Source organism: Camellia sinensis, chromosome 7 (genome assembly GCF_055761805.1).
Source record: "Camellia sinensis isolate YWXY chromosome 7, ASM5576180v1, whole genome shotgun sequence".
Lineage (NCBI taxonomy): Eukaryota > Viridiplantae > Streptophyta > Magnoliopsida > Ericales > Theaceae > Camellia > Camellia sinensis.
This window is the reverse complement of record NC_138967.1, coordinates 177511051-177583139: the sequence shown is the minus strand read 5'-3', so window position 1 is coordinate 177583139 and position 72089 is coordinate 177511051. Positions and strand designations below refer to the sequence as shown.

At 36.9% G+C, this 72089-nt stretch overlaps 1 protein-coding gene and 1 long non-coding RNA gene across 2 annotated transcripts; both read left to right on the top strand.

Annotated features, from left to right (window-relative positions):
- The first annotated feature begins 28181 nt into the window (after positions 1–28181).
- LOC114312336 (uncharacterized) lies at positions 28182–43134 on the top strand. The gene is made up of 2 exons (XR_014336471.1): positions 28182–28501; positions 42582–43134. It is a non-coding gene; the product is annotated as an uncharacterized LOC114312336 (long non-coding RNA).
- A 24178-nt stretch (positions 43135–67312) lies between these two features.
- LOC145796317 (protein FAR1-RELATED SEQUENCE 5-like) lies at positions 67313–67924 on the top strand. Its single transcript, XM_082881404.1, has 2 exons — positions 67313–67522; positions 67556–67924. Exons 1-2 carry the CDS (start codon positions 67313–67315, stop codon positions 67922–67924), a joined length of 579 nt encoding a protein of 192 aa, XP_082737530.1.
- Positions 67925–72089: the final 4165 nt, after the last annotated feature.

Here is a 72089-nt window from a genome sequence, read left to right as displayed (position 1 = left end):
ACGACATACAGACGCGTTAACGAAGATGGGGGTCCTCAGATCACGAGGAGCCAGTTTATCTGGGTATTGTTTCCCACCCTTTTCTCATTTGTGATTCTCACATCACTTTGGCACTCAAGCTCGGTTTTTTTCTCTCAAAGCCCTTTAGCTCGCTTTTTCTCTCAACTTACACCTCTCTATTCTATATTCTCTCATTTTTCGTCCCTCCCTAAGGTGATTAATGAATGAATAGGAAGTTGCGGGTTCATGACCGATGCCGTTAGCTCACAGCTATTTCTTCTGGTGGGTAGAGTGCCCTCCTGGTAAGTATGTTGACGATGGGGGAAGACAGAACACCTGACTCAACTGTGCCCCTAGTTCATCATTTTGACCATTTTTTCGTTTTGGTTTTCTACTAAAATAGTTTTGATCAAAATGAGAGTCGGATTAACGTACTTGTTCGATTTTTGATTTGAAAACATGCAAGTTTGGCTGTGAGCACTGAAAATTTTCCCTTTTTGGGGTCCAAGAAATGGTCCAGTCTTGGAAAAATGGAATAATTTTTGAGAGAAAATTAGTCAACTTCATTAAAAATTCTCAAAAACTATTTTTGCAAATGACCACTGCTCAACGAGCACGGAACCCGCTCTTGAGATGCACAACTTCAGATTCGAAGGAAAAATGGCCCCTTGCTTGAGGGGAACTGCATGGCAACGGAAAGTTGCCCCTTGTTTGAACGGCACCGCGGCGCATTGAATGGCAAAGGAAAGTTGCCCATTGTTTGGATGGCACCGCAGCGCATTGTATGCAGTCCTCAGAGTGACGAACACAACCAAATCCTCAGATACAGAGAAGACAAAGATGACCAGAACCATCGCATGGACACAATCGAATTGTTTTAAGACTGGACTTCAGAATGAAGTTGCCTACGTATCCCAAAGATGGGAATCAAGCCTTACGTAGTTCGGGGTTAAGGTACACTCGGGTATTTAACCTCTCCTTTTTAGGCTCTGACTTTTGCCAAGGCGCCTGTTGCGGGTTTTCGACCTTGCGAGCTTTGTTTTTCTTCTCTTCAATTTTTGTGTTCTTTTCTTTTCTTTTCATTTCTTTTTTGATTTTCTTTTTTTTTTGTTCTTTTCTTTGCATCTTTCTTTTTTGTTCTTTCGTTCTTTTCTCTTTTTTGTTCTTTTTCTTCTTTTCTTGCTCTAACTTTTGCCTGGGCCGCCCTTCCAGGTTTTCGGCCCAGCGAGCCTCTCAAGGGTAAAAGTGTAGCTTTGTCCATGTCAAATGGTTTTGAGATCCTGAAGTCGTCTGAACCCAGGAGAATGGTTGTTATATCGATTTGCAGAAGGATCCATCTTCGGCTCTTCGAGCACATCGGACGTTTTCGCCCCTAGTTCGAGGGGTGTTTCTGTTCTAGCTTCGCAAGCTTCTTCTGATGAGGTCTGATCTTCTTGATCTGACTTTGGTGCCTCTTGTTCGAGGGCTGTTTCAAATCTGGCCACACAGGCCTCATAGCGCGGTTGACCGTTGAACACTCTGAATCCAAGGTCAAGGTTTGAAAGCAAGGGCTCAAGTCTCGAGGCTGAGAGCGATCCTAAGCTGCACAATCTCAAGAGCGATTCCACACAAGTCTTCGCAGGACCACGCAAAACATTTTGTTTTTGAAAATTTTTAAGAAAGCAACAAATCGCTCGCGCTGAAGATAGTGTGAAACCAGTCTGGATCAAGCCAGGGTCCTTCTTAGTACTCACGCTAACAAGCATGATTTCATTCATAAAAAGGCTTAGCATGCCTCTTCTCTTCTCAATTTGATCAAAGTTTTGCAAAACCTGAGGAATTCCTTTCTCTTCGTTTTTATCACCGCAGTGTTCAAAAGGGTTTTTGAAAAACTTAGGTTAATGCAATGAGTTTGGCGCGCAGGAGAGCATGCGAGATGTACTGTCAGCCCATTCGAATCCTCTGGCACAACTAACTCACACTGAAAGCAAGCATGAAAATGAGGTAGTCACAGCTGTTTCATTCAGATTTGTTGGCATAACTGGCCCCTTGGTAGAAACAGACTCAAAACAAAAATGGGTAATTACAAGACAAAACGGTGTTCGAGGCAATAACCTCAGAATCACCTGGTATTCTATACAAAGGGGACTGACTCGCTACAACAAGACAGACCCTTAAGCAAAAAGACTGACTCAAGACAAAGAGACAGACTCAAAACAAAAGACTGACTCGATACCCAAGCCAGAATTTACAAAGCTAGCGTTCACAGATGCTCAAAAATGCGTGCCAGACGCCACATCCAAAATGTACCAAATGCCGCCCGCAGGTGGTTCACTTTCTGATCACATACTTGCAGTATCTGTGTCCTCAAAATCCAATAGCTGGGTGGTAATGGACTTGGCTGAGGTGGGCGGGAGGATAACCTTGTTGTCAATCAAATCTTGCACCTCATGACAGAGGCGGGAACAATTGTCGGTAGCATGGCCTGTCTGCTGGTGGTACGCGCAGTACTGAGAAGCATCATGCGTAGCAGGGAGGTTCTTCGGGAGAGGCCGAGGCTCCAAGGGTTTAAGGTGTCCCCTCTCGGCAAGGATCTGAAGTGCCTTAGATAGAGGCATGTAGAGAGCATGAAAGGTCCTGTGCCTTCGGGGCAGGTACTTTGGAGTCTGAGCGTTCTTACTAGCCGCATAAGCAAAAGGGTCGACAGGAGCTGCCTTGGCTTTCTGATCTTTCCCAGGTGCAGGGGCGGGAGTAGGAGAAACTGTTCTGGCATGACGGGGCCTATCCCGATTTTCCGACTGACTTGAACTACTCTCAGGTGGAGTGAGGAAAGCATCCTCCACAGTTTTTGCCACAACTGCGGATATCTGTTGCCTGTTCATCCCCGCGGCTTTCAAAGCCTCGACTGCCCACAACAGTTGTTGGCTAGGATCGGCATCTGCCTTCACTTTGTCTTTTCCTCTGGCCTCAGCCTGATCGAGGGTTTGGGTTGATGTTGATATGTCATTGCCATAGCTGGAGGCCATCTCCGGTTGGCTAAGTTCAATCACTACAACAAAAAACACATTTGGCGACCCACAAATTTCGTCGCCAAAAGTACAAATTTCGTCGCCAAAAGAATCGACGACAAAATACACAACTTGTCGCCAAAGCCCTGTCACTAAAAGTATTGGCGACGAAATCAGAAATTGTCACCGTATGTAGACATTTAGTGACAAGCAAAATTGGTCGCCAAAAATCATATATTTTGTCGCTATAAAATTACAATTTGTTGCTAAAAGGTTAAAATTTGGATAAGCTATGTACTTTTAGTGACAAATAAATGCGTCGCCAAAAGTACTAATTAACGACAAAATTAATTTGGTCGCTAAAAATCACGTTTTTAGTGACGAGTAAGTTTTGGTTGCTAAAAGTTCCTGGAATAATCACCAACTTTTAGCGACAAAAACAATATGTTGTCGCCAAATATATTAACGACGACAAAAACACCACCTGTTACTAAAAATTCACTACACAAATTTTTGATTTTAATAATTTTCCTGTTCAAAATAATCCAAAATACCTATTTTCCTGTGCACAATATATACACAAATGTAATGTAAATAATAATACACCTGTGCAAGACATTCATACTAATTCAAAATTAATAACTATGAAAAATCCCAATAAACATAATTACAATTCTCTGACAATCTAAAACATGCATACCAAAGTACTTACAAACTACTAATATCAAACCCATAAATACATTACCAAATCCTATGTCAAAATATTTTCAAAATTACAACCAAATATTTTAATGTTAAACATCTAACCAACAAGTCATTTACTAAAATCCTATATCAAAATATTTGCAAAAACACAACACCAAATATTTTGATGCTAAACATTTAATCCATAAATCATTTACCAAAATCCTATGTCAAAATATTTCCAAAAACACAAAATCAAATCTTCTGATGTAGCCCAAACTATTTTCCACCATTGCTAATCTGTCACATGAAAAAAGAAAAAACAATATTAGATTGACAAAAAAAAAAAAAAAACTCGATATGAACTTCACAATTTTGATTTTAATTTTGTAACAGGAAGTCCAATCGGGTGCTATTTGCTCATACAACTCTATTTAGGCTTGAACAAGCTACTCGTGCCAAGTTTCGGTGGTTTCAGTGGTCATTTTGCAATTTTGGCCTCTGAATGGGCCTTTTAAGTCTTGTGTTTTACATTTTTCTTTCTAATTTTCTAACCAGAAATCCAATCGAGGTCCCGTTTGTTCCTACAAGTCTATTTAGGTTTGAACAAGCTGTCCGTGCCAAGTTTTGGTGGTTTCGGTTGTCATTTCGCAATTTCGGCTCCTGAACGAGCCTTTTAAGTTTTGTGTATTACAATTTTCCTTCTAATTTTCTAACCGAAGATCCAATAGAGGTCCCGTTTGTTCCTACAAGTCTATTTAGGCTTGAAAAGGCTATCCGTGCCAAGTTTTGGTGGTTTTGGTGGTCATTTTGAAATTTCGGCCCCCGAACGGGCATTTTAAGTCTTGTACTTTACATTTTTCCTTCTAATTTTTTAACCGGAAATCCAATCGATGCCCCGTTTGTTCCTACAAGTCTATTTAGGCTTGGACAAGCTGTCCGTACCAAGTTTCGGTGGTTTCAGTGGTCATTTCGCAATTTCAGCCCCCGAACGGGCCTTTTAAGTCTTGTGTTTTACAATTTTCCTTCTAACTTTCTAACCGGAGATCCAATTGAGGTCCCGTTTGTTCCTACAAGTCTACTTAGGCTTGAACAAGCTGTCCGTACCAAGTTTCAGTGGTTTCGGTAGTCATTTCGAAATTTTGGCCCCCGAACGGGCCTTTTAAGTCTTGTGTTTTACATTTTTCCTTCTAATTTTTTAACCGGAAATCCAATCGAGGTCCCGTTTTTTCCTACAAGTCTATTTAGGCTTAAAAAATCCGTCCATGCCAAGTTTTGGTGGTTCCGGTGGTCATTTCGCAATTTTGGTCCCCGAACGGGCCTTTTAAGTCCTGTGTTTTACAATTTTCCTTCTAATTTTTTAACCGGAGATCCAATCGAGGTCCCGTTTGTTCCTACAAGTCTATTTAGGCTTGAACAAGCTGTCCGTGCCAAGTTTCGGTGGTTTTAGTGGTCATTTCGCAATTTCGGCCCCCGAACGGGCCTTTTAAGTCTTGTATTTTACAATTTTCCTTTTAATTTTCTAACCGGAGATCCAATCGAGATCCCGTTTGTTCCTACAAGTCTATTTAGGCTTGAACAAACTGCCCGTGCCAAGTTTCAGTGGTTTTGGAGGTCATTTCACAATTTCGACCTCCGAACGGGCCTTTTAAGTATTGTGTTTTACAATTTTCCTACTAATTTTCTAACCGGAGATCCAATAGAGGTCCCGTTTTTTCCTACAAGTCTATTTAGGCTTGAACAAGCTGTCCGTGCCAAGTTTCGGTGGTTTCGGTGGTCATTTCGCAATTTTGGCCCCCTAACGGGCCTTTTAAGTCTTGTGTTTTACAATTTTCCTTCTAATTTTCTAACCGGAGATCTAATCGAGGTCCCGTTTGTTCAACACAACCAAACATATTAAATGAAATGCTTGTAGTGATTTGAAAAGTAAATTATGAAAAATATACTTACGAAAGTGTTTGTCAATAAGATTCCTCTGATGAATAATCATTTTCATCAACCTGCATGCCTGCTTGATCCTTGGTCTTCCTCATAAACTTCTCAATCTCTTCAAATCAAGTTGATTATTATGGATTCAAATGAAATCAATAAAAATATTAAAACTGGGCAAATTGAGGCATTATTTTGTGGGAACAAGATTGTCAAAGCTATTTAGTGACAGGTGCTTGATGTATATTGGATTACTGTAGATGTTCTCAATAGCACCCATTATCTTGGCTTTTGCACATTGGTTCTTACATAATAGTGATGTAGTAAACTGAAAAGAGAGAAGGAAAAAGTGAAATTATACTGAAAAGATCCCATGCACAGTAATCATAACGTGTCACACCTTTAAGTTCTATGACAGCTATCTCTGTACCAGTCAATGCTTTTTTTGATCCAGCAGGGTAAAAACCTGTATCCACAAGTTGTTAAGAATAGCTAGGAAATGGTAATAGATTACATAAAAAAAAAAATTAAAACTAACACAACATATACCTTTCAACTATAAAGGTTTTATAACAAAACCTAGAATAGCAAATGGAACCATCACAATTGCCTCCCCAAAGAATGCAAAACGCCAATTCCAGTGACCTGCAACCCTTACTTTGTTGTTCCCCTTGCATCTTGTCTAGCTTATACATTGGCATTGAGCTTTTTATACAAGAAAAGAGACTCGACATACAGGACTGCATCTCGACCAATTTTAGTAACCTGTACTCATTAAAGCAACTGTCATTCTGTAGACCACTCAGAGTCCTGGTATTCTAGATGAAGATATACAATGCAGAGCATCAATTATGATAAATTTAATCAAGATGTAGCAGGTATTTGTTAATATAAAGAAAACAGAAAGTTGCCATGTTAACTTATGACATGTGGTTTCCCTATTTGTATGAGCATGCAATACCTAAATGAGTAGGATGACAATTGAATACCTCTTCGGGAACAATTGCAGACGCACATTTGGGAAATTGTTATATTTTTGTTATTTTAGAAAATTTCAGAGAACTTTGTAATTTTCAAATAAAAATAATGATATTCTATTTCAAAAATACAAATTTGAGATATTTGTAATTTTAAAGAACCAGGATTAAGGGGCTACATTTTAGTTTTGGAGGCCTAATTGTAATTTTTGGAAACTTAAGGACATTAATGTATTTTTCTTACCAACAAACACTAATCTCATGTAGAAGTTTCAATTACACACAAACACTCGTCATAGTTTATATATAGGGATCTCTTAATGTTTACCTACACACGTGGTTAGAGAGAGATGAGTCTTGTGAAGGAGAAACCGTAGGAGTCGTACTAGTGAATGAGGGAGAGAACCCCAAATTACTCTGTTTTCATTTTGCCGTACGATGTTTTCTCCGTCTCTCTTCTTCCATCTTCCATCTTCCATCTTTTACCTCATTTTTTTTTTCTAAATCCAACTAAACAAGAAATGAGAAACACAAAATCCAAGTGACAAATCACACAATAAAACAATAAGATTGCATATGATTTTGTACAGAACTCCATACCAATAGGAACTCGTACCATGAAAGACAGAAGTCAGGAAGCAACACGAAGCTTGGTGATTAAAAAGGGGAAAGGACACACTAACCATAATCTCATAAACATCTACCACTTCCTTTGCCAAAACATTTGCACTTCTCTCTTCCCAACTTTTTAGACTCACAAATTATTTTTCTTCTTTTTTTAAATTGAGGAAATTTTATCTTTGACTAAACAAGAGAAGAGAGCTCATGGAATTTAATTTAGCCAAAATTTAGCTTCCAAAAAAATAACCCTAGAAAGTTATAATGAAGAAACATCTTTTAAATGATTAAATTGCATCGCATACTTGAAGATTTTAAAATAAAATATACCTGAATGTTAGGAGCCAACAAACTTGGCTGATCAGTAAAAAAAAGCACCATTCTTCCAATCTCTTGCTTTAATAATATTCTCCTTTCTCGGTGTATGGCATCACAAGAGAATAATGCTTGTTCATGCACTTCGCTGAAATTATCAAAAGAAACTAAACAATGTAATATTTGACATCTATGGTTCCACAAGCATCAGAAGGAACAAAGTAGATTGGTAATATGTAATGAAGTTAATCTGATATAATTTTGTAACAAGAATTATAGAAATTTTCTTATGGTGAAAATACAGATGATATGATCCATAAAAATGGAATCATTGATAGTAACACTTTTTGTACTAGTTTAAAATGATAGTTAGCAACGATCTCTACATTCCTAGAACATAAGGGAAATACTAGAGCTTTGGTGCATGTATGATATAAAATGTACTTAAACAACAATTTGGGAAAAAAGAGAAAGAAAACATCCCCCAAATTAGTTAAATCCCTTGCCTATTGTTAATTAGTTAAATCCCAAATTAGTTAAATCCCTTGCAAGCAAGTTGAGAAAATGATAAGGTATAAGAAAATTATATGTGTTGCCTATTGTTAATAGCAACTGGGTAGCTGATAAAAATGTCAATTGTTGTCCAATGAAACGACAACTAAAGGCACCAAATATATATTCCGTTCAAAAAAATAAAAACAGACTAGAATAGAATAGAATACAACAAAGGAAACTCATTCTAAGCTTTTACACAGACTACAAAAAAATAACAGCAATTTCAGATTCAAACTACACAGCAAAAAAATAAGCTTTTACACAGACTACACTCATTCTAACAGCAATTTAGTCTAGCAGTATAAATAACAGAATATTAAGCATGAATACTATAATAGAAAATGTGAAATAAACGGAATTAAAATAAAGTTGAGAAATATATAGTGTGTGAGACTCTATAAATTATATTGTCACAGTTTTAAAATTACTTTTTCTTCTTTCATGAGAGTCCTAACAGAAGTTGCTAATCGCTTGTTCGATGTTCAAAACCACCCAGAAGCTTGAACTAAGTCATGAATCAAATTGTCCAAAAAATATAAAATAGAAGATTTTCTCAATTAGAAAGGGGGATAGAGAGAGAATATAACTTTTGTTGTTTGTGGTAATTTCTTAGTCTCCAAACAAGACAAATTGTGTGAGAGAGAGAGAGATCAAATAGACTTACAATTTACTTCATATTAAACTCAAATTAATAAGGATTTGAATGACCATAAAGTTGTATACTAAAAGGAAATTAAATACACCATTAGTAGTGATTAAAGTATACAATAATTTTAGAAGCCAGAGACTTTTGAGAGTTACAAACTATAGAAATAAATGTATTTTCATTAAAATATTCTAACAGTATCCACCAACCTTCCTAATATCAGCATTGGTAGCTAAAAATAACATTTGACAATTAAAAATATTCAATAAAAAAACATTGAGACAGAAATAACACAATTTTCGTGCTATGCTATGCCTAATAATATTGGTTCAAAATTTCACTCAAAAACTGAAATCCAGTCATGTTCAGTTCAGAGACAAGTTGAATCAGATATTTGCAACTCATAATCGAGACTATTATTCAAAACATGGGTCCTATTACTATCAAATGTATCAAAATATAAAGTCAAGAAATTGCCTAACAACATTCTCAATACACGGTCATTTACTTGAGCATTGGCTATAATACAAAATTATGTGATAAACTAAAGTTCTACATCAGAAAGTCCAAATCGAGGCTACTGAGATGAAAGGCACAAAACTCTTCAACGGGCTAATGCTTGCTTTAGCAAACTGGGATGCATAACTTATCTCTCAATTCTATCCTCCTACGCATTCAGATTCAAAGCCTGAAACTATTATACCCTCCTAAACCAGATGATCCATACCCAAAATTATAATTAGTCCCCAAAAAATACAAAATCAGTTCCAAAATAAGTCCGAAATTCAGAATACACCAATCCCGAAAATCAGTTCCAAAATCAGTCCAAAAATTATAATATATCAGTCTCGAAAATCATAATATCAGTCCGAAAATCACAATCAGTCCGAAAAATCAGAATATCAGTCCGAAAAATTAGATTGATGACAAAGAAGAAAAAGAGGAAGATGAGAGAGTGTGATAGAGTGAGGGAAAAATCAGTCACATTGATTGTGTTGTGTTCTGCAATAACGAACAAGAGAATGAAATTGATAATAAAGAAGAAAGAGAGGAAGATGAGATAGTGTGAGAGAGTGAGAGTGAGAGGGAGAAGGAGAGGGAGAGGGAGAGGGAGAGGGAAAGAGAGACGAAGAAGAGGGAGAGAAGACATACCTATTTCCCTTCTGTTGCGCCGCTTCAGTTTTGTGGAATGAGAAGACGAAGAAGACTATTTTAGGTTAATCTGGTTTATTCACCTAAAGGTCCTTAAAAAAAAAAAAAAAAAAAAAAGAAAAGACAAAACGACGTCGTTTTGAGAAGAAATTTATTGGCGACGAAGATAATTATGTTGCCATAAATGTCATTCACCTTTCAGCGACTAGTTTAATTCCGTCACCAAAAAGCCCCAAATTGGCGACAAATAGTTTCGTCGCCATACATTAATTTCGTCGCCAAAACTTTTTTAGTGCTCCCGCGCGAAAAATTAAATTGGCGCCAACCATTTTTGGCGATGAATTCAGATATTTGTTGCTAATGGTGTATTTTTTGGCGACCAACACGTATATTGTCACCAAAAACATACAATTGGCAACTAAATTCAATTTGGTTGCTAAAAAACGTCGCAAAAAATGTTTTTTGTTGTAGTGAATCACGATTCGCCCCAATAGCGGGGGCTCCTGGGGTACAAAACTCCCGGCATATGGTGCGGCTGGAGGTGAAGCTGACATTCCATAGGCGAGATCCGCCACAGACCTCTGGAGATCACCTATCATCCCCATTAGTTCAAATGTAGTAGGCTCACGAGCTTGGTATAGCAGGGGGCCCTAGACCGGGTGCGCAACAGGTGACCAGGGTGGATGTGGCATATCAATATTGGTCTCACTTTGCAGAGTGATCCCTTGCTCTAATGCAGCTGTCATAACCACGATCTCTTCCGAATTCTGCGTCATCATAAGTCCTGCCTCAGTAAGGGGGAGCACTAGCTATTCTGTACCAGCTGTCCGAACTGAAAGAGACATCAAACAGCATTTCAGCCCAAATGGGTCAAACACAGGTGTAGCTGAACAACTATACTCTACTGCTGATCACTGTTTCCCAGAAATCACTGTCCCCAAAACTGAACCTGATACCCGCAGATAACTGATTCTCATAATCTGACACTGACGCCCTCAGGTCTGATACTCAAACTTGCAAACTGATATGTACGTTCCTGTAGAGATACACTCTAAAAGCACATAGCAAGTAAAGAGAGCCAAAACACCCCTATGTTGGGGTAGGGTTTCCCTGTCTTATTTTGTCAGGAGCTAGGGTTTCACTACGCACGCAGCGATTTTCAAACAACCTAACATCGGGTAAGCAGCCTGTCCTAACTTGGAATGGTCACTATGGATCTGAATATGCACTAGGTCGAATGGTCGAAAAGGGTGCCCCGGTAAAACCGGGGTTCGTGTTCCCATACTGTCAGAGCCCATAACCGGTCAGCCTTATGGTCATGCCTTGACAAGACAAGCCTCCGGCAAACCGTTCAGGAATCGTAGATGGCAAACACTGTGTTCTTAGGCGCACCAATGCACATGCAATGCAAAGAAACACATAAATGGAATCAAAATAAGATATCACGAGTTCGAGTCAAGCTCTCTAAATCGCCAACAGAGTCGCCAGAAACTGTAGACGTGCCCGCGTGGGGGCCCTCGCTACTACAGTTCGGACTCGATTTTGTTTGCGGTTCTTAATCTGAACCAAAGAGTCCAAATCCGACAAATCGTTTTGAGAAACAGATCTTTTGAAAAGAAGTGCCAAACATGGACTGCTTTGCCAGATACAGAGTCGCCACCTAAATATTTTAAAATGGGGAATTTAGGAAACCCTGACTCGGTGCCGAAGGCCACATGTCCGTCATCACCAGAGTTGCCTCGGCTTGGGAGCTAGGGTACGATTGGGGAAGGTCAGCTATGAGCACCCCCTCTCGCCCGATCCGAAGATCGGCCTCTACTAACCGTGATATCCGTTTTTGAAAACGTTATGTGTTCTTAATCCATTTGTTAGCCGAGAATTACTATGTTATGCGCACAGCAAACAAGTATAGACTAGATTGCCTAATTTGGAAATAAGCATTGCATATCCGTTTGTCTTGGAAAAATGTTTTGGAATTTGCTACTCGCAAGTAGGCTAAAACACGGATTTCAACGAGTGTTTCCAACTCAGACAATCCAACCTTCACCCACAGGCATTCAAACAGTTTATCACATAAGCATCTAGCCACATGGTAAACATGTTGTCATGATAGCATTCACACACATGCGAGGATGCTAAAGCATAAATACTTACATCGTTCTCCGTGCCAAAACAATAAACTAGTTTGTTAACATGCATGGTCCTAGTTTATATCAAATTGTCTAATGCAACACATACATGATGCAATTAGAGTGGTCTCGGCTAACCTAAGCATGGTATGTGAAATGCAATCAATTGATGCACGTATTCAATTTGGAATTGAAGTACAAATGCAGTTAGCATGATGTACCGAGCCCAATGCGTGCGAGACAAATGTATGGATGCACGCATGCATAGCATAAGGTATGCTAATTTAAATATACCCTAGTCTACCATCATAAGTAGGTAAGTAAAAGGGAGAAAGAAGTGGGGGTTCGAAGACATACACACACTCACCCACACTTATTACAAGTTTACCCTCGCTCGGAGGGATCGAAAGAATAATACAGTTCAAATAATGAATTAACTATCCTAGCTAATTAATTATTACAAATTACCTAATTAGTTAACAAATTAACTAAGCTAGGAAAGAAAAACAGATAAGCCGCCTCGGGAAAAGAGCCCAATGCGATGCATGCTCGGTTCTGCTCGGAAGTACACTGCCATACATGAGCTGCCCCTGTTTTCCTTGATATACTCCTCTGGAGACTACCAAATTCTTAGGATTGTTTCCCTGGACATTGAGGAGTGCCACCGGCTGAATAGAATGTTCACCGGCAGTGGTTCGTGATCACCGGCTGTTGGTGAAGATATCGGCACATGAAGTATTGCCGGTCGGCACTGAATACTGCCGGTCGGCAGAAAGTTCCTGCAGAATCTGCAATTGACAGCAACAGAGGGCAAGGCAGAGCATGACAATGCAATTCAAGCAATGTATGCACCAATCATGTCCGTTATCATGTTAGTGACTCAAAGGGACATGCTCCTTGGTTCTCGGAACACCAATCGCGCATTTTCGTGCGTGATGGTCCAAGGGACCAAGTGTGCATTTTCATGTCAAATGAAATGCAATGCACATAATCAAAACAATAGGGACTTATCCTCTATCATGGATAGTCAAGAGGCTAAGCATGCATGCCAATGCAATGCGACCTAAGCATGTTAACTAGGCATGCAATATGGCAATGCAAATGAGCATGCAAGAAACAAACAACATGTAAGGTAAGCATGCAAGTAAGCAAAGGATGGACTTAAACATGATTTGGGCAGCTCTAATTAGGCCCAAAACAGTGGCCAAAGCCTAGGAAATGAGGCCCAAAACACACAAACACATGTATGCAAATATGGTCCAATTCCTAAGACCCACCAAAGAAGCATTGAAATACACTTAGAGCAACCACACATGGCATGAACTAAATGACTAAAAACAGAATTTTAGCATGTTAAGACAAGGCCTAAGGATCACTTAGATGGCATCCAAATGACCTAAATTCAAAGGCATGCACAAATGCACTTTCAAGGGGCATACCACACAAGCTCATAAATCATCAAGGAGGCATCCAAGGCAAGCATACAAGCATGCTAAGGGGACTGAAATGATGCTATAAACGGTGCCAAATCATTAAAACAAAGCAAGTAATGCATGCTACACACTCGCACACTTAAGGCCAACAAGCCGGAATGCAAAGGGGCTATGCTAAGCATGTCAAAGTTGACCCAACCAACTATGGACAGACCTTAAACATGGCAAAATAGGCATGAAAGATTCACAAGGCTAAGCCTAAAACATGCTAGAACAAGGGTTTACAACCTAAGGCATGTTAAGGCAACAAAGTGGCATTACAAGGTAGGTATGCTAAGCATGCATGGTGTACCAAAACCAATTAAAAACAGAGGCATATTATGACATAATAAGCACAAAATACAGCCAAGGCATGGTCAACATGAAGCTTAACTAGGTGCTCCCTCAAGAGGCCAAAAATGGTCCATTTCAAGGACAACAAGGAGAGGGGGTGGCCCTCTCCTTCCTAGGACCTCAAGGTACCATCCTCACCTCTGAAATCCCTCAAGATTTCACTGGTGAGGATGCCCAAACACCAAGGTCCCGGAGCTCACTCAAAATAGCACAAAATGGGGCCTCTCAAGGCCTAAGAGGGGTCAAACACCTCCAAACCACAAAACACTCTAAACAAACTATTTAGAGGGCCTAAAAATAGAGATTTTTTATATTATACACTAAGCTCAAAAATAGTTCTAAGATAGGAAAAAATAGTGTGCAAAAATGGGGAATAAAGGAGTAAAATTGTTACCCTTGTAGACCCTCTTCAAAGATGAAGCTCCAGCTGGTTCTTCAAGCTCAAAACCACCCAAGAACCTCAAGAACAACCTCTGGTCCTTCAAGAAACCAAGGAAAGGTGGAACACTATGTGTTTGTGTGCAATAGTAAGACACAAACACACTTATACACACACAAAGGCCAAATGAGAGAGAGGTATAGAGATAGAATATGTATGAAACCCTAAACCTAAAACCAGAGCTCTCACACAACTTTTCTCTCCAAAAATGTCTAACCTAGAGCCAAGAGGGGAGGGCTCTTCTTATAGAGGAGCCAATCTTGTAAAGCTTACAAGGTAAGCTAACAAGAAGGCCATCCCTCCATACACGTGTATGGAGGGGAACAAAATGCCATACAGCTGTATTAAAATATCTGCAAAAGCAGATGAACAGTAGTCGGCTGCTCAAAATATCCATTTTGACAAAATGGAGTGCCGACCGGCAACAAAGAATGCCGACCGACAATATACATTGCCGATGGCAACAAAACACCAGCCGGTATCCTATGGCCTTGGCCGGTGATGTATGGGGATGTCTCACAAGGCATTCCCTGCCCCTCCAAGGCAAAACACAAGTGTTCGGTGCAAAACCAGACATTAAACAGTCCAGTTCGGAGATCCTGAGGCAAGGCGCGTAGCCGAGACCTCCGGGAACTCCAAACGAACACAAACATGGATGATCACCGGGTGTTCAAACGGTGACGTCCAAGTCTTGAGGACAGTCAAAAATGGGGTGTCTACAGCATCGGCGACCGAGGGTTGAGGCGTGTTTCGTCACTTTGAGTACAAACACACCTCACCGCTCATGCTTGGTTTGACACCCCAAACCAAGCAAAATGTAATGCATGTATGCAATATGAGGCTAAGTTAACAAAGCATGCTAAATGCAATGCAACCTAACATGCAAGCTAAACTAATGTAACAAGAACATGCAAACACGGTATAATGCAAGCATGCAACTAGAGGCAACATGTCAAACATGCAACTATGTACAAGGATGGACTTAAACTGAAATGGGAGGCCTTAACCATGCCCCAAAATAGTGGCCAAAACACCCAATTTAAGGGGCCAAAAGGGGAGGCGGATACACACACAACATTGGCCCATAAGCTAGACCACTATGCACAACATTCAAGCATGAGCAAGATGGAGTAAACATGAGGATGCGGCAATACAACAAGCTCTGAAATCATGTCAATAATACTACCAAATCATGCACCTAAGGTGAATAAAGCATGCTAAAGGGCTTAAGGTCCGAAGCTAGTCAAGATGCTTGAACTAAGGCCATATCAACCAAGCCCCGCAAGGCAGATGACTAAAAATAGACTTAGGCTAGACCAAAATAAGATTAGAACATGCATGGAACATGGTCAAACATGCCAAGAAATGGGCCCAAAACAAAGGGCATTCAAAGCCATGAAATGGAGCATTGCTCTACACCCATCCCAACCAATCATGGCATGGATTATGTGACGCCCCAAATTTTGATAATATAATACAACGATGCACCGGGGTTTAACTAGAGGGTACACATCATTTTTAAGCACAAAATGCAAATAATTACACTAAAATAAAATATTAATAATAGTTACAGATAAAATTCTTCAAGTCTTTAAATACATATCGGTTCCTTGATACAAAAGATTATCCAAAATACAGGAAATATACAATCTAATTTCTAAGGTAGCCACGGTTCCACAAAGCTTTTAGGGGTTCAGTTCTTGGTGTAAAACTCGCCTTCACCTGGCATAAAACGCCATGAGCTTGGAATGCCCAGTAAACACACACACCCCAACCCTTTTCCCATTCCAAATACACAATTAACATAATGGCATGGTCATAACATACAACGAAAGTAATAATCAAGCAGAGATTATAATTAAATTTCAGTTCTCATGAATAATAGTCAATTTTAGTTAGTTCTAGGCAACTCCCCGCGGAATGCCGTTCCTACCCAACCACTAACTCTGGTCACGGGCAATTCTGACTCCCCCTTGGTTAATACAATACCAATGCGTCGCTTACCGCACAATTACCAATGATGCCCACACACCTAGGTTACCTACCCAAGTGGTGACATCACGGTCTGCCCCAAGGAAACGGGCTTCCAGGGATACTCTCCCTGTGTGAGACCCTCACTGCCACCCTTATGCCTCCCATTTCCGTTAAGCAGCCAGAATACCTCCCGTGCCATGTTAGGGTTCGAAAACACACTTGCGCAAGACTTCACAAAAATGGAACACATTCCACTATATCATACTCTTCAATCCATCGTTCATTATCTCATAAAATCAAATACAATGATCGCAACCCATTACCATCCCATTTGATTTCACCTTTATTAAGTGTATTATGTTCTCAGTTATAGCAAAGCATGGTCAGTATAATTACGAATCCAAACTGAACAACAAGTGATTTATTCATGGTAAAGAAAATTTACAATTTATCACAGATTACATATCGAGACTAACACATTCAAGAAACATAGAATATAAGAGTTGCAAACCAAATAAGAGCATATTAACACAAATTTCCAGATTTCCAGATTTTGAACCAGTTCGAAAATAATTTTAAAAAAATACTTTTATTGGCCCTAAGTACCTGGCCTCATGTGAGTTTGTAGATAAATAAGTCTAGTTTCAAACTCAATTTACGAAAATAGGATAGGTATTTTAGATTTTAAGATAATTCAGAATTACCAAGATCTGTCCAGATTCGTTGACCGTTACGCAAATCGGTTTTTCTCTCAAACCCCTCACTCTCTTGAGTTCAAAAAAATTTTTAGTTAAAATATAACACCAAGATTAAGATTTTGACATAAAATTGGACTCAAGATTATTTTTCTGGAATTTTCTAAAAATAGATAAAGTTGACTGTTTTTCTGGTTCTGTGAGTAACAAACTTAGAAAAATTGTTTAGGTTATAAAAACGCATCCTTAGGACCTACAAAAATTACCACATACTCTAGACATACCAAATATTGTACCATAAAAACAGATTTTGAGTTTATGGAGTTTTGATGGGAAAATAAATTCAAGAGAGGGAAAAGATTTGCTGCTGGAAATTTAAGAAAGAAAGTGAAGCATACCATTTCTTGATTAATACACACTTATACAAGAGTGTAGGCCTAGACTACAATATATATATACAAAGATCATGTATTAGGAGGGGAAAAACAAGTGGTAAGAGAACTTGAGAGAAGAGGTGTTGTATGTTTACCTTTGTTGTACAAGACTAACACAATTCTTCCTTTTCTTCTCCTCTTCTTCTCTCTCACTCTCTCCCTCTCTTTTTTTTCCAAGATCACTCTCTCTCACTCCTCTAGTGGATGGCTGAAAAGGTATATAATGAGGGGGGAGAAGTGTGCATATATATATATATAGAGAAAAGATTGGGAAGGTTTCTTGGGGACTAAGTTCCCTAAGTGCAAATTGTCAAAGTTGCAATTATGGCCCCTTTTATCCATCACATGGTCAACAACTTGGGCTCCAAGACATATATATGTATATATATGATATTTGTATGAGATATTTGTATTTATAAACATAATATAATACAAGTACATTAATTAATAAAATATTACAATTAAGGGTTGGAATGTAATAAAATAAAAGTGTATAGGGACCAAGTCTAAATTTATGAAACCTTGATATTTAGCATACAATATACTAGCCTTAGAAAATAGTTAAAATAATAAATTTGGATCCTGTTAAATTAAAGCGCAAACAAAGGCGAGAAACCGAGCAAAAACGACGTTACCGGGAATTACGATTTTAAAGTGATGAATCTATAATTATAGGGTCTAATAATTAATAATATGGTTTTAAAGGTGATTATTAATCTACCGGGATCGATTAGGGTTTACTTGAATTAATCCGCGATGCTTTCTGATTCTAGGGTTTAAAACGCAATTAAATAAAAATTCAAGGGCTTTACTGAAATAAACTAAAGGTTAGGGATTTAATGGTAATTACAAAAATTAGGGTCTCTACAGATTATGTGATGAAAAATAGAGTTATAATACATCAAAATGCACCCCAAAACCCACTTAGATGGCCTCTAAATGACTTGAACAAAGAAGCATACACCAAGGCCCAAACATGGAGCATAAGTCCACAACTCTTCAAGGCATTGAAAGGGTAACAAATGCAAGCATGTAAGCACCAAACATGGACTGAAATGGCATAATAAGTGATTCCAAATCACTGAAATAGCCTAGGTAATGCAAGCTAATGACTCACACACTCAAGGCTCACAAGCCAAAATGCAAAGAGGCTATACCAAACATGGAAAACATGATCAAATCAGCACCCAATAGACCTTAAGCATCATGAAATATGACCAAAAGCTTCATGAAGTCAAGCTAGAACATGCAAGCATGGAGGTCTAAAGGCAAGATGCATTTCTAGGCAAAAATGGAGGAATACAAGGCAAGTATATTATGCATGCAAGGGGTCAACAAACCACCATGGAACAAAGGTACAACATGCTAAATAAACTCCAAATAACCTCTGAAACAAGACCAAACAAAACTAAGCATGCATGCTACCCTTATGAGCCAAAAACATGAACAAATGAGACACAAAGGGAGAGGGGTGTCCCTCCTCTATGCAAGACTTCAAAACCTCTTCTTCACCACTGAAAATCCTCTGGATTTCAGTGGTGAGAAGGCCAATGCACAAAAGTATTCAAAGCTCAACCAAAGAAGGCACAAAAGGGGCAAAACAAGGCCTAAGAGGAGGAGGTCGACCCCAAACACAAAAGAGACCTTAATGAAACATCTTAAGCATGAAAAATTAGAGTTTTTACCAGTTATACACAAAGCTCAAAACAGCATGCAAAGTAGCTAGTGCAAGATTGGGGAATATAAAGCAATAGTGTTTACCCTTGAAGAACACTTCAAGAATAGCAACCTCAGGCCCCTTCTTCTGATCAAAATCAACTCAAAACTCCAAGAACAAACTCTCAAGACCCCAATAACCCAAGTATGGTGTAATACTAGGTGCCTTAGTGCAAAACTAAGAACAAAACACCCTTTTAGGCCCTCTAACACACACAAATGAAGAGAGAGAGAGAGAGAGATATAGAGAGAGAGTGGTGTATATATCACATATATATATATATATATATATCTGATTTTACTGAACCTCCTCAAAGGAGAAGGAAGGCTCTCTTATATAGACAAGGCAAAGGCCTAAGCTTCCAAGAGAAGCTAACAAAGGGGTCAAGGCTTCTTAAAGAAGCTAAGGCTAAAGGGCCAAGGCTTCTTGAGGAAGCTGAGACAGGGGGCCAAGCTTGTTGAGGAAGCTAAGACAAAGGTCCAAGCTTCCTCAAGAAGCTAGACCAAAAGGGTGCAAAGGGGGCAAATTCCTCCATACACGTGTATGGAAGACAGGTCCGTGCACTCCAGCTGGCACAGCTGGCATGCACAATGCCTGAAAAAGGCAAAAAGGAGGTATCGGCCAAAGAAAGGGACTATCAGCCAAATAAATGGTTGGCCGACCACACAAAATGTTGACCGGCCATCACCAATGGCCGGTAGCATTAAAATAGGGCCGGTGGCCTCAAGCCAAGGCCAGTGGGTTCTAGGGGCGGCTAAAAGGCCACTTCCTACCCTCAGATGCAAGAAAAAAATAAGTTCTTGGTGCAAAACCAAGCACAGAACAGTCGAGTTGAGAGATCCTGAGGCAAGGCGCGCGGCCGAGACCTCCGGGAACTCAAGACGAACACGAACATGGATGATCATCGAGTGTTCAAACGATGACGTCCAAGTCTTGAGGACGGTCAAAAATGGGGTGTCTACAGACATGCTCAAGAGTATGGAAACCGAACCAGAGAAGCATGGATATAATAAGGATGGCCTGGTTGGTAACTCTGAGGTAGCCTTTTCCTCATGGCTGGACTACAAAGAATAGAGGGGAAAGTCGTGGAGATGCAAAAAGATAGAAGATGGTTAAGAGACTCAACATCACCCATGATATGCTAGTATAGGTCAATCCTCTAGAAAAGCAAAAGATACAATGCCAGAAGTCCATAGAGAAAAAAAATACTAAGGCGGAAGACTCCAATATTTGCTAATCCAAGAGTGTGTACAGAATGAGACGTACTAATCAAAGAATACACACTCTGAAATGAGTAATAACCACAGAAAGCACACACATATTAACATGTAATGGATATTCTCATCAATTCCAATATGCACCAAGGACCACTTAAAAATTTCAAACTTGCAAAACCATACTAAGAAAATCTTTTTGAGTTTTTTTTTTTTTTAAAAACAAAGCAAGACAGAGAACGAACACGCACACACAAAATGACTCAAAAAAAAAACATATAGAAACCTAAAAACTATAACAAATAAACAAATTAACACAAGTCAAGTTTTCTCACCCAAACCGCTTTAGTATAAACAAAGTTGTGAGCATTGCGGTTCTTGGGTGGTGTCTTGACGTTGTGGTTCCCTTTGCTTTCAATGGGAACCCGTCTCGACTTGGTTTCCAACTTCTTATTTTTAGGTCTAGGCAAATACACTCTCCCATGCAACTTATAACAGTAAGGGCGAATATGACCATGCATACCACAATGATGACAAATAAAAACAGGGTGTACAGGGTGTACCTTCTTTTCTTTTACCTTACCAACTCTAGGAAGTTTGAGAAGTCCATCCTTATGTTGAATTTTTTGTTCCACCTTTCCTTGAGTTCTTGTATCATGAGATGTAGAAGCACTCGGTTTTTGCTCTTTCTTACCACCAAAGCCAATGCCACTCTTGTTAGAACAAATTTGTTGAGACCCAATGATATTGTCCAAAGTCTTTGATCTTCTGTTCCAAAGACCAATGGTGGCCATAGCAACCTTGAGTTCTTCCTCTTTCTTGATCATTAGTTCTTCCAAAGCAACTTGAGACATCTCGAGAGTTTTAATTTTTTCTTCATATATTGCATAGATTTGCTGTAGCTCATTCCTCTCTGTCTCACAAGTCAAGAGTTTTGCACAAAGAGCTTGTCGATCATTAGCTATCTTGATGGCATCAATCCTAGCCTCAGAAATCTCCTCCTTTAGTTTGACATTCTCACTTTCACATGCTTTGAGTTTCATAGTGAGTTTGTCATTCAATTTGGATAAGTTAAGAGATTCCTTATACAACTTTTCATAAGCTTGCTCAAGCTCTTCATCATCACTTCCCAAGGATTCATCATCAATGGCATTCTCAACCGGCCTCTTCGGATACTCTGTTCGTCCTTCAGTTTTGGAAGCCGCCATGAAAGCAAGGAATTGTTTATGTCCCTCTACACCTTGATCTTCGTTGTCACTTTCATCTTCATCAGATTCTGATTCATCATCCCAAGTGATGGCGAGGGCTTTATTCTTCTTCAAACAAGTGGGGCATTCTGAAGCAAAGTGGCCAAATCCTTGGCATTCATAGCATTGGACTCTTTCAGAGTTCCCTTGTATCTTTACTTTCTCCTTCTTGGCTATAGAATTAATTTTGAGTTTATCTTTGCCTTTAGATTTATGGGTATAAGTAGATTCCAAAAGATTAGGATTCTTTTTCAAAAAAGATTTTTTAAATTGTTTAACAAAAACAGCCGTAATCTTGGAATCTATCTCACAATCCTCATCAGAATCCTCTCCAACTCTATGAGCACTACTAAAAGCAATATCTTTTTGTTTCTTTTTGAAATTCCTATGTGCCTCATAAGTTTGGAGATTTCCAACCAAGTGATCCAGCTTGAGGTTGTCAACATCTTGAGCCTCCTCAATAGCCATAACTTTTGGTTGGAACCGATCGGGCAAGGATCTCAAAATTTTTCCCACAACTTTGGATTCTAGTATTTTTTCACCTAAATTGAAGTTGGAATTTACAATGTCACTCAACTTCGCATAAAATTCATCAAAGGTCTCACTATCTTTCATCGAAAGGTTTTCGAAACTAGACGTGAGCCTTTGAAGTTTTGAGCGTTTAACAGAAGGAGTGCCCTCATGAATAGTTTGTAAGATATCCCAAGCCTCTTTTGCGACTTCACAATTACAAACACGACTAAACTCTTCAGGTGTGACAGTGCAAAAGAGAGAATTGATAGCTTTACTATTTCAGCTACTATTTTGGTAATCAATTGTGTCCCACTTATCAATTGGTTTGGGGAAAGTTACTCCATCAACGGTAATTGTTGGTTCGGTCCACCCATTCATGACAGATTGCCAAACTTTTTCATCTGTAGATTTCAAAAACGATCTCATCCAAGCTTTCCAAAAAGAATAATTAGATCCGTCAAGTAGGGGTGGTCGAACCATAGAATTTCCCTCACGAATTGAATCCATTATCACAAATCAAACAAGATCTCACTCAAAAGTTTTAAAAAATAAACGAGCAACCCATTCTGATACCAAATGAAAAATCTAGAAATCCCCTAGATGTTGATTTGTGATTATGTATCAATTTTAAGCAGTCTAAAACAATCCCAATCAAACAATCAAGACAAATCGACACAACGATTTTACGTGAAAAAACCACAATTGGACACCTCCAATTGTGATAAAAAAACCACGGGCAACAGCCACAAAACAATCCACTAAGAAGATATAAAGGAATTACACAGGTATACTCTCAATTACCTAACGAATCCATGCCCAAATGAACCAACCTCTATGTGCCTCTTCCAACCCCGTCTTCACCTCTGAATTGTCTTGACGATGAGCCACTCCGGAATCCACCAAAGCTTCAGGCTCAAATTCTTCAGAATCCATCGAAGAACAACTCTCTCTTTTGTGTAGAACAAACAAATAATCCTTTGATGTATACTCTTTAAACCATGAGATGAATACTCAATCAAAACATCAAAGAAAACTAGCAAAATATCCCTAGATATAAACCCTAGAACCCAAGAAGAAGATCTGGAGAAGTAATCCTTAAATCTGACAGAAACACGTACTTATAGAAATCTGAATCACGCTTGAGCGAGGAACCAAAAACGCATGTTTTCCATAAGTGACTTCGCTCGAGCCACGCACCCTTCGCTCGAGCGTACATTCATCTCTTTCAGGTTTTTTGCCAGATGCAGCCTTCGCTCGAGCGAGCACTTCTTCGCTCGAGCGAGCAAAGGCGGACATGCAACTTCAAATGCACTTTTGCATTTTGCTTCGGGGGCGCTGCCCCTCGATCCCACCGTTGCGCTGTCCCGGACCGGCCAAGGGGTGCTGCCCCCTGGACCCCCGCGAGCTGACCGGGCAGCTCGATTCCCGTCATAATCAGCGAAATGGCAATCTTGAAAGTATTAACATCACAAACTTCTCTGCAAGGCACAATTCGGGTTGGATTCGCATCTAAACACTCATAGCCTCACTGAAATAAAAAGTGAGAAAACAAATACAACTTAAAGGAATTTTGTCAAACGGGGTTGCCAAGAATAAAAACCTAACAATCTCAACTAATCTCATTTTATCCCACTCTTTTCCTCTTTCTACACCTACTTTTCCGATTACTGATTCTCACACTAGAGGGCTTTTCGGGCCAACCCGAATAGGCAACTTTCACAAATATGTAAGATGTGATTTTTAAGCAATTCCTTAGCTCGGCCTAATTTACTTATAAATTACCCTCTCAGAGTAATAGATTGGTAAATAGGACTTTCTGATAATTTTCCCCAAACTTAAATATATATATGTATATATTTGATATCATATAAAGTTTTAGTCAAATGGTAAAAAGATATAAAGTAGGCAATAAACTTGACAAAAGGGTGTCTACTTTTAGGAGCGCCAAATTCATATGCCCTGTGTTCGAAATTTCCTCCAATTTTCCAAAAATTTTAGCATCAGCTGACTCACCGAATGAGATATTTCTTGGATAAAAGTATCCATTTCCAATTTCCATATCCTTTATTCCAAACACCAGTCTGTCCCATCCCATGCATGATATATTTATTTAATTATAAATAGATAAATTGTATGATTGTGAATGATGAGACAAAGGGTTCCCAACAAGAGGTGTTGGCTTTTTGTAGGTTCATCACTGAATTTTTTTTGATAATTTAAATTATTCATTTTATAAATTTTTTCAAATAAATTATTGTGTAAAAAACTAAATAAATAAAAAAAACTTTAGCTACATGATTAGATCATCTTTATCTTTTAAAAAATAAATATCTATTCAAAAAATCATATTTATTACATATTTTTTTTGAAGACAAATGTGATACAATCATGTAAGTACAATTGTCCAATTGATTTAAATTGAAACATTTAGCCTCTCTTATTAACCAGACTTATTTGCCTACAAGTCTTGATTGATAAATTTATTACTGTAAATTTATTCATTAATATCCACTATCCTTACTCATATTCACTAACTCACATATAAGAATCCACCATTCTCTACCACATACATAAAGAACAAAAGAAACTAATAAATTTATCACCGAAACAAAGGTGGTTGTGGTGATATGGTGGTTATGTAGATCAGCGACGGTGGAGTGTAGATCTCGGACGATAAAGTATATATCGACAACAATAGAGTATAGATTTGTGATGATAGTGGTGGATATACGACAATAGAAGTAGTGGATGGACGATGACAACGGTGATGGTGGTGGTAATAGGTGGACATCAACAATGGCGGTTGTCATGACCCAAACCCGCCTCTATAGGTTTAGCATCATAACCGACGAGTAATCTTGGGATTACCCAAGGCCTCTGAACAAATCAGCACATAATAAGGGGCTGCGGATGCGGAAGCAAATATATAAAACATACATAGTCCATAGAGCTGTGTAGACATACATGTGACACAAATTTAAAGCTTATATACATAAACCCACATATGTTGCCTTATACATATCCATCTTACATCGTCATTAAACATATACCACAAAAGAACTGGTCTAAAACAAACAAAAGTCTCAAACTATAATTTGATTCACAAAACTTGACTAGTGGCATTCCAAGAACATCCTCAGGAGGCATTGTGATTGACTGGACAAAACTGACCTCCAGGCAACAGCTTAGGCGTGGTCACGCGCTTGATCACCAACATACACAAATAATACGGCGAGCTGGAGCCCAGTGAATAATAACAGAGTAAAGATTTTAATGAATGATGTCCATAACAGATTCATAAATTAGATTTCAAATCTTCTATCATGTCAGAAACATAAACATGTTCGTATTCGAATATAAAACAGAGTCATATTTATCTTTATATCATGCGTGGTACATCCATTAGTGTTAATAAATCGCATTGGTCATTCATATCAAGTTCCACAATGGAACCTTCGGTACCAGGAATCATATCACATTCGTAAGCCACGATATTGTTTCCCGCCGGCGAGGGCCTCATGACCATAGGCCACAGTATTATGTCTCCTGAGCAAGGGCCTTTGCTAAGGATACCACGAATACATTTCAAAGAATTGGGCCATCATTCATATAATTTCAACATAACATTTTGAACCATTCTTTTCAGAAACAGACCATAACATATCATAATGTTCAGAAAGTATTTCATATTAAACATAACTTTACAGAGTTATTACTCATAGATAGCTTGATAACAAAATAAATGGATCAACAGCTCACGACGCGTCACCTACACAAACATAGAACAGATACACATATTGAAACACACACTCGGATGGTACTTAACTTATTTCATTTCGTTCTTGGTGTGTTTCTCGCCTTTATTCTCATTATTATGTCTTAATTATGATTGAAGAATGCTTAAGATGCAATGAGGATGCCAAAATGTATTTCAAAACACTTAGTCAAATTCTCAAAAATAGGTCAGTCCGCTCGAGCACAACTTCAGTCGCTTGAGCAGTCTGCAAAGTTTGCAAAAGTACTGGTTGCATGAATCATATTTCATAAAATGTAATAAATTATAATAAAATGTATAAAATTCATATTTATTTTGTATATATATTTTTTAAATTCTATTTTATAAATTTTACATTTATTTTAGAGTTTTTGAAAATATATTATAACTTAATTTTTTAAGCTTACCTGTTACTTGAATAACAGATTAAGTGTATTTTATTAATAATTGAATGGTAAGTATAGTTATTAAAAATAGTAAGTATAATCATATCAAATAGTAAGTGTACTTAGTTAGAGCATCTCCAATGGTACTGCCAAAGGAGCTGCCAAAGCCATAATTTGGTAAGAGTGAAAAAAGAAGATCTCCAATGGCCTGCTATTTCTCTTGCTAAATATAGCAGATACCATTTTTGTTGTTAAATTTGATAACAAAAATGGCATTTGCCAAACATGCCACATCATAAAAATTAACTGATTTTGGCTCCAAAGCTCAGTTCATCCTCTCCCAGAAAAACATCTCAAAATGTTTAATAGTATTTTTTTAAACGAAATTCACTAATATTTTTTTTGTCAAACATAATTCATTTATTTATTATAGCATCTGTTCCTTCAATTTTTTTTCTCATAATAAATTTCACCAATTTCTGCATTTCCCAAACACAAATTTCACAAATTTCAGAATGATTAGTCAAGAATTTGTTTCACAAATTTCACAAATATTTGGAACAATCAGTCAATAATAAATTTCAGAATTATCAGTTAACACAAATTTCACAAATTTATATAAATTTCTGAAGCAATCTAGTTTGAATTTGTAAGATGAATACCTGGACTCCAGTATGATTTCAGAGAACTTGTTCTTCATCTCAACCAATTCCTAGGTTTTGCACTTTCAATATTTGAAAATCTCATAAAAGATCTGTGGGTCTATTGTATTTTTTTCACCTAATTTGGTCTGAAACAGACACAAATCAGAGAGAGGGAAAATGAGATTGGTGGGTTTCCAAGAAAATGGTAATAGATAAATGGGTTTGATGATGGTGAGATGAGATCTAAAGAAAGAGAAAGAGGGTGAATAGGTTTGACAAAGATGGAGATATGGATATTTCCAATCCAAGGAAGAAAGAAGGAAAAAAGGTGTAAATGTATTGTCTTCAGAGAGAGAGAGAGAGAGAGAGATGTCTTGGAAGGATGATTTCAGGAAGAAATAAAAAGATGGAGATATGGATATTTCAAAATCAACAAATAGGTTGATCAAAAAGAAGAAGACCGTTCCAGCAGAGAGAGAGAGATATAAATGTGTTGTCTTCAGAAAGAGAGAAAGATGCTCAGCCTACTTTGATGAAAATGAAGATGAGAAAGAGATAACGGTGTGTTGTCTTGGAAGGATGATTCTAGATAATTAATCTCAACCATTGGTTTGGGGCACGTGGATGATGATGATTTTGTCTTGGAAATAAAAAGAGCCGTTGGGCTCAGTGTGCCTTAAAAGAAAAAATTAAGCCTAATGTAATGTAGTGGGATTATATTTAAATTTGTTCCCTGTCTTCTGATAAATTTGTTTTTTTTAGTGATATATTTTTTAGTTGGGTGAATTATATTTAATTTTTTTTTCAATTAATTTTTTTTATAATAATTATCTAGTCGGGAATAATATAAATATATAATTTTTTTTGAAACAGTTAAAAAAATATCACAAAAGACAAAAAAATAAACTAAAAAAAATCACTAAAAAATTTATATCCAAACAATACCTACAAATTTGGAGGGAAAGTTGGCTGAGATTTGCTAAAATAGTAAGTGATCATTGGAGCACCATTGCTATTATTTTGCCAAATTATAGCAATAGCAATGACATTTTAGTAAATACCATTGGAGATGCTTTTATTGTGGTAAGTTGAAAATCACTTTCTAGTTTCAAAATCATTAAAAATTACCTTATTTTTTACAAAACTACCTAAATTTCTTAACCTAATTTTAATTATTACCAATCAATAATTAAATTTATTTTTACTTTTAGTGTAATGGTCCAAAATTATTTATGTATGATACATAAAAACCACCTTCATGCATCATACAAAAATCCTACGAATTGCCTGTTTTGTTATACAGAAGAATGTTTTGCGTTGTATTTACTTTGTGTTTTTGTTTACTTTTCTCTTCGTGTGTGAGAGTGAGAAAGAGAGAGAGAGAGATGGGAATGTGGGATTTGATGAACTCAAGCAGTGAAGCGTAACGCACCCAATATATCTTTCTTGAGAGAGGCATGGCGGAGCACTTACGGTTATAGTTGGAGTGCGGTCAGCAAAATCGATAACGCTGGGAGGGTGGGAGTCGTGGAGAGGGTGAACCATTACCTTCCCGACGAGGAAGGCAAGGCCAAGATTGGCCGTTTCGCCAAAAACGCCGCCGTCTACGCCTGCCATGAGGGCCTCAAATGCCTCCCACTCCCCGGTCTTCCTAATTCCCTCCCTCCCACCTCATCATCATTGCATATAAATACATGTCAATATGTGTGTGTATATATGAAAATCCTAAGTGATTCGTGATTAGATCAAGATTAAAATATTCCAAATCCCAATTATTCAAAACACGCAATCTAAATCATCAAGCACTTACGAAAGTGATTTAGATTGTTGTTTTTCTGAATAAACAATAAATCGACACAAACGATTTTTACGTGGAAAAAATCACAATTGAAGAACCTTCAATTGTAATAAAAAAAACCACGGGCGAAACGCCACTAATCAATCCACTATTGAAGAAAGAAAGATTACAAAGATAACACACAAATTACCCAACTCAGTCAATTTGTCTTCGAATCTTCTGTAACTCTTTCACCACGCCTTCATCTCGGAACTAATCAATCCTGAAGTTGAATCCACAACTTCACTTGTCGAATTAACGACTACATACAGAATCAAACGCCTTTTGAAACTCTACGTTTGAATCTTCGGAATCCACCGAAGAATAACACTCTTGTATGTATATGAACAATCTCCTTGATATGTGCTTTTCAAACCATGAGTTGAATACTCATTCAATTTTATCAAGGAAAACTCACAAAAAACTCTCCAGAAGAAAACCTTAGAAAACCTCAAAGTAGATCTGAAAGAGTAATCCTAGTTTTTGGAGAAAACCAACTACTTATAGAAATCCGGATTCTGAAGCTCGCTCGAGCGAAGCTTCTCTCACTCGAGCGAAGCTTCTCTCGCTCGAGCGAGAACCTTAACTCGCGTGATTTCCATAAGTGCCTTCGCTCGAGCCACAAAACCTTCGCTCGAGCGAGCATTGAACTCTTTCAGGTTTTAAGTAGACGCAGTCCTTCGCTCGAGCCACCAATGCTTTGCTCGAGCGCACAATCACCTCTTTCAGGTTTTATGCCAGACGCAGTCCTTCGCTCGATCGAGTACTCCTTCGCTCTAGCGAGGAAGACAAAACAGTAAGGAAATTTTACAACTCGATTAACAAAGTTGTTCACGGGGATTGACAAGAACAAGGGTCCTAACAATCTTCCCCTTTGTCAATACCCAGACAAAACTTTCTAAACACAATCTCCAAACCAAACAACCAAACTAAAAACCAGCTAAAAACCAGAAAAGGAACAACTTGCAAACCAATCTTGAGGGACAAACATTCTGCACAAAAGTAACCAAGCTGCACAATATCAACTGGAAAAAATTAATTATGCAACATAAAAACCATCAAGACAAAAAGTTAGCAATATACTATTTAAACATATGATATATCCTGCAAAACATATATACCCTGCGCAATATACTATTTAAACATATGATATACCCTGCAAAACATATATACCCTGAAAAACATATGATATATACGCAAAACCTACTTCCCTTTTTTGTTCGGGAGTGACGCAAAAATAGTCAAAGATATCATAATAAAAAACTATCCAAAGTAAGAACAAAAAACTGTCCAAGAGAAGCATATACCAAAAGCTAAGAATGAGAAGATGGTGGCTGCTGCAACTGAAGAAGAGAAAGTATCTGAGCAAGCAGGGCACTCTGCTCATCAAGGCGGCCATCAAAAGCATCAAGGCGTGCATCCAAAAGATCAAGGAGACGAGTAACAGTCTGCCCGAAGTGCTGTAGCTGTCTACGAAAAGAGCGAGGACGCAGCTCAAGAAGATCAGGACCACCGGCAGTGGCTGCCTCAACTCCTCCTCCTCTGCAAGGGGATCATCATTACCTGCACTAGAACTCCCAACCCCTGACACACCCCCCTCACATGAGCCTGACTCTGGGAAACTGTGAGCTTTGTGATGGGTTTGACAGGATGTGCAAACTCATCATCATCAGAAACAGGAATATCAAGAGAAGTGAGAAAACATGTAAGCAAACACCCGTAAGGAAGCCCCAAAGACTTTCGACCCTCAAAGACCCCAATCATTTTCGAAACAATCATCTCTGGAAGATCAATGGGAAGTCTGTGATGTATACAATACAACACATATCCCTGGTCCTGGGTAATGTGCGAGGAATGGGTGGTGACATAAAGATTCGCACATACAATGATATTTAAGAGACGGAACCGAGGAAGCAACTCATTTTGCTGAATGAGTGCCCCAACAAGCCAAGTCCGGTCAACACCACATAACTCAGAAGCAACACGATCAAAATCGACACTTGACCGAGTAAGAAACGGAAAATGACAATTACTAACTTTAGGAAGATCAAGAAATACCCGAAACACATCCCCAGTGATAGCAAGTGACTGCTTCCTAACCCAAGTCATAAAGGATGCCGGAAGTTCTTTCCGAATGGAATGAATATTGCAATAGAATTCCGAGATGAGACTCAAATTTTGGGGCCCCGAAAAATGAAACACTTGATCTCTGCCTAATGAATCAAATAATGACCGAATGGTAAGAACCTCAAAGGCACTGGGGAGGACATTTCGCTCTAAATGGACTTTACGAGATGCAAACGACTCCCTAAACAACTTAGCCTTTTCTTTTGACTCGAACTTTTCAGTGTTGAAAGGGGGACGGGAAACAGTGGTTTTACGACACTTGGATGACTCGGCCATGACTAAAGCAACCCAAACAAAGCAAGACACACACATAAAACCAGTTAACCCACAACACAAAAGAGGGAAGACAAACAGAAAAACATAGACAAGACACCCAAATCCCCAAATCCAAACCAAAGAATACAGCAGCAATATTAGCAATCCAACAGGGAGATAAAATCAAACTCATAAACATAGTAGATAAATGACTGGAATAAACAGAGTAATCAGAAATTAAACAGAAAATCTATGGAGTAAGACTACAAATTAAACACTAAAAGATTAAACCAACCCTCATAAATTAAACTAACCATAGAGATTAGAATAGGAAAACATAGGACAAAATATAAAAAAAAATAAAGAACAACCCCAATGTGAAGTCCTAAATCAAAATCCCGAATTTTAAACCCTAACAAAAAACAAAGAAAAATGTGTGAAACCAGGAACTCTAGATGCATGTGAGAGACACAAAGCATAATGAAACAAAGCAAAATCATCAACGAAGGACCCTAGATGAAACAGAGCAACCTCACAGATACAACTCAGCCCAAGTACCACACAAACCAAAAAAAAAAAAAAACTTACCAAATACTGAGAGAACAGATGAAGACAAAGACAATGCTCCAAAAATCAAGAGAGAAACCGCAGACGAGGCCAGGAATGGAGAGTACAAAAACCCTAGGGGAGAGAGAGAGATAGAAGAAACACGAAGATGTGGGAAAAATGAACTAAAGAGACACAGTTTCAGAATTTAAACCTTGAATGGTCGCTCGAGCGAATACTTTCTCGCTCGAGCGAGGTCAATAATGCACAAGGGTTCGCTCGAGCCAAGAACTTGTCGCTCGAGCCAAAAATACACGCTCTCAGGTCGAATGCAGTAGCAGAGGCACGCTCGAGCGAGGACTCCGTCGCTCGAGCCAAGAAGAGAAAAAAACAAAACCCAAAAAAAACATGTTTTTTTTTTTTTTTTAAACAAAAAACCATGAGACTCAATAACATGAAGTGAGACCTGGACCATAAGTAGATGATCACATTTGGCCAAAATTGACACTAAGATGAAATAATCTGCACATCATGAATCCTGTAAACTTGCAATTTTTTTGAAAAAAAATGACACTGGAAATCATGAGCAAAGCAGATAAAATATAATCAGTGATCATAAGCTACATGAGAATGTATAACTCAAAATCCAAGATGAGACCTCACAAAACAAAGTGTGTGTGTGCAATCCATGAAAGTCCACTGAGCGAGAGTTAATCCTCGTAGTGATCGGATGGTTGGACCTCCGGCAAGAGTAACTGAATATTACAGAGAAAAGTCAAACCACTAGGAATCACGGGGTATTTGTTGAGTAAATGCGGAGGCTCCCCCTAAATCAATGAGTCCCTTTTTTTTTTTTTTTGACTTTTTCTTTCCTGTGGGCACTCACTGGCGGCATTCACGCTCAAGAGTATGGAAACCAAACCAGAGAAGAATGAAATCATAAAGGAAGGCCTGGTTGGTGCCTCTGAGGTAGCCTTTTCCTAATGCCTGGACTTCAAGGCACTGAGGGAGAAACCGTGGAAGTGAAAACAAATGGTAGATGGTTAAGAGACTCAACATCACCGATGATATACTAGTATCGGTCAATTCCACTGTAAAAGTACAAGAAACACTGTTAGTGGTCCATAGAGAACTTTGATCACTTGTGCGGAAACCCCTGCAGCAATTTATCTCAAGGATGTGTACAAAATGAGATCATGAGGTTAATGAGCATGGGCATTCAAAATGAGCTACGAACAAAGAACAATGAGATCTTGTAAGCAGCATGAGTAGTGTGTACATAAAGATGTATGCAAGTAAAACAGAAATCAATGACAATGAGATTATAGCATCCAAACACACATAAAACTAAACACTCACACCTACTCAAGGAACAAGTAACACTCTAGTGATCGAGCATGACACCTAAGGTCTTTCTCAGGAACTCAAACCGAAGAAGATCAAAGGGTTTTGTAAAAATATCAGCTTTTTGATGCTCAGTGGAAACATGCTCAAGAACAACAAGGCCTTCTTCTACTAACTCTAGAATAAAATGATGACGAATGTGTTTGGTGCGAGAGTGTTGGACAGGATTTTTTGAAATGTTTATGGCAATTGTGTTATCACAGAAAAGAGTGAGAGTGTTCTGTTCTATCCCATAATCATGAAGCATTTGCTTCATCCACAGCATTTGTGCACAATAACTCCCTGCAGCAATGTACTCAGCCTCAGCAGTCGAAAGGGAGATGGCATTTTGCTTTTTACTATGCCAGGAAACCAGATTATTCCCAAGGTAAAAACACCCCCCGGATGTACTTTTCCTATCATCAGCACACCCTGCCCAGTCGGCATCAGAAAAACCAGTAATTTTAGCTGTAGTATCAGTAGAAAACCAAACCCCATACCCCAATGTCCCATTAACATATTTAATGATGCGTTTGACAGCAAGTAGATGAGACTCTTTAGGACTGGCTTGGTAACAGGCACAAACACCTACACTGAAAGCAATATCAGGACGACTGGCTGTGAGGTAAAGAAGACTCCCTATCATACTCCTATAAAGGGTAGGATCAACATCAGTACCAGAAGAATCTTTGGAAAGGTGAAGGCTGGTGCTCATAAGAGTACGTGCATATTTGGCAGACTCAAGACCAAACTTTGACACAAGATTTTTGGCATACTTGGACTGAGAAACAAACATACCTGATGGAGACTGTTTAATTTGAAGACCCAAAAAAATAAGATAACTCTCCCATCATGCTCATCTCAAACTTATGTGTCATGCAATCCGAAAAATATTTCACAAGATGATCAGTAGTGGATCCAAACACAATATCATCAACATAAATCTGAGCAACAAGAATATGAGACTCAGTATGTTTCACAAATAGAGTCTTATCCACACTACCCCTTTGAAAGTCATTATCAAGAAGAAAGGTAGTAAGTCTATCATACCAAGTCCGAGGAGCTTGTTTCAACCCATACAAAGCCTTGTCTAACTTGTAGACATGATTTGGACATTTAGGATCCTCAAACCCTTTTGGTTGCTCAACATATGCCTCTTCTTTCAAGTACCCATTCAGGAAGGCACTTTTCACATCCATTTGAAACAATTTGAAACCAAGATAACATGCAACACCAAGCAAAATACGAAAAAATTCGAGACGTGCAACTGGGGCAAACGTCTCATCATAGTTAACACCCTCTACTTGTGTGTAGCCTTGAGCAACCAACCTGGCTTTATTCCTAACCACAGTACCATTCTCATCAGATTTATTTTTAAAGCTCCACTTGGTACCTATCACATTCATGTCTCTAGGTCTGGTAACTAACGTCCAAACTTTGTTATGTTCAAATTGACCTAATTCTTCATGCATAACATTAACCCAACTATCATCTAGCAAGGCCTCTTGAAAGTTCTTAGGTTCAATTAATGAAACATAACACATATGTGATACTTCATCCCGAATCTGTCTTCGGGTTTTCATTCGATCTGATACACTTCCAATTACCTGTTGAGCTGGATGATTCAGTTTCACCCTTGCTGATGGTTTGTACTTAGGACTTGTGGTGACAGAAGCATCAGGAGTGATGTCCCTTTGAGCAATTTTTGGACTTGAACTTACCTGTGCGGATGGTGCTGTAACAACCTCTTGTGATTGGACCTCAGCTTCTCTTTGAATTTGTGGTTCAGTATCCAAGATTGGAGACTCACCATTGTCATCCTCATTTGTTACTGGAGTAGGGGAACCTGTATCATCTATAACCACATTGATAGATTCCATTAAAGAAGAAATTCGCAGGTTATAGACTCGAAGAGTCCTACTAGTGGTTGAATACCCTAGAAAAATACCTTCATCACTTCGGGAGTCAAATTTGCCCAAAGGCTCTCTATCTTTGAAAATGTAACACTTACTCCCAAAAGTTTTGAAGTATTTTACATAGGTTTCAATCCCTTCCACAATTCATATGGAGTTTGTAAAGTGCCGGGCCTTAAATACACGCGATTTATGACATAAACAACAGTATTTAGGGCTTCAGCCCAAAACTTTGGAGGAAGTTTCTTAGTAAGGAGCATGACCCTAGCCATTTCTTGAACAACCCTGTTCTTCCTCTCAACAACTCCATTTTGTTGTGGAGTAATAGGTGTAGAAAATTCATGCTTAATTCCATGCATATCGCAAAAATCCGAAAATGAACTATTTTCAAACTCACGACCATGATCAGTTCGGATTCTTATGATACACCCAATGGAAACACCTTGTTCATTTTAGATTTTAAGGACTAAGGCCTGGAAAGCATCAAACGTATCAGATTTTTTCCTTAAAAAATATACCCACGAAAATCGAGTAAAATCATCAACAGTTAAAAAAATGTATCTTTTACCTCCGATGCTTTCAGTGCGAGTGGGTCCCATTAAGTCCATGTGAACCAATTCAAGAGGACGCTTGGTTGTAAAGCTGTTCACCTTTTTATGAGTGGCACGGGTTTGCTTTCCAAGTTGACATGGTCCACACACATGGTTCAGATTCTTACCTAATTTAGGTACTCCTCTCACAAGCTCTTTGCTGGCTATCTTAGTTAGGTCTTTGAAATTCATATGACCTAATCTTTGATGCCATAAGTCAATGTTACTTATGATGGCAGAGTGACAAGTGAGATCATTAGTAGTAACAATCCCATAGCAGTTATCAGATGTGCGAACCCCATGCAAGATAGTATTTCACTTTTTATCCAAAATTTCACTTTTATTTTTTGAAAACAATACTTCATGGTGGGAATCACACATTTGACTAATGCTCAAAGATTTGCTTTAAGACCATCAACAAGAAGAGCATTTTCGAGCTTGGGGAGACCAACAACACTTATAGAGCCCTTACCAATGACTCTAGAGGTGCTGCCATCTTCAAAGGTAACAATTCCTCCGTCATATTTTTCAAGGGTGGTAAAATAGGATTTGTTACTGGACATGTGACGAGAGCACCCACTATCAAGATACCACATGAGTGAGTCATGTGCTTTTAGAGCAATGTGAACAGCTAAACAACTCAAGTCATCTTTTCTCACCCAAATCTTTTTGGTCTTAACAAAATCAGGTCTAGTGGTCTTGGTAAATGTCTTGGCGTTGTGAACACCCTCATGAAACTTGGTATTCTGCCTAGACATGTAAGGTTGTCTCCTAACCCAAAAAGTATTCGAATTTCTACCCTTTTGAGACACCTCACCAAACAATTCAAAGCAATAAGGACGAATGTGGCCATACCTACCACAGTGATGACAAATAAAAATAGGTTTTACCTTCCTTTTGACGATCTTACCCCCTTTAGGTAGATGAAGAGAGGGATCAGCCTTGTCTACCTTCAGCTTTCCCTTTGCTTGAGTCTTTAGGTCATGTGAAGTAGAGGCCTGTCCCGTGTGAGCTGTTGCACCATAGCCTAGCCCACTTTTGTCACAACTCATTTGTTGAGACCCGAGGATGTCTTCTAAAGATTTGGAACCTTTGTTCCACATGGCAATAGTGGCTCTAGCAATACGGAGTTCTTCATCTTTCTGACAGATTATCTCTTCCAATGTAGCTTGTGACATCTCAAGGCTTTCAAGCTTCTCTTCATATGTGGAATACACCTTCAGAAGTTCATTCCTTTCAGTTTCACAGGATAGAAGTTTTCCACATAAGTCTTGCCTGTCACTTGAGATCTTGATGAGATTTTACTTTGCTGCTACAAGTTTTCCTTTCAGCTTGACATTCTCACTTTCACATGCTTTGAGTTTGAAAAAGAGTTTGTCATTAATTTTGGACAAATTTAGAGATTTCTCGTAAAGCGTTTCGTAAGCTTGTTGCAGTTCATCACCATTAATCTCATCATTGTCTTCTGATGTTTCACCATCCTCTTTTTGCTCTTCATTCTCCTTGACCTCATCCAATCTAGCAACTAAGGCAGGAAACTTGCTGGATAGTGGTGAAAGTGAATCTCTTCTTTCATGAAATTGGCTCAGAATTTCCCATGCATCTTTAGCCTTTGTGCAGTGAGCAACCCGTTGCTTTTCTTCATCAGAAATTGCTCCACGGATAGTAATCAGGGCTCTTTAATTGCTTGGATTGTCAGCACTTTCTGTATCTTCTTCAATGGCTTGCCAGCCTTCTGGATTAAAAGCTCTCAGAAAAGCCCTCATTCTGATCTTCCAATACAGGTAGTTACTTCCATCAAAGGTGGGAACATGATGCAGGTTCTGACCACGAGCTAACTCCGCTGGCTTTGGAAGAGGTTGAGTGAAAGTGGACCAAAATGCCATGAAAGCACTATCCCCGTCTTCTCCAGATTCAGGTTCTTCGGGTTCTTGTTCTGACCCGCTTTCATCATTCCAAGTCACAGTGTAGACTTTCTTTCGATTCTTTTCTGAAGGGCATTTAAGGGCAATGTGACCAAACCCTTGACATTTATAGCACTTGACCCCTTGCCCCTTCACAATCTTCTTTTCAGTTTTTGGAGCAAATTTTGGTGGAAAAGTTTTGGGTTTTTCATTACTCTTGTCTTTTGAAATAGGGTCTCTGAAATTAGGCTTCTTTTTCTTCAAATTTTGTTTTAAACTGTTTAGTAAACATAGCCGTCATCTCAGACTCTAAATCAAATTCAGTCTCTAGAGTTTTTGCAGTCTCATGAGCACTAGTGAAAGCCACACTTTCTTTTTGTTTTTTCTTTGAAATCTAGTGGACTTCATAAGTCTGCAAGTTTCCAACCAACTGATCAAGCTTGAGGGTATCAACATTCTGAGCCTCCTCAATGGCTGTCACTTTTGATTGGAACCTCTTGGGCAATGACCTCAAAATTTTTCCAACAACTTTAGCTTCTGGGATTTTTTCACTGAGTGTGAAATAAGAATTCACGATATCACTGAGTTTTGCATAGAAATCACCAAACGCCTCATCATCGCGCATAAAAAGGGTTTCAAAAGCGGAGGTGAGACATTGAAGTTTTGACCTTTTGACAGAAGTAGTACCTTCGTGAATCGTTTCCAAAATGTCCCAAGCCTCTTTTGCTACCTCACACGTGCTGATATGACGAAACTCTTCAGGTGTGACGGAGCAAAACAGGGAATTGAGAGCCTTACTGTTCCAACTCGAGTTTTGGTAATCAGTTGTGTCCCATTTATCAAGGGGTTTAGGAATATCAACACCATGAATGGTGATAGTAGGTTCACTCCACCCATAGATCACGCTGTGCCAAACTTTCTCATCGATGGATTTTAAAAACGCTCTCATACGAGCTTTCCAATAAGAATAGTTTGTACCATCGAGTAAAGGAGGTCTATGGGTCGAGTTACCTTCACGAATAGAATCCATATCACTAGTCACACAAAATCACACTTCTATATTTTTAACAAAAAGAGTGACCCGCTCTGATATCAATTGAAAATCCTAAGTGATTCATGATTAGATCAATATTAAAATATTCTAAATCTCAATTATTCAAAACACGCAATCTAAATCATCAAGCACTTATGAAAGTGATTTAGATTGTTGTTTTTCTGAATAAATAATAAATCGACACAAATGATTTTTACGTGGAAAAAATCACAATTGAAGAACCTTCAATTGTAATAAAAAAAACCACGGGCGAAACGCCACTAATCAATCCATTACTGAAGAAAGAAAGATTACAAAGATAACACACAAATTACCCAACTCAGTCAATTTGTCTTCGAATCTTCTGTAACTCTTTCACCACACCTTTGTCTTGGAACTGATTAATCCTGAAGTTGAATCCACAACTTCACTTGTCGAATTAACGACTATGTACAGAATGAAACGCCTTTTGAAATTCTACGTTTGAATCTTCGTAATCCACCGAAGAATAACACTCTTGTATGTATATGAACAATCTCCTTGATATGTGCTTCACAAATCATGAGTTGAATACTCATTCAATTTTATTAAGGAAAACTCACAAAAAAATCTATAGAAGAAAACCTTAGAAAACCTAAAGTAGATTTGAAAGAGTAATCCTAGTTTTTGGAGAAAACCAACTACTTATAGAAATCCGGATTCTGAAGCTCGCTCGAGCGAAGCTTCTCTCGCTCGAGCGAGAACCTTAACTCGTGTGATTTCTATAAGTGCCTTCGCTCGAGCCACGAAGCCTTCGCTCGAGCGAGCAATGAACTCTTTCAGGTTTTAAGCAGACGCAGTCCTTCGCTCGAGCCACCAATGCTTTGCTCGAGCGCACAATCACCTCTTTTAGGTTTTAAGCCAGACGCAGTCCTTCGCTCGAGTGAGGAAGACAAAACAGTAAGGAAATTTTACAACTCGATTAACAAAGTTGTTTGCGGGGATTGACAAGAACAAGGGTCCTAACAATATATATGGATCATGCTCCAAGTTCAAGATATATACGATTAGGATTTTAATTTTATCATTTGGGTAATTTTCAATTACGTTAGATCTAGACTCGTGCTAATTGTGATTATTTTTATTTTTTTGGTAAATTACACTCACCTCCTGACATTATTACACTAACAAATCTTAAGTATGTGTTTAGTCAATGTTTGGATCATCCATTTGAGTAGAGATTTAGAAAGTAAACGAAAAAAAATAGAAATTTATTGGAAAATCTTTTTTCAAATATTTTTATTTCAATTAGTCCATATTATTTTAGACATATGATCTATCAAATTGGAATAGGCTTCCCTCCATACCTCTCTATACCCCTTGTGAGCCCCAATTTGAACCCACGGCGATTATTCGAACCGTCTATCTCGTAAGTTTGTAATAAAGGTTATCTATGTAAAAAATTAGTTTCATTAAAAATTCTAAACACAGGAACAAAAATTATTTTATTTTATAAAATGGATAGTTTAAGTTTACATTTACATTTGTTGTTTATTTTATAAAATAAAATGTAATTTTTTCTTAAGTTTATAATTTTTCGATGAAGTTTATTTTTTTTTATAGATGACCTTTATTACGAAATTTACGAGATAAGCGGTTCGGATCATCGGTGCAAGTCCGAAATTAGGACCCATGAGAGGGGTATGGAGAAGTATGGAGGGGAGATTATCCCTACCAAATCTTAATTATCATATTTAAAATATTTTATGGATAATTTTACCCTTACAAATATTTTTTTGAATCCTTAGCCACTTATGTGAAATAAATTTGGCAATTTCAATGTTTATGTTGATAGTGTCAATGTGAACATTAACACGCACTTCACCTATTATTATTAGCGGTATTTTGGTAACTATGTACCAATAGGACTTATTGGAACCTAAGAAAATAATTTAGACGGAGTGAAACATAAGTAGGTAAAGATGGATGGATTTATGAATAAATGTCCCAAGAAAAAAGATGTATATTTTACTCATTTTTTTCTTTTTCCTTTCTAAAGCCCTACTTGAATCTATGGTCCAAACACAGCATAGTGTTTTAATTTATATAATAGGTAATTTTTCATTAGTAATTCGTTAGTTATATAAATGAAAAATGATGCCGTCATCTCTTATCTACTAAAATGTGTATTTATTTTTATTTATTTCAATTAGTTTAGGTCGCTTTAGCTTTACTAAAATGGAAGTCATTGTGATTATGTGAAAAGTGTGGGGCTAACTATATTATCTCCAAACTTGAAGGAAGGTGAGTGTAATTTACCCTTTTTTTTTTTTTGATGTATTGTATTCTCTTCTCTCTCCTTTTCCAAAAATTTGCTTTGCACTTAAGGAGGGGAACATTGGAAGTGATAATAGATTCAACATATCTAGAAAATAAGGATAACAATCTTATGAAGGCTTGTTTGGGAATTTGGCTAAAAGTAAGTTTTTTGGCTTTTTAATTTTTTTAGATTGTAAAACCTCTCTATTTTTTTGCACATTTTAAAAAAAAAATTTAAAAAGTACAACTTTTAACCTATTTCACAAAAACAAAGCCAAGTATAATGCAGAGGCGGATCTTAGGCCAAGTGACGAGACCCATGTGCAAGTTTTGTATGTTGGCTGGTATGTTGTTGGTATTGGTTGTTATAATTGTGAGTGTCCTAGCGTTAGGGAGAAAATAATAAACCTTATCTTATTCTATTTTTATTTTCTTATTTTTGGATATAACATGTACATATATTGTTTATTGTGTGAATTCATATAGGATCTAGGAGGTGAGAAAAGCCAATGAAATTCATGTTTGTATCTACAAATTTCTTATCTGCAAAATAAAGATAAAAATAAAATAATAAATATATATTTATTAATTTTAAATAAAGTGAGTACCATCTTTGATGAATTTTTTAATCGATGAAAATAATCCTCTGATTCTTCTTTTCAAAAAGTTAACTTGAGGGCTTGATAGCTTGTTCCTGAATTGAATAGTAAAATCTTCTCCAAAGTAATTCGGAGAATATTGTGATGAGATAAGTTGACTTGAGGGATTGATAGGTTATTACTGAATCGAACGAGGAAATCTTCTCCAGGTAGTGTGATGAAGATGGCGAATTAGTGGAGCGTTGACTTGACAACTTTATTCTCAAATCAAAACGTAGAATCATTTTTAATTTAATAGAAGAAGATAATAAATTTGCTGGCCTTCATGATGAACTTTGACTTGAATCTTTAAGCTTCAAGCGTGGCAGAGATTGATGGAGTTTTGTCATGAACAATTTCCTTGAAATCGAAGGCTTTGGCGAGGGAAGTCTGCTGGGCTTTGAAGTTCCAATCCGATGGAGTTTTCTTGCTACTTGATTAAATATATGTAAAATTGTGTGTAATTGTCTCTTGGAGATCACCCCTACTTATAGGCATGGGTAAGAGGAAAGTCTTGATAGATTTCAATTTTTTTTTAAATTTTTTAAAAATTTTTATAATTATCTCTAATTTATTTAGAGATAAAATATCCAAATATCACTTTAATGGCGTGTCATATTGTTATTAATTTGACCACCTCAATGTGACGAACAACTTAATTTGATTAGCCAACTACTTGTTTACTTAAAATTGAATCATTTTAAGACATGACAATATTTGATTTGACCATGGTGTGATTTTGATTTGAGACCAATTCGACACACAACAATATTTGATTTGCCAATAATTATGTCATATTTCATAGGTCTTTATAGCCGGAACAATTTGTAAATGGCTTAAATTTGCATGCCTACAATAATCATCATCAATATTATATGCTCAGTCATGCATGCAATTTTGCCATTCTCAATTTAACAAATCAAAAATGGGAGGGATAGAGTGTGGCAGACTTGCCATTTTGCTTGATGGATGAATTTTCTGAATTTCTGATGTGCTCCTTTGTACTATGGTGGTTGAATTGTGAGAAAAGTTTTAAATATTGGTTGATATGTATCGTATCTGACTTGTAAGTTTATTTGACTGTGGACTGTTTGAAAATTTTTAAGCACTGGGTTTTTCTTTCACATTAGTTGTTACCTGCAAATATTGAATGGCCAGAGTTTAAAAAAGTGTTATGTTAAGTTTGTAGCTGTATGTGCAGGTGGAGTTTCAATTTACAATAGTGTTACACGATCGCTTCGTGATGAGAAAACTGAGGATTATAAAGAAGCAATGAAGACATTGCACGCTAGGATCATTAGAGTGAATCCAATCATTATAGGAAATTACTTGAAGAAGCCCAAATGCTCAGATGTGATATTCAATTGGAATCTCAAAATGCACCATGCCTAAATTCAAACACAAACGTTAACCAGAAACCAGAAGATATGATAAGAATGTTCATGATGAAGGAATTTGTTGGTTGACATGTTTTGGGACATCTGATTGTTCCCGGGGTTGGACATGGGAAGAACTAGAAATAGTATCGAGTGTGTCAGGTATGAGCATCAGATAAGATTGATCATATTGTGATGGTTTTTAGTACATGTTGGCTAGGGCTTCCTGTATTGATATCTGTAATCAGGGTTGGTAATGTAAAGCCATTTTGGCTATGCTCTTTGTAATGTGCAAAGTGTGTATTTGTGCTTGTGCAAACAAATATTCTATCGGCTTGGTCGTTTTGAATGCTTTATGTTGTGAGTCAATTTAAATCATGGTTCAAAATTTAGCAATGCGCGGATGAAAACGTCATTTTTTTTAATTGAAATTTTGAATGTGAAAAAGTTATGAGTCGTTTGTACACTATAATGTAAATTTTATCTTTCCTTTAAAAAAAAAATTACTTTCCCCATCCTTTCCACCTGCCTAAACCGTTGACTGCTTGGTTCGGGTCGGGCCAACATCAGTTAGAAAAACAAGTCAATCTCCCATTAGTTGGTTTAGTTTAATTTTTTTTCTCAAATGGCACTACCAAGCCATGCACACCCTTGTTGCTAGTCTAAACAAAGAGCCAGAGCCATAGAATTCTACACAGATATGTATATGTATATTTGTATGCATCAAACTGGATCAGTACATAGCAGGTGTCAGGTGTCAAATGGGTTAGACATTTTTTTGTTTAGTTGAGCTCTTAAAATTTATTTTTTTCAAAAAAATTATAAACTAGTTTCATAAAAATAATTAAAAATATATATTAATATTTTTTAAAATTATTTTTTCCTAAAAAAGAGAAAATCATATTAAAATAATTTATTTTTCACCAAATTGGTTTTTAAATTTTTTTCAAAAAATAAAATTTGAAAACTCAACTAAACGTAAAATTTATGATTGAAGTTGTCACATTTAAGCATAACAAAAAATTGAATTAGATTAGTCTGCAAGGCATGAATTTGTAGGTTGCAACCTACTTCCTTCCAATACTGGGTTGTGTTGGACAATCTTCACTGTATTTAAGTAGATTAAATTTTGTTGTGTACTAAACAACAACTAGAATATAAAGAAATAAAGGAAATGAAAGAATTTGTTTGATTACAAAAATCAAACTAGAAATAAAACAAAATAACTAAAAAATATATTTTATTTTGTTACAAAAACAAAATTAAAATCTGATTTAAATAAATAAATAAAACAGAATAATAAATTAAACAACTTACTTGATTAATTTCTTTGAATAATTATCTGATCAAGTCCAATGTTTGACACTGTGTCCTTAAGACAGATTCGTCCTCTCCACGATACTTTCAGAATTTGGACGTTTATCTCCCAGGATAAAATGATCTACTACAAACAATAGCAGCACTACAAATTGTTTGTCATACGAACACACTAAGTGTTTACACTCTTTCTTACAAGAAAATAATACAACAAAATGAAGAATGAATTTGCAGAGCTCTTAAGGACGAAAATAATGAATTTTCGGAATGACAAACATCAAATAAGGGTTGTCCTATTTATAGATGTAATGGTGGCTGCAGATTTTGAATTAAATAGGTGCAAACCTGTTTGAACGGGTATGAACCTGTTGGTTTTGAATTCAAACAGATTTGAATTTGTTGGGTTTATAATTCAAACAGATAAAAAACGGGAAGGGCCCTGTTTGGATGTACAGTAAAACCGGACCAGTTTATTTTCGGTTTAATTTGAATTCTGAATTTTATTTTACCAAAAATAAAATAAAATTCAAATGTTTTTGGCCCAAAAAGATTAGTATTGGGCCGAACAAGCCCAACCCAACCACACACCACGCGCCCAAGCCCAGCCCCAGCCCGCCCGCCTGACCGGACCGACGGCGGCAGTGGCGGTGGCGCGCGTGTGTGCTAATTTTTGGGTCCAATGGGTCTAGCCCATTTTGCCCATAACCTCTCCCTCTAAAACACTTGGGTACCTCTTGGGGCACACCTCAAGTACCAAACCCATGCCTTATAAACCCATTCAAAACTTCCCACCAAATCAATGTGGGACAAGCCTTATTCAATACCTTTAAGGATTTTTCACCAAAACTCCATTTCCATGGAGCATACTTTGGCTTCAATTTCTCATTCACTCGGTAATGGTTTTGAGCAACCAAATATACCACGTGAATCACAACGTGGCATAGAATGCGTTACCACTTTGACCCGTGAAAATCGATGCACGGGGCCCACCTAAAAAATAGACCAAACGTAGGAAAAAATTCTGGTTTTACCCAGAATTTTATAACCATTTCCAACAATCCCCCACATGAATGGAATTTGATGACAACGGAAATGCAACAATATGCAGACTTTATCGAAAGAGTATAAGTCGAAAATATCTTGCATCAGGATAGGTAGCTTTCGGCCTTGAACCTTCCCTAGTGATAACCTATCGGACTTACTGGCTAACCAATGGATGCGATGCCTTTAATTGTTCAGCCGTTTGTGTAAGCCAAGACAATAGATTTCACACAAAATATCTTCTAACATATCGTGGTTCTCACTGCTGTGTTCATTTTGGCCTTGAACGCTCCTGGTTTTCATGAATGTTTCTAGAGAATTTAGCCTTTTCATTCTCATAGAACCGGCCCCAGTTCGACACTCATGTAGGTGATTCTTATTGTGAGTATCTCCTTATACTCGTCTTGATTTTATGCCTTAATTAAGATATAAGTAATCATTAAAAGCAAAGCTTTTCCTTATACCCCTGCAGACAACACATGTTGCAGATATCACTCTCACCATAGGAATGGGTGGGAACTTAATCCTTTGGTGATTTCTGGCGAGCCATACATAACTTAGTTGTCCCTTTGAACTTAGTTCTTGGGATCTCTAGTCATATAAGTAGGGTTACCATTATGACGACTCTTATGTAATACGCTTTAATCCCATCCCCTTTGATGAACTATACACTAACTCTTTTGTCAAACCTTTTGTTAACGGATCCGCAATATTCTCTTTAGATTTTATATAATCTATTGAGATTATTCCATTTGACAACAACTGCCTTACGGTATTATGTCGACGATGAATATGTCATGACTTACCGTTATACATATGATTCTGTGTCCTGCCTATTGCAGATTGACTATCACAATGAATGCAAATAGCTGGCACAGGTTTTGGCCACATTGGAATGTCTTCTAAGAAGTGACGAAGCCATTCGGCTTCTTCTCCTACTTTGTCTAAAGCAATGAACTCGGATTCCATTGTGGATCGTGCGATGCAAGTTTGTTTCGTGGATTTCTAAGAAACATCAGTGCCTTCAAGAGTAAAGACATATCCACTTGTGGATTTTGAATCTTTAGTATCCGATATCCAATTTGCATCACAATAACCTTCAAGTACTGCTGGATATCGAGTAAAGTTCAAACCATGATCACGGGTGAATCTTAGATATCTAAGAACCCGAATGATCGCTTTCCAATGGTCTTCTCCGGGGTTACTAGTGTACCTACTCAATTTACTGATAGCATAAGCTATATCAGGATGAGTACAATTCATTAGGTACATTAGGCTTCCAATGATTTGAGAGTATTTTAACTGAGACACTACATCACCTTTATTTTTCGATAAATAAAGATTGACATCTACAGGTGTTCTAGCTAAATTCATATCATCCTTGATAAATTTATCAAGAATTTTCTTAATATAATGTGATTGAGAAAATGCATATCCGTCAGATGTTTTAGTAATTTTCATTCCTAATGTAACATCTGCGACCCCCATATCTTTCATATCAAATCTTTTGTTAAGTATCTGCTTAGTTGATTTGATCATGTTTTGACTGTTTCCAATGATAAGCATGTCATCCACATAAAGACAAACTATGACATATCCTTGGTCAGTATTTTTAACATAGACGCATTTGTCACATTCGTTTATCTTAAACCTATTAGTAAGCATTGCATGATCAAATTTTTCATGCCATTGCTTAGGTGCTTGTTTTAATCCATAAAGAAACTTTATAAGCCGACAAACTTTTTTTTCTTGCCCCGACACTACAAACCCTTCGGGTTGCTCCATATAGATCTCTTCATTTAGATCACCGTTTAAGAAAGCTGTCTTAACATCCATTTGATGTTTTTCTAAATTAAACAACGCTGCTATAGAAATAAGCATACGAATGGAAGTTACTCTTGTCACAGGGGAATATGTGTCAAAATAGTCCAGACCTTCCTTTTGTCTATAACCTTTTACTACAAGTCTTGCTTTATACTTGTCTATTGAACCATCTGTTTTCATTTTTCTCTTGAATATCCATTTATATCTAAGAGGTTTAGAACCTGGTGGAAGATCCACCAATTCCCAAGTATGATTTTGCATAATGGATTCAATTTCATTATTAACAGCATTTTTCCACAAAGGTGCTTCAGGACCTGTCATTACTGCCTTAAAGCTTTGAGGTTCATTTTCTAACTAGTATGTCAGAAAATCTAGACCAAAGGATTTTGATGTTCTCGCTCTCTTACTTCGTCTTGGTTCATCATCAGTTAAATCCTGTTGGTCGAGACCATTACTAGTCTCTTGTGTTTGATTGTCATTAGTCTCTTGACTTTGTGTACAATCATAAGTTCTTTTCTGTGAACTTAATTCCTATCCTTTCTTGTAAGGAAAGACATGTTCAAAAAACACAACATTCTTGGACTCTATAATAGTGTTCACATTTATATCCGGTATTTCTGATTTATAAGTCAGAAACCGATATGCACTACTATTCTGAGCATAACCAATAAACACACAATCTACTGTTTTTGGTCCAATCTTAGTCTTTTTAGGAACAGGAACTTCAACTTTTGCCAAACACCCCCACACTTTTAAGTATTTGTAGGAAGGCGGTCGACCTTTCCACAATTCATAAGGAGTGCTGTTGGTTTTCTTGTGGGGTATTCTGTTAAGAACATAATTAGCAGACAATATTGCTTCCCCCCACAAGTTCTGTGGTAAGCCTGAACTTAGTAACATGGCATTCATCATTTGTTTTACGGTTCTATTCTTCCTTTCAGCAATTCCATTTTGCTGAGGAGAATAAGGTGCTGTAGTTTGGTGAATAATGCCATGTTGTGCACAAAATTCATTTAATGGTGCATCATATTCACCACCCCTATCACTTCTAACCATTTTAATGGTTTTACCAAGTTGATTTTCAACTTCTGTTTTGTAGAGTTTAAACATTTCTAAGGCTTCATCTTTACTTCTAAGTAAATAAACATAACAATATCTTGTGCAATCATCGATAAAAGTTATGAAATACTTTTGCCTCCTCTAGTTTGAATAAATTTTAGATCACATACATCAATATGAATTAATTCTAGAGGTTCGGTTTTCCTTTCAACCGATTTAAATGTAGCCTTAGTTAGTTTCGCTTCTACACAAACTTCACATTTATGATTAGGATTAATTTCAAACTTTGGGATATAATCCAAATCAATTAATCTATGTAAAGCATCATAATTTACATGTCCTAATCTACCATGCCATAAATTCGACTCAAGAATATAAGCAAAAGATGTGTTATTCTTATTCATAGCAACTTTCGGTACAACTGTCATTACATTCAACTTAAAGAGACTATCACTCTTGTATCCCTTACCAACATACATACCACTCTTTGTTAATACAAATTTATCAGACTCAAATACAAGCCTAAAACCATTTTTACTTAACAAAGAACTATAAACTAAATTCTTCTGGATGTTAGGTACATGCAGTACATTGTTGAGGGTCAGTTCTTTCCCTGATGTCATCTTCAAGATCACTTTCCCTTGTCCAGCCACAGTAGAAGTAGAAGAATTTCCCGTGAAAAGTTGTTCACCATTTGCAGCCTTATTGTAGGTAGTGAACATCTTCTTGTCCGCACATATGTGACGAGTTGCTCCAGTGTCAACCCACCACTCTTTGGGATTTCCAACCAAGTTAGCCTCAGACACCACAGCACAGAGGTTGATGTCATTCACTCCGTCAGAGATGTAATCCAATTCTGTTACATTGGCTTGATTGGTGGTCTTCTTGCTTGTACTTCCATGATCCTTCTTAGGACGGCGGCAGTCAGAAGCTCAATGTCCTGTCTTGCCACAGTTATAGCATTTTCCTTTGAACTTCTTGTTGCCATTGTTGTCGCCTTGTTTAGGACCATCTCTAGTAAACTTTCTCTTTTTGTTATGTGGTTTATGAACTTGTTCAACCACATTAGCCTTGGACTCAACGGGATTTTTCTCATTCCTCTTTTTAGCCTTTCGGTTATCTTCCCCAATTCTCAGTCTTACAATAAGTTCATCCATGGTCATCTCTTTGCGTTTATGTTTTAAATAATTTTTGAAATCTTTCCAAGCCGGTGGTAACTTTTCCACTAAAGCAGCGACTTGGAAAGACTCGCTTAGAGACATACCCTCAGAATGAATATCATGTAAAATTAATTGAAAACTTTGAACTTGAGAAATTACCATTTGGGAGTCAACCATAATGAAGTCCAGAAATTTACCGACAACAAATTTTTTCGTGTCGGCATCCTCTGTCATGTATTTCTTCTTCAAATAATCCCACAATTCTTTTGCTGTTTTCAGAGGACTGCATACATTATACAACATATTGTCAAGACCATTGAGGATGTAGTTTCTGCACAGGAAATCTGAATGTTTCCAAGCATCTACAGCGGCAACAACTTGCCAATCACTTTCACCCTCTTTAAGTGCTGGAGCCTCTTCATCGAGAAACCAGGCCAAATTAAGAGTTGTAAGATAAAACAGCATCTTCTGCTGCCATCTCTTAAACTCGATACCGTTAAATTTTTCTGGTTTTTCTCCATGATTGATTGGTACATGAACATGGTTCTGGATAGGGACCGGTGTTGGTGTAACAATAGGAGTACCACTACCAGATGCAGTTTCAGTTGCAGTAGCCATAATCTCTGATTACAAAAATCAGAAAAAATTAAAACACAAATTAATTTTCTAGTTACTAAAACCAGAAAATAAATTATAACACAAAATAATTTTATTTTCCTTGTTACTAAAGCTAGAAAAATAAAATATCACAATAATTTTCTGTAACACAAATTAATATTCTGCAATTGTTAATGACAGCAGTATATTACTATTAGTTGTCAAAGAAAAGAGACAGTATATTACTACTATCTGTCAAATAGCATAAACCACTATTTGTTTTTCCAACCAGAATATGTCTTATGATATCATAGAAAATCAAATACAATGAAGATACCAAAAACGATTCTGTCTTAAGATTGTTGGGGAAACCTTCACTGTATTTAAGTAGATTAAATTCTGTTGTGTACTAAACAACTAGAATATAAAGAAATAAAGGAAAGGAGAGAATTTGTTTGATTACAAAAATCAAACTAGAAATAAAACAAAATAAATAAAAAATAGATTTTATTTTGTTACAAAAACAAAATTAAAATCTGATTTAAATAAATAAATAAAACAGAATAATAAATTAAACAACTTACTCGATTAATTTCTTTGAATAATTATCTGATCAAGTCCAGTGTTTGACACTGTGTCTTTAAGACAGATTCGTCCTCTCCTCGGTGCTTTCAGAATTTGGACGTCTATCTCCCAGGATAAAATGATCTACTACAAACAATAGCAGCACTACAAATTGTTTGTCTTACGAACACACTAAGTGTTTACACTCTTTCTTACAAGAAAATAATGCAACAAAATGAAGAATGAATTTGCAGAGCTCTTAAGGATGAAAATAATGAATTTTCGGAATGGCAAACATCAAGGTATGAACCTGTTGGTTTTGAATTCAAACAGATAAAAAACGGGAAGTGCCCTGTTTGGATGTATAGTAAAACCACACTCTTACAAGAAAATAATGCAACAAAATGAAGAATGAATTTGCAGAGCTCTTAAGGACGAAAATAATGAATTTTCGGAATGACAAACATCAAGGCATGAACCTGTTGGTTTTGAATTCAAACAGATAAAAAATGGGAAGGGCCCTGTTTGGATGTTCAGTAAAACCAAGCCCAACCCAACCACGCACCCGCGCCCACCCCGCTCGGACGGCGGCGACGGCGCGCATGTGTGGTGATTTTTGGGTCCAATGGGTTTAGCCCATTTTACCCATAACCTCTCCCTCTAAAACACTTGGGTACCCCTTGGGGCACACCCCAAGTACCAAACTCATGCCTTATAAACCCATTCAAAACTTCCTACCAAATCAATGTGGGACAAGCCTTATTCAATACCTTAAATGATTTTTCACCAAAATTCCATTTTCATGGAGCATACTTTGGTTTCAATTTCCCATTCACTCGGTAATGGTTTTGAGCAACCAAATATACCACGTGAATCACAACGCGGCATAGAACGCGTTACCACTTTGACCCGTGAAAATCGACGCACGGGGCCCACCTGAAAAGTAGACCAAACTTAGAAAAAAATTCTAATTTTACCCAAAATTTTATAACTATTTCTAACAGGTTGTGTTACAAATCAAGCATAAACAAGTTGTGTTCCATAGTCTCAATACATAAACCAAAAGTATTAAGGATGTATTTGGATCTTAAATTTTAGAAAAAAGTTGTAGAGTGCCAAAAAAAATAAATAAAAAAGAGAGAGAAATAACTTTAGTAAATTCTGTTGGACAATCTTCACTGTATTTAAACAGATTTAATTCTGTTGTGTACAAAACAACAACCAGAATATAAAGAAATAAAGAAAAGGAGAGAATATGTTTGATTACAAAAATCAAACTCGAAATAAAAAATAAATAAATAAAAACAAAACAGATTTTATTTTGTTACAAAAACAAAATTAAAATCTGAATAAATAAACAAAAAAAAAAAACAACACTGAAAGTAATTAAATAACTTACTTGATTTAATTTCTTCGAATTATTTTTCTGATCAAGTCCAGTGTTTAACACTGTCTCCTTAAGACAGATTCGTCCTCTCCACGGTGCTTTCAGAATTCGGACGTCTATCTCCCAGGATGAAATGATCTTCCACAAACAATAGCAGCACTACTAATTGTTTGCCTTACGAACACACTAAGTGTTTACACTCTTTCTTTTGAAAATAAAATGCAGCAAGATGAAGAATAGAAAACAGAAGTGAAATACGAAATTTCTGAATGCAAACATCAAATGAGGGTGGTCCTATTTATAGATGTGAAGGTGGCTCTTCATTTTGAATTAAACAGGTATGTAGCTCTTGGTTTTGAATTGAACAGGTATCATACCTGTTGGGTTTTGAATTCAAACAGATTTGAATCAATTCAAACAGATAGTAAAACGGGAAGGGCCCTGTTTGGGTGTGCATTAATTCCAAAACAGTTTATTTCTGTTTGAAACCGGGAAGGGCCCTGTTTGGATGAACAAAAAATCCAAACTAATTTAATTTGAATTCTGGATTTTATTTTAATAAAAAATAAAATTAAATTCAAATGTTTTTGGCCCAAAAAGATTAGAAGCCCAACCCAACCACACACCACGCACCCGCGCCCAAGCCCAGGCCCAGCCCAGCCCGCCCGACCGACCGGACGGACGGCGGCGGCGGCGCGCGCGCGCGTGTGTGGTGATTTTTGGGTCCAATGGGTCTAGCCCATTTTGCCCATAACCTCTCCCTCTAAAACACTTGGGTACCCCTTGGGGCACACCCCAAGTATCACACCCTAAGCCTTATAAACCCTTTCAAAACCTCCCACCAAATCAATGTGGGACAAGCCAATTTACAACCTTAAGAAATTTCCACCAAAACTCCATTTCCATGGAGCACACTTTGGCTTCAATTTCCCATTCACTCGGTAATGGTTTTGAGCAACCAAATATACCACGTGAATCACAACGCGGCATAGAACGCGTTACCACTTTGACCCGAGTAAATCGACACTCGGGGCCCACCTAAAAAATAGACCGAACTTAGGAAAAAATTCTGGTTTTATCCAGAATTTTATAACCATTATAACCATTCCAACAATCCCCCACATGAATGGAATTTGATGACAACGGAAATGCAACAATATGCAGACTTAACGAAAGAGTATAAGTCGAAAATATCTTGCATCAGGATAGGTAGTTTTCGGCTTTGAACCTTCCCTAGTGATAACCTATCGGACTTACTGGCTAACCAATGGACGCGATGCCTTGAATTGTTCAGCCGTTTGTGTAAGCCAAGACAATAGATTTCACACAAAATATCTTCTAACACATCGTGGTTCTCACTGTTGTGTTCATTTTGGCCTTGAACGCACCTGGTTTTCATAAGTGTTTCTAGAGAATTTAGCCTTTGCATTCTCATAGAACCGGCCCCAGTTCAACACTCATATAGGTGATTCTTATTGTGAGTATCTCTTTATACTCGTCTTGATTTTATGCCTTTAATCAAGATATAAGTAATCATTAAAAGCAAAGCTTATCCTTATACCCCTGCAGACAACATATGTTGCAGATATCACTCTCACCATAGGAATGGGTAGGAATTTTAATCCCTTGGTGATTTCTGGCGAGCCATACATAACTTAGTTGTCCCTTTGAACTTAGTTCTTGGGATCTCCAGTCATATAAGTAGGGTTACCATTATGACGACTCTTATGTAATAGTCTTTAATCCCATCCCCTTTGATGAACTATACACTAGCTCTTTTGTCAAACCTTTTGTTAACGGATCCGCAATATTCTCTTTAGATTTTATATAATCTATTGAGATTATTCCGTTTGACAACAATTGCCTTACGGTATTATGTCGACGACGTATATGTCGTGACTTACCGTTATACATGTGATTCTGTGCCCTGCCTATTGCAGATTGACTATCACAATGAATGCAAATAGCTGGCACAGGTTTTGGCCACATTGGAATGTCTTCTAAGAAGTGACGAAGCCATTCTGCTTCTTCACCTGCTTTGTCTAAAGCAATGAACTCGGATTCCATTGTGGATCGTGCGATGCACGTTTGTTTCGTGGACTTCCAAGAAACAGCAGCGCCTCCTAGAGTAAAGACATATCCACTAGTGGATTTTGAATCTTTAGTATCCGATATCCAATTGGCATCACAATAACCTTCGAGTACTGCTGGATATCGAGTAAAGTTCAAACCATGATCACGAGTAAATCTTAGATATCTAAGAACTCGAATGATCGCTTTCCAATGGTCTTCTCCAGGGTTACTAGTGTACCTACTCAATTTACTGATAGCATAAGCTATATCAGGACGAGTACAATTCATTAGGTACATTAGGCTTCCAATGATTTGGGAGTATTTTAACTGAGACACTGCATCACCTTTATTTTTCGATAAATAAAGACTGATGTCTACAGGTGTTCTAGCTAAATTCAAATCATCCTTGATAAATTTATCAAGAATTTTCTCAATATAATGAGATTGAGATAATGCATATCCGTCAGATGTTTTAGTAATTTTCATTCCTAATATAACATCTGCGACCCCCATATCTTTCATATCAAATCTTTTGTTAAGCATCTGCTTAGTTGATTTGATCATGTTTTGACTGCTTCCAATGATAAGCATGTCATCCACATAAAGACAAACTATGACATATCCTTGGTCAGTGTTTTTAACATAGACGCATTTGTCACATTCGTTTATCTTAAACCCATTAGTAAGCATTGCATGATCAAATTTTTCATGCCATTGCTTAGGTGCTTGTTTTAATCCATAAAGGGATTTTACAAGTCGACAAACTTTCTTTTCTTGTCCTGATACTACAAACCCTTCGGGTTGTTCCATGTAGATCTCTTCATTTAGATCACCATTTAAGAAAGCTGTCTTAACATCCATTTGATGTATTTCTAAATTAAACAACGCTGCTATAGCAATAAGCATGCGAATGGATGTTATTCTTGTTACAGGGGAATATGTGTCAAAATAGTCCAGACCTTCCTTTTGTCTGTAACCTTTAACAACAAGTCTTGCTTTATACTTGTCAATTGAACCATCTGCTTTCATTTTTCTCTTGAATATCCATTTATATCCAAGAGGTTTAGAACCTGGTGGAAGATCCACCAATTCCCAAGTATGATTTTGCATAATGGATTCAATTTCATTATTAACAGCCTCTTTCCACAAAGGTGCTTCAGGACCTGTCATTGCTGCCTTAAAGCTTTGAGGTTCATTTTCTAACAAGTATGTCAGAAAATCTGGACCAAAGGATTTTGATGTTCTCGCTCTTTTACTTCGTCTTGGTTTATCATTAGTTAAATCCTGTTGGTCGAGACTATTACTAGTCTCTTGTGTTTGATTGTCATTAGTTTCTTGACTTTGTGTATAATCATAAGTTCTTTTCTGTGAACTTAATTCCTGTCCTTTCTTGTAAGGAAAGACATGTTCAAAAAACACAGCATTCCTTGACTCTATAATAGTGTTCACATTTATATCAGGTATATCTGATTTATAAGTCAGAAACCGATATGCACTACTATTCTGAGCATAACCAATAAACACACAATCTACTGTTTTTGGTCCAATTTTAGTCTTTTTAGGAACAGGTACTTCAACTTTTGCCAAACACCCCCATACTTTTAAGTATTTGTAGGAAGGTGGTCGACCTTTCCACAATTCATAAGGAATGCTTTTGGTTTTCTTGTGGGGTATTCTATTAAGAACATAATTAGCAGACAATATTGCTTCCCCCCACAAGTTCTGTGGTAAGCCTGAACTTAGTAACATGGCATTCATCATTTCTTTTAGGGTTCTATTCTTTCTTTCAGCAATACCATTTTGCTGTGGAGAATAAGGGGCTGTAGTTTGATGAATAATGCCATGTTGTGCACAAAATTCATTTAATGGTGCATCATATTCACCACCCCTATCACTTCTAACCATTTTAATGGTTTTACCAAGTTGATTTTCAACTTCTGTTTTGTAGAGTTTAAACATTTCTAAGGCTTCATCTTTACTTCTAAGTAAATAAACATAACAATATCTTGTGCAATCATCGATAAATGTTATGAAATACTTTTTGCCACCTCTAGTTTGAATAAACTTTAAATCACATACATCAGTGTGAATTAATTCTAGAGGTTCAGTTTTTCTTTCAACCGATTTAAATGGAGCCTTAGTTAGTTTCGCTTCTACACAAATTTCACATTTATGATTAGGATTAATTTCAAACTTTGGTATATAATCTAAACCAATTAATCTACGCAAAGCATCAAAATTCACATGTCCTAATCTACCATGCCATAAATTTGACTCAAGAATATAAACAAAAGATGTGTTATTCTTATTCATAGCAACTTTCGGTACAACTGTCATTACATTTAACTTAAAGAGACCATCACTCATGTATCCCTTACCAACATACATACCACTCTTTGTTAATACAAATTTATCAGACTCAAATACAAGCCTAAAACCATTTTTACTTAACAAAGACCCAGAAACTAAATTCTTCCGGATGTCAGGTACATGCAGTACGTTGTTGAGGGTCAGTTCTTTCCCTGATGTCATCTTCAAGATTACTTTCCCTTGTCCAGCCACAGCAGAAGTAGAAGAATTTCCCATGAAAAGTTGTTCACCATTTGCAGCCTCATTGTAGGTAGTGAACATCTTCTTGTCCGCACATATGTGACGAGTTGCTCCAGTGTCAACCCACCACTCTTTGGGATTTCCAACCAAGTTAGCCTCAGACACCACAGCAGAGAGGTTGATGTCATTCACTCCATCAGAGATGTAATCCAATTCTGTTACATTGGCCTGATTGGTGGTCTTCTTACTTGTCCTTCCATGATTCTTTTTAGGGCGGCGGCAGTCAGAAGCTCGATGTCCAGTTTTGCCACAGTTATAGCATTTTCCTTTGAACTTCTTGCTACTATCGCCTTGTTTAGGACCATCTCCAGTAAACTTTCTCTTTTTGTTATGTGGTTTATGAACTTGTTCAACCACATTTGCCTTGGACTCAACGGGATTTTTCCCATTCCTCTTTTCAGCCTTTCGGTTATCTTCTTCAATTCTTAATCTTACAATCAATTCATCCATAGTCATCTCTTTGCGTTTATGTTTTAAATAATTTTTGAAATCTTTCCAAGCCGGTGGTAACTTTTCCACTAAAGCAGCGACTTGGAATGACTCGCTAAGAGACATACCTTCTGAATGAATATCATGCAAAATTATTTGAAAACTTTGAACTTGAGATATTACCGTTTGGGAGTCTACCATAACAAAGTCCAGAAATTTACCGACGACAAATTTCTTCGTGCCGGCATCTTCTGTCTTGTATTTCTTCTCCAAAGAATCCCACAATTCTTTTGCTGTTTTCAGAGGACTGTATACATTATACAGCATATTGTCAAGGCCATTTAGGATGTAGTTTCTGCATAGGAAATCTGAATGTTTCCATGCATCTACAGCGGCAACAACTTGCCGATCAGTTTCACCCTCTTTAAGTGCTGGAGCCTCTTCATGGAGAAACCGGGCCAAATTAAGAGTAGTAAGATAGAACAGCATCTTCTGCTGCCATCTCTTAAACTCGGTACCATTAAATTTTTCTGGTTTTTCTCCATGATTGATTGGTACATGAACATGGTTCTGGATAGGGACCGATGTAGGTGTAACAATAGGAGTACCACTGCCAGATGCAGTTTCAGTTGTAGTAGCCATAATCTCTGATTACAAAAACCAGAAAATATTAAAACACAAATTAATTTTCTAGTTACTAAAACCAGAAAATAATTATAACAACAAAATAATTTTATTTTCCTTGTTACTAAAACTTGAAAAATAAAATATCACAAGAATTTTCTGTAATACCAAATAATATTCTGAATTGTTAATGACACCAGTATCGTACTACTAGTAGTTGTCAAAGAAAAGAGACAGTATATTACTACTATCTGTCAAATAGCATAAATCACTATTTGTTTTTCCAACCAGAATATTAATTTGAAAACACAGAAAATTAAATACAATGAAGATACCCAAAAAGGAATCTGTCTTAAGATTGTTGGACAATCTTCACTGTATTTAAACAGATTTAATTCTGTTGTGTACAAAACAACAACCAGAATATAAAGAAATAAAGAAAAGGAGAGAATATGTTTGATTACAAAAATCAAACTCGAAATAAAAAATAAATAAATAAAAACAAAACAGATTTTATTTTGTTACAAAAACAAAATTAAAATCTGAATAAATAAACAAAAAAAAAAACAACACTGAAAGTAATTAAATAACTTACTTGATTTAATTTCTTCGAATTATTTTTCTGATCAAGTCCAGTGTTTAACACTGTCTCCTTAAGACAGATTCGTCCTCTCCACGGTGCTTTCAGAATTCGGACGTCTATCTCCCAGGATGAAATGATCTGTTTGACGGACGGCGGCGGCGCGCGCGCGTGTGTGGTGATTTTTGGGTCCAATGGGTCTAGCCCATTTTGCCCATAACCTCTCCCTCTAAAACACTTGGGTACCCCTTGGGGCACACCCCAAGTATCACACCCTAAGCCTTATAAACCCTTTCAAAACCTCCCACCAAATCAATGTGGGACAAGCCAATTTACAACCTTAAGAAATTTCCACCAAAACTCCATTTCCATGGAGCACACTTTGGCTTCAATTTCCCATTCACTCGGTAATGGTTTTGAGCAACCAAATATACCACGTGAATCACAACGCGGCATAGAACGCGTTACCACTTTGACCCGAGTAAATCGACACTCGGGGCCCACCTAAAAAATAGACCGAACTTAGGAAAAAATTCTGGTTTTATCCAGAATTTTATAACCATTCCAACAAATTCCACTTACAATTTAAAAAAAAAAAAAAAAATCAAATACAACTTAAAAGAATACATTTTAGAACATTTTGGCACAATCTAGGCAGGTGATTTCATCCATTTTAGTCTAACTTTTATTTTTGGTGAAATTTTGTAACTTAGTCAAAATATTGTATTTTTTAGGTTCATCTAAATTACACGTTTTTAAAAATTAGAAAATTTTTGAAAAAAGTTCAATAAAGACAAAAATGAGCTAATTTTGTCATTTTTTATTTTTTTAATAAATTTTCAAGGTTGATTGGTCTAGATATATCTGAAAAGGTAAAAAAAATAAAAAATAAACATTATTCTTAAAAGATTACTAAAAATAAAAATAAGTAAAAAAAAATAAATAAAGGCTTATAAGTTGGTGCCAAAGAAAATCCTCCAATGATAAAAATGTAAAGTGGGCATCAAAACTTGACAAAAGGGGTAGAATTGCCAATTTGATATTTCAAATTCATAATAGCATACATGCCCCTTTCGAGTCCTATTTTATTCTCACTCTTGTAAGTGTGTGAATAATATATTATTTTGATTGGTATAAAATTATAAGACCTATCATTTTTATTTACATTGTATTTGGTTGGAGAATTTGAGGAGTTATTTGAAAAGAAAAATAGAAACGATAAGTGAAATGTGAATAAAATATACTTATATTTCACCTATTTCACACATCTTTTCCCTTTCTCTTTCTAAATCTTTTTCTAAATCTCCCAACCAAATACAACATTATATTTTTTAAAAATGAAATTCACATATTTAAATCAATAATATTTTATATATTACTGACACACTAAGGCCTCGTTTGGAAGCGGTTTGTTTTAGCTTTAAAGTCAAAAAATTACTAAAAAAATTTAAAAGTCAACCACTTATACCAAAAAGTTAAAAATTCTATTTTCTCTCTATTTTTTACATATTTTTTCATAAAAAATTAAAAGTCATTTTAAACATATTAATTTTTTATATATCATATTTTAATCAAAAAAAATTAAAAAATTACTAAAAAATATGCTCTCAAACGAAGCCTAAAAACAGTGTGCGAATAAATTCATTTTCTTCTTCCACATTTGATAAGTGGGTAGCTAGGTCTGATTTATTTTGGGGGCCCTCTTCGTACAAATTTCCAAATTTCTGACTCATTGACACAGTTAAAGCGTCAATTTTTCCAAGTTTAGAGAGAAATCCTTTATTCCAAAAATGAGTCTATCCCACTAAAAATTATCTACGTGGCTGTGTATGCTATCATTGTGAATATTGGAGGGTGACATTGGCTAAAAAGTCATATTATTGGTTACAAAACTTATTAGTTACCTAAAAAAGTCCAATTTGATTATAAAAAAAAAAAAAAAATGAAAAAAGTGAAAAAAAAGAAGCCTCCTTGGATCAAGTTTTTTTGTTTGAGTAAACCAATTCAGGTTTCTTTTAGCAGCAGCATGCAGCGTGTAATAAATTAAAATTGGTGTTTTGAAAAATTGATAAAAAGTTAGTTTTTTAGTTTTTTTAAGTCTATTTTATTTTTTTGTGAATAAAAAATGTGAGAATTGATGTGACTCAAAATGAATAATATGCTAAAAGTTAACTTTTTTTTTTGCTTCCCATAAGACCCCTAAAATATTTTTAGACTTATTTTTATTTTTATACTGAGTTTAGTTTGGGGATTTGAAGAGAGATTTGAAAAGAAAAATAGAAAATGTAGGTGAAATGTGAATAAAATATACTTATATTTCACATAATTTCACACACTTTTTCCTTAATCTTTCTAAATTCCATTCAAAATCCTCCAATCAAACACAATATTAATGAATTTTTTAAAAATAAATTTTGAGTCATATTATTATACTATTTAGTAGGGGTAGGCAGCGGATATACCGATCCGCCAAAATCGACCGAACCGAACCGATCCGCCGCATTTTGGACGGATGCATGATGACGAGCGGACGGTTGCGGATTGATTTTCTCCAATCCGCCAATTTGGCGGACGGATGGCGGATTTGAGGTTCTTTTGGCCGCAACCAAATCGCCAAACCGCGAGTACCCTTAGTAATTTATAAGATTTTGTGTTTTCAATTTGTTTAAAATATTTTGTTTATGTTTTCAATTGAAAAAGAGTTCAAATATTCTGTTGAAAAAAAGTTTTCAACTTGAATATATTTTTTGAATTGAAAAAATAAACGTATTATTTATCTATATTTTTTTATTTTTAAATATAACTCTAAAAGTAATAAATATAAAATATAAAATATGCTGGTTGGTTTTAGTTTTCAAAACATATATAAATGTAACAATACATAGACATACAATCTCAACTATTGCTCTGTTCATGGTTTTTGTGGTTTGAATTTTTTTTATATTTGAAGAACCACATATTGTAATACTTTATGTGGATGAGGCATGCTGTGATTGTAATATGTGGATGAGGCATGCAGTGATTGTGATATTCTAAAGTTTCAAACTTTTTTTCTTTGGATGAGACATGCAGTAATTGTAATACTTTTTTAAGTCATTGATTGTAATACTTTTTTTTTGAGGAAGTGCACAAGTTGAACTATATTGAAAATTAATAAAATTTCAAACCGCTAAACCGATTTGTATCCATCCGCCAATCTGCTCAATCTGCATCCGCCGGATTGGCGGACAGATGCGGATTGATTTTCTCTAATCCGCCAATCTAGCAGACGGATGGCGGATTGGAAGTTTCGTGACCGCAACCGACCCGCGTCTACCCCTACGATTTAGGTCCATCTAAACCTAAACGATTCAAAAAGATAAAGTAGATTTTTTTTATTAAAAAAAATAGTAAAATAAAAATGCAAATTTTTATGGACTTATTCTATAAATTTCTATTTATTTTTGTCTTTAATAATTTAATTTTTTAATAAAAATTTTCAAGTTTATTAATCTGAATAAACTTAAATATATATTTGATATGATATAAAGTTTTAGTCAAATGATAAAAAAGATATAAAAGGGTGTCCACTTTTAGGAGTCCCAAATTTATATGTCCCGTGTTCGAAATTTCCTCCAAATTTCCAAATTTCAGCATTAGCTGACTCACCGAATGAGATATGTTTTTTTAGATAAGTATCCATTTCAAATATCTATATCCTTTATTCCAAACACAAGTCTGTCCCATCCATGTATGATATATTTATTTAATTATAAATATATATGTTGTAGAGTGGTAATTAAGACCTCTAATAATAGAACTCTAATAAGAGCACTAGTGACGTGGCAACCTGAAAAAAAAAAAAAAACAAAGGCCAAAACATCAAATCACATACTGGGACTCACAGATTAGAGCTCTTCTAGAGCTCACAATTTAGAGGTGTAAAGCATTTTTCATATGTTGTATGATTGTGAATGATGAGACAAGAGGGTTCCCAACATGAGGCGTTGGCCCTTTGTAGGTTGACGATGGAATTTTTTTTATGGTTCAAATTATTTATTTTATAAATTTTTAAAATAAATTATTGTGTAAAAAATTAAATAAATAAAAAACTTTAAAATAAATATCTATTCACAAAATCATATTTATTACATATTTTTTCTTAAGACAAATGTGATACAATCATGTAAGTACAATTGTTCAATTGATTTAAATTGAAACATTTATGAGCCCCTTTTATTAACTAGACTTATTTGCCTACAAGTCTTGATTGATAAATTTATTACTGTAAATTTATTTATTAATATCCACTATCCTTGCTCATATTCATTCACTCATTTATAAGAATCCACCATCCTCTACCTCATACATAAAGAACAAAAGAGACTAATAAATTTATCACTTAAACAAAGGAGGTTGTGGTGATATGGTGGTTGTGTAGATCGGCGACGATAAAGTGTAGATTTAGGACGATAAGGTGTATATCGACGACGGTAGAGTGTAGATTTGTGATGATGGTGGTGGATATGTGACAACAGAGGTAGTGGGTGGACGATGACAACGGTGATAGTGGTGGCAGTAGGTGGATGACAACAATGGCGGTTGTTATAACTCAAACTCGCCCCTATAGGTTTAACATCGTAACTGGCCAGTAATCTTGGGATTACCCAAGGCCCTAAACAAATCAACACATAATAAGGGGCAGCGGATGCGGAAGCAGATATATAAAACATATATAGTCTATCAAGTTGTGTAGACATACATGACACAAATTTAAAACTTATATGCAGAAACCCACATATGTCGTCTTATATATATCCATCTTACATGGTCATTAAACATATACCACAAAAGAACTGGTCTAAAACAAACTAAAGTCTCAAACTATAATTTGATTCACAAAACTCGACCAGTGGCATTTCGGGAACCTCCTCGAGAGGCACTATGGTTGGCTGGACAAAACTGACCTCCAAGCAATAGCTTAGGCCTGGTCAGGCGCCTGATTATAGTAAAGATTTTAATGAATGATGTCCATAACAGATTCATAAATCAGATTTCAAATCTCTTATCATATCAGAAACATAAACATGTTCGTATTCAAATTAGAAACAAAGTCATATTCATATTCATATCATGCGTGGTACATCCATTAGCGTTAAGAAGCCACATTGGTCATTCATATCAAGTTCCACAATGGAACCTCTGGTACCGGATAAGTTGACTTGAGGGATTGATAGGTTATTACCGAATCGAACAAGGAAATCTTCTCTAGGTAGTGTGATGAAGATGGCAAATTAGTAGAGCGTTGACTTGACAACTTTATTCTCAAATCAAAACGTAGAATCATTTTTAATTTAATAGAAGAAGATAATAAATTTGTAGGCCTTCATGATGAACTTTGACTTGAATCTCTAGGCTTCAAGCGTGACAAAGATTGATGGAGTTTCATCATGAACAATAGCCTTGAAATCGAAGGCTTAGGCGAGGGAAGTTCTGTTGGGCTTTGAAGTTCCAATCCGATGAAGTTTTCTCGCTACTTGATTAAATATATGTAAAATTGTGTGTAATTGTCTCTTGGAGATCACCCCTACTTATAGGCATGGGTAAGACTAAAAGTCTTGATAGATTTCAACTTTTTAAAATTTTTTATAATTATTTCTAATTTATTTAGAGATAAAATATCCAAATATCACTTTAATGGCGTGTCATAATATTATTAGTTTGACCACCTCAATGTGATGAACAACTTAATTTGATTAGCCAACTACTTGTTTACTTAAAATTGAATCATTTTAAGACATGACAATATTTGATTTGGCCATGGTGTGATTTTGATTTGAGACCAATTCGACACACAAAAATAATTGATTTGCCAATAATTATGTCATATTTCATAGGTCTTTATAGCCCGGAACAATTTGTAAATGGCTTAAATTTGCATGCCTACAATAATCATCATCAATATTATATGCTCAGTCATGTATGCAATTTTGCCATTCTCAATTTAACACATCAGAAAGGGAAGGGATAGAGTGTGGCAGACTTGCCATTTTGCTTGATGGATGAATTTTCTGAATTTCTGATGTGCTCCTTTGTACTATGGTGGTTGAATTGTGAGAAAGGTTTTAAATATTGGTTGATATGTATCGTATCTGACTTGTAAATTTATTTGACTGTGGACTGTTTGAAAATTTTTAAGCACTGGGTTTTTCTTTTACATTAGTGGTTACTTGCAAATATTGAATGGCCAGAGTTTAATAAAAAACTGTTATGTTAAGTTTGTAGCTGTATGTGCAGGTGGAGTTTCAATTTACAATATTGTTGCACGATCGCTTCGTGATGAGAAAATTGAGGATTATAAAGAAACAATAAAGACATTGCAAGTAAGGATTGTTAGACTAGAGAGTGAATCCAATCATTATAGGAAATTACTTGAAGAAGCCCAAATGCTCAGATGTGATATTCAATTGGAATCTCAAAATGCACCGCGCCTAAATTCAAACACAAACGTTAACCAGAAACCAGAAGATGTGATAAGAATGTTCATGATGAAGAAATTTGTTGGTAGACATGTTTTGGGACATCTGATCGTTCCCGAGGTTGGACATGGGAAGAACCAGAAATAGTATTGAGTGTGTCAGGTATGAGCATCATATAAGATTGATCATATGGTGATGGTTTTTAGTACATGTTGGCTCGGGCTTCCTGTATTGATATTTGTAATCAGGGTTGGTAATGTAAAGCCATTTTGGCTATGCACTTTGTAATGTACGAAGTGTGTATTTGTGCTTTGTGCAAAAAAATATTCTATTGGCTTGGGCATTTTGAATGCTTTATTTTTGAGTCAATTTAAATCATGGTTCAAAATTTAGCAACCCGCAGATGAAAACATCATTTTTTTTAATTGAAATTTTGAATGTGAAAAAGTTATGAGTCGTTTGTACACTATAATGTAAATTTTATCTTTCCTTTTTTTTAAAAAAAAAAAAATACTTTCTCCACCCTTTCCACCTACCTAAACCGTTGACTGCTTGGGTTGGGTTGGGTCGGGTGGGGTCGGGTCGGGCCGGCATCAGTTAGAAAAACAAGTCAATCTCCTATTAATTAGTTTAGTTTAATTTTTTTTTTCTCAAATTGCACTACCAAGCCGTGCACACCCTTAGGCTGCTAGTCTAAACAAAGAGCCAGAGCCATAGAACTCTACACAGATATGTATATATATATATTGTCAAGAGTCCGAATCCTCAGTCACCTTCCCTTGCTGCCCTTCCTGTAGCACCCCAAAACGACGTCGTTTTGGGGCAAGTTCTCCACAAAAAAAAAAAGGTAGAACAGAAGCAATCTACAGAGGGAGAGGGAGAGGGAGAAGAAGAAAGAATGAAGAAAAAGGAAGGCATAGAAAGAGAGGAGGAGGAATAAAGGAGTAAGAGGAAGAAGAAGAAGAGAGACGCCGGTGATGGCTTCGCCGGCCTAATGGGAAGCCGCAATTTGGCCACTTCGAAAAAGGAGAAAGAGAAGGGGTAGAAGAAGAGGATCGAAACTTTTTTTTCCCTTTAACAATGGAGTTCGCAGATTTACCCAAACCCGGTACCAATTTCCAACCCAGGTCCTTCGAAATTGATCTCAATGAAACCCCCTGCTCTTTCATCGCGAAACCCTTGACGTTGCCCCGTGCTTGTGGTGGTTGTGGGCTACAAGTTTGTCCCATTTTTTTCTCTCTCTATGTATATATATATATATATCTTAGATTTGGTTGTTAATATGTATCTCAGAAGAACACCTAGTGTTAATTTTGAATGGTTGTTAATTTTGAACACCCAGAAGAACACCTAGTGTTAATTTCTCTCTCTCTCTCTCTCTCTCTCTCTCTCTCTCTATGTATATATATATATATCTTAGATTTGGTTGTTAATTTTGAACACCCAGTGTTTGTGGTGGTTGCGGGCTACAGTTTTATCATTTGGTTGTTAATTTTGAATGGTTGTTGAAATGTTTGAATGTTTGAATGGTGTTTGAATGCCTCTGCTTCGTTCTTTCTCTGCCTTCTCTTCTGGTTCTTGCCTTCTGTCTTTTTTTATTTTTGAAAACTTGCCCCAAAACGACGTCGTTTTTGGGGCGCCGCAGGAAGGGCGGCAGGAGAAAGCTATCGAGGATCCGGACTCTTGACAAAATATACATATACATATCTATGTAGAGTTCTATGGCTCTGGCTCTTTGTTTAGACTAGCAGCCTAAGGGTGTGCACGGCTCAGTAGTGCAATTTGAGAAAAAAAATTAAACTAAACCAATTAATGGGAGATTGACTTGTTTTTTTAACTGATGCCGGCCCAACCCGACCTGACCCAAGCAGTCAACGGTTTAGGCAGGTGGAAAGGGTGGGGAAAGTAATTTCTTTTTTTTTTTAAAAAAAGGAAAGATAAAATTTATGTTATAGTGTACAAACGACTCATAACTTTTTCACATTCAAAATTTCAATTAAAAAAAAAAATGTTTTCATCCGCGGGTTGCTATATTTGTATGCATCAAACTGGATCAGTACATAGCAGGTGTCAAATGGGTTAGACAAATATGTATATGTATATTTATGTATATGTATATTTGTATGCATATGTTTATTTATATGCATACAAAAAATAATGTCTAACTCCACACAGATATTTATATGTATGTGTATATGGGCGCTGTTTAAGTGTGCAACCCCGTTAAGGTTGCACACCATATGCAACCCAATTGTTAGCCATTAGATTACAATAATTGATTAAGACCATTGAATTGTTTAATCGTGAAAAAGTTAAAACCGGGGCAACCGGTTAATGCTTGTATTTGCATGATTGTATCCCACTCACTCTCTCTATTTCGTCTCTATCTCTCTCTGTTCTCCTCTCTGTGTAAGGTTGAGTTAGTGTAACCCTTGATTTCCATTAACAGCGAGAAGCCCCTGTTGTGTTGCATTGACGAAGGTCTGTAAGGAACAGTATAACGGGCGATTTCCAACAACAACGAAATTACAAGGTTGTGTTGGTTCCATTGCTGAAGTGAATGCGTTCTCTCCAACTAGATATGAGGTATGGAGCTGTCTCCCTCTCTCTCTGGCCTCTTCACTTCAGCTATTTTCCCTCAACTAAACCCCCATCCTAACTTCAACCGCTTTACACTTCGCTCAAACGGGAACCTCTCCATTGGCAACTAACCTTTCTCTTTCTCAAGCGAGTGTTTGTGTTTGCACAAACAATTAAACCGTGTGAAAATGTCATCTTTGTGTTAACATTTTTCGGTCATCAAATAATTGTTTGTACTAATGTCATGTGCAATATGGCCCCAGCGGAAGTTAAAAGGGAAGGTGATGATTATGACATTCCAAATGAAGCAGATGACATTCGTTTGATCAATGAAAGTCGGGCGGAACCTTATCATGGTTACGAAGTTGGTACGAGCAATGAAGAAGCAACCAACATGAACGTTGAAGATAGCGGAGCTGATGTGAAAAAAGAAATGGTTGACGATGCTCATCGCAATGACATGGTTGGTGATGTTGAACGTGCTATTTTGGAATAGAAATTTGATTCGATCGAAGATGGAGAAGCTTTCTACAATGCGTATGCTAAAGCCAAGGGATTTAGTATACAAAAATCCAGATTTAACACAAATAAAGAGGGAAAGGTTGTTAGTAGGCTGTGGTTGTGTTCAAGGGAAGGTCAGAGATTACCAAAATACTTGGACCGTGTTGTTGAGAAGAGTAGAGCTCCCAAGGCACTAACAAGAGTAGGTTGCAAAGCCCAATTTCGCATATGGTACGATGCAGATGCAGATGCTGGTGAAGGGGGAAAGTATGTTGTGACTCACTTCGTCGCAGACAACAACCATGAATTGGCAGAACAACACTGTGATGTATCTGAGGTCACATCGCAGTTTAAACAGCCCTGACAAAGCTCAAGCAATGGCTATGCGCAACGTCAGTGTGAAGACTAGCCAAATCATGGACTATATGGTAAATCAATCCGGGTCTTATGAGAATGTTGGTTTCATCCGTACGGATCTATACAACCGTATTCAAGCTGAACGTAGAGCAGAAGTTGAGGATGGTGATGCGCAGGGTGCATTGGTTTACCTATGTGCAAAACTTGATGTTGACGCACATTTTTTTTACAAGTATGATGTGTGTAAGGATAACAAGTTAGTGGGCAAATTCGAAATCGTGGCTGATTACGCAAAGTTTGGCGATGTGTTGATATTTGACTTAACTTACAGAACCAATGCATACAAGAAACCTTTTGTCATGTTGGCTGGTGTGACTAACCACTTTAGGACCATGATATTTGCATGTGTTTTGTTAGCTAATGAGACAATTGATACATACACATGGGTTTTGGAAACATTTATGGAGGCGATGGGCAATAAAGCACATTTGTCCGTACTGACAGATGGGGATAAGGCGATGTGAGAGGCAATCAGAAGAGTATTTCCAAACGCAAGACATCGATTATGTAATTGGCATCTTGGGAAAAATGCTGTTTCATATGTTCACAAAAGTGGATTTGCACATGCTTTCAAGCAGTGCATGGACATGGAAACGGATGAAGCAAAGTTTGAGCATTGCTGGACGAGAATGGTCGAAAATTTTGGACTTCAAACCAACAATTGGGTGTTGGAGACATATGAGAAGCATCATATGTGGGCTAAGGCATATATGCGTGGACATTTCTTTGTTGGGATGAAGAGCACTCAACGCTCGGAGAGTATGAATGCTTATTTCAATCCTTTCCTCCAACACAAATTGAAGCTATATGAATTTGTTAGACACTATGATCGGGCTCTTGCTAGGATAAAGTATAATGAGGTTGGAGATGATGCTGAAACAAATAACACTTTTTCAATATTGATTACTCCATTGTGAGATATAGCGAGACATGGAGCTAAGCTATTTACCCGAAATATATTTAGAATGTTCCATGATGAAATCTTAGAAGAGGGGAAGTTGAATGTCAAGGACGTGTTCCCTTTGCCGGATGGTCAGAAATGCTACTATATTCATAAGTACAAGGTGAAGGATAGATCATGGATAGTAACACACAATCTAGTGGATGCTGCAATGAGATGTTCTTGCATGAAGTTTAAGTCATTGGGGCTACCTTGCTGTCACATGATATGTGTTATGAAAGCTGAAAATTTAACGCAAATTCCCCCAACTTGTGTGCTGCATAGATGGACGAGGGCTGCAAGCAAGGATGGCCAGCAATGGCCTCAACCCTCAATTGATAGCACTACAACACAGACGGCCCGGTATGGGATATTGAGTTCTTCCTTCAATGAAATGTGTTTCTATGCCTCACAATCAACGGAAGGTTTCAAAGAGGCTAGGGATGCATGTCTTCTGATGACGAGCCGGATGAAGGAGTTATATGGGAGGAATCTGAATGATGGGGATAGAGACAAATGGAAATATTCAATCCCACGACAATTTGGAGTAGAAGATCCTGATATTGTGAAGACAAAAGGGAACCTGGGACGGGCCTCGTCCAACTGTCGAAGACCAAGAAAATGTTGGAATTGAAAATGCATTGGGCACACAAAGCGAACGTGTCCTAAGGTTAGGTTTAGCCGAACAGTGGATAGTAACTCAGATGCAGATACAACCCATATCACTGACCGTGAGTACAATGCGGAGTCATTGCCCATTCGCTGCAAAACTGGGTTAGTGGATCCAAGTACAGTACACATTAAGCAACGGTGACTATTTTTCGATGTTTCTCCTTATTCCAAACAGCCTGTGGGCCAATACGGAAGTGTTGAAGCAGCAGTGTGCAAAAATGATTCGACCACAATTGATGAGGTGAATAAGGTAATTGTATAATTTGTATGATTTACTTATTCACTTAATTTATTAGGTAGGCAGTACTAGCTATTGAAAACACATGTAAATAATGTATGTAGTTTTCATTTTGCACGGATTGCTGTACGTAACGTGTAAATAATTGGTTATGTACAATGCCAGGAAATGGCACAACGTTACTTATGTACAAGGCCACGAGTTATAAATTTCCCATATTGTTTAGAGTGATGTTGTCATTTGTGTTTGCAGTGACTTGTCATTTTGAAAACTAATTGAAGGTGAGATATATATGGGTTGTCTGTGTATTGTTTTGGGTTGGAAATTGGCTTATGTCCGTATTCCAAGATTCTTATTGCGGGTTGCTTGTTTCTGTTCCATATTTGGTTGGATCTAACTGAAGGGTTTTTTGCGGTATGGTTTATCAACTAATGAGGTGTTTGGCTTCGTATTGATTTGTTATGACTTGTTTCGGTAAATTAGTATTATATTTCGAGTAAAATACGAATTTTGTCCATGTGGTTTTGCAAAATTACATCCCAGCACATGCATTTTCTATATAATCCAAGTGGCAGTTAATTTTGGGTGTTACTTGGAGAAAGTAACCCAATGAACTCGTTTACTTTATCTCCATGCCGATTGCTATATGAATTACGAGTTACGAATAGGAGTTATGAAATTATTTCATGTTAGCTATGAAAGTGATGGGTTTATTGTTAGTAAAATTATGGTGGGCCTATATCGACAGCAACGAAACAGTAATTTAAAGTTGACAAGCTAAAGAAGAAAATCAAGCAATTGTGGTATTGGTTCGAATGCCTGAAAAGGATGAAGACTTCTTTCGATGAACTGATGGTAACAAAGTAAACAAGTAAAATGAACTTTCTGATATGAGCTAATGGTAACAAATTGTAGAAGATAAACCTTTGTCGATTTGAGGTTGAAATCACCAAAGTTCACCTAGTGACAAAGTACAAATGAGAAGGGAAAAAACTACCAAGAAGTTACAATGTAGAAAGTAAGTTGTTGTGTTGTTGTTCATGTCCTCTCTCTCTGCAAACCTTCTGCTCTTTATAGCTCTTATTTCCTACGACCCCATGATCTGCCGAGTCTGCAACTGCTTCTGCGCAACTTCTGTAACTGCACGGTCATTTTCATGTCTTGAAACCACATAAAACCTTCACTTGTACCTGTCGAAGTGCATATCATTGAAGTTTTCACTTGTGCCCAAGTCCTTTTAACCTTTCCTTGACAGATATTGACTCCCAATTCGTTCATGTTTCCTCTTGGAGGCTGGCCACTAAATCCATGAGCATTGCCAGTGACTGCTCCACCGTGTAAGTCAGGTGGCATGCAAGATTCAATGTTAGTTGATAACCCTTGTCTTCAGGTGGACTTGCCATGTGTCTTCAATTGAATGGAGCAACTGTTGGCAGGATGTGGGAAAAATAGGTGCAAAGAGGAATTTTTAAAAAATAACCAATCATAATTTAGCTGAAAATATGGTTGAACTTTTTTTAAACAAAAAGTAGTTTCCATTTTTATGATTATAAACCCGAGATGTATATTTTGTTTTCGATATAAATAAGTTGTGTATTTTGGTTACGTAAAATGTAGGACAACAATTGTGTTTAAGTCATTACAATCCAGAAAAAGGTTATTTCAAATATTAACAAGTTTACCGACATTGAATATATTTTGATTAAATTACAAGGAAAATTTAATATTTGGCAGAGTTTGATGATTCAAAGTCAGGGACAGTTACAGTGAGTGGCCAAGTGTTGTAGTTCAGTGGCCCAGTTTGTAAGGATTGTAGTTGTGTTTAGTTGACAATATTCTGTCGATTTTTGTCTCATAATGATGAGGGACATGCCCCACAATGGTGAAAAGGAAGGTCGACAGCGAAGATTCAATATTTGGTAGAGGGGACTTGAAGATTCGAAGTCAGGGGGCAGTTACAGTGGCAGTTATGGTGTAGACGTGTGAGATCATAGAATGATGGGCCACAAAAACAGTATACAGATATCAAAACCAACGATCTCCCTTCTAGGCTTTCCAAGTATACTAAACCTCCACTTCTATCTGTCGATCTCCCTTTTCTTCTGTTTATTTCATGGCCACCAACTGTTTGAAACTTCTATCGACAGAGCAAGGCTCCTGTTTTGCTTTGTCTCATGCTTCCTCCTGAAAATGTGCCCACTAACTCCATGACTAGTGCTAAAAACTTCCCCCATCACTTCTAGGTGACCCACATGCAGAGAA

What these genes read in the sequence shown, in the direction of transcription:
- LOC145796317 (XM_082881404.1), top strand. Translation starts at nt 67,313, where the DNA reads ATGGCCCCAGCGGAAGTTAAAAGGGAAGGTGATGATTATGACATTCCA. An exon ending in ATGCTCATCGCAATGACATG is followed by an intron (nt 67,523 to 67,555) that starts GTTGGTGATGTT and finishes ATTTTGGAATAG; the next exon opens with AAATTTGATTCGATCGAAGA.